Source organism: Pseudoliparis swirei, chromosome 22 (genome assembly GCF_029220125.1).
Source record: "Pseudoliparis swirei isolate HS2019 ecotype Mariana Trench chromosome 22, NWPU_hadal_v1, whole genome shotgun sequence".
Classification (NCBI taxonomy): domain Eukaryota; kingdom Metazoa; phylum Chordata; class Actinopteri; order Perciformes; family Liparidae; genus Pseudoliparis; species Pseudoliparis swirei.
The window spans coordinates 7,532,791-7,600,125 of record NC_079409.1 but is presented as its reverse complement, the minus strand read 5'-3'; the positions used below and the strand labels follow the sequence as shown (position 1 = coordinate 7,600,125).

Here is a 67,335-nt window from a genome sequence, read left to right as displayed (position 1 = left end):
AATGCTTGGGAAAGTTGTTTACTGGGAAGTTATTAGATTTTTCTTTGTTTTTCGACTTTGCCAAGGTGTCGGCTTCATGCACCAATATGTATTAAAACTGGCACAACAGCCTGTGGGTCAGAGTTCAAGGCTTCAAGCTGTGTTTATTGTTCTAACTACACACACACACACACACACACACACACACATTGCTTCCAGTGAATACTTTGTGGGCTTGTTTTATTTTCTCCAGTAATGTGCCCTGAGGTGAACTCAGCAGTCGAGTTTCAGATTGCCCGCCTGGCCTCGCTTACACCCAGGCTAAACTTTCCCCTGACTGGCTGTCCAACCAAAGTCGTGGATTCTGATTCTGATGCTGAACAATACGCACCGTGAGTCAACCTGAGCTAAGAATGCACAAAATACAGATTGATGTTGATTAAGAGCCCTCCTGATTGGGTTTGTGGACGAAGACGTGTTTTAACCCACGAGGAGAGCATTGTGAAGCTGAAAAGGCAACTATACACATACTGTGTTACCGACAAGGTATTTTAAGGAAATCAACATTCAATGAAACCTATTAGGAAGAAACTGTTTCATTTGGAATCCATGTCGAATGTTCAAGCTAAAGTCATTATTCTTGGACGGGAAGGCCCATTTCACGCACATCTTTTTAACTCTCCCATCAATTCACTGGCTTCTTCCTCATGTTACAGATAATCCTCAGATTGGATCCAGAAGAAGTGCGGTCGAAAAGCAAGAGGAGTAGACTATGTGTGCTCTGAGAGGTGAATCGTCTGGAGGGGGAATCATGCAGTCTTGGCCTCCTCGCTTTATCGTCGGGCGCCACAGCTGCAGTGCTGGAATTTCAGTCTCTCTGAGGAGCCCCATTTTTCATGAAACTTGGTGGAAGGATGCAGCAATGGGCCATGGAAGAACCGACTCAGAGGTCGGATACATAAATTGTTTTCCACTTTCGTATTACACAAAGTATTTGGCCTGAGCTGATGTCTGCGCCATCCGAGCCGCCCTTCTAGTTTCCATCTACGAACATCCGAAGAGGGTGGACGGCACTCGCAGCTTTTGCATGTGGGCAAAGGACTTTGGCTGTTTTCCTGATTGCAGGTCGCTCATTACGTCGATAAGCATCGCGCTCTGCTGCGGCCGCACAAACTCTGGGGAGTTTGAACGGGAAGTGATTTATGAAGTCTGCCTGTTTGTTGTCTTTCAACATGCAGCCTCAATGTAAACATTCTGACACTGCACACACTGATTACAAAAATTGAGGGCAGATGGTTTCACCTCGAGGGAGTCCGCGTTAAGTTGCATTCCCCTGTCAGCTGAAAATGCAAACACGCAGTGCATTCTATATGAGATATATATATATTTTTGTGTGCACACGTTTTTCCGAAATGTGGGGTTCACTAACTGCCCTCCCTGAACTCGTAGGTGTCCAGTGCGCTTGAAGGGACAATATATCAAAAACAATAGCTGTAAAAAGCAATGGGTTTTCAGGGTGGATTTATTTTGGCTGTTCGTGCACTGCTCCGTGTGCAGATATTTGAATCCAAAGTGCTTCACTCTGACTAAATTGTAGCTTCAATAAACCACCATGGTTTAAATGTGAGTCTTGTAAAAGGCTGTCCGTGTTATGCATAGATCATCTTATTTCCTGAGCTGCTCTGTGCAGACAGGCATGCTATCATGTTAAGATTAAATGGTTCATGAACTCTGGAGCTCTGCATTATGAACGCCAGTTATAATAATAATAATAATATATAATCGTGGCTGCATCTGAAGGAAGCAAGAGATTACGATAAGAGGGTGCTTTGAAATGGGTTGCATAAAAGATGAGATGAGTCTGGCATGTACGTGTCAGTTTGCTCCGGCTCCCCAGGGGGAGGAGTTAGTCCTTAAGTGCGTTACACCCCGAGGTGTGCATGCATCCACTGAAGATCAAGACCAGATGCTGACAGATAACACATCTTTGAGAGTTCCTTCACTCTGAATGAAGCCATTAGCTTGCACAAAAAATCCAGACCTTTTTTTCTTCTTTCTTATTCGAAGAAAGGAGGGTCACGCTCATCAGCGGGCTGGAGATGTTCTGTGAGACAAAGCATGGAAGGACACCTGCTTCCCTTAATAATAATTTTAAAAAACGTGGGTCTTGAAAACAGAACTTGTGACAAACTTATTCTGGCACATTTACAAGCTGTTCGTTCACTTTTCGACACAATTTAGCTCCACCGACTCAAAAGCGCCGGTGTCAAAGTGTTTGTTTTCCAGTAAAAACCAAACAAAAGCAGCTCAGCTTGTTATCACAAGTGTCCATGTGTGTTGACTGTAACCCGGGGCTTGTTCCGGCAGAGAGGTAAATGACTCAGCAGGCACAGCGGCGACTGCAGTGTAGATGGATGCCTCTGACCCAAAAACTGTTGATTCAGTCAACCATGAGTCAACACAGTTCCCAGCAGAGATGGCAGGATGGAGGACAGAGCAGAGGAAGTGCAATGGTGTTGAACGATTTTATGGGGCTACGAAGCTCCTGGGGTGGGGGCAAACAGGGAAGCAGATGCCTGAGTGATTCAGGAGCAAGAAAAGGGACCAACTGATGTCATTATTATAGTGTTGACGGATGTTTGTGTCGGTGCATGAATAAACCCACTGATAATCTCTAAAAGTACTAAATATGCAGCCTACAGGCTTACAAATTAATGTATAGTTTAGTTAAACAAAACAAACCATTCAGTTAATCTCAAATGTTACATGGTCTGATCACCATAGTTTGATTTTTCCTTGTACCTTCGCATTGAAAATGCGGAAGGTTATGTGTTGATCGCCCGTGTATTTATTTATTTATTTATTTGTATGCGTGTTATTCGCATAACACAAAAGTATTAAACCGAATCGCATGTAATTTGGTGGGATGATTGGTTATTATCCGGGGACCATTTGATTAGATTTTGGGATCAATCGGGTCAAAGGTCAAGGTCATGAAAAGGTCAACATCTTCTTTTTACCATAGCGTCAATTTTGATCCAATTGGCATGCAACTAATGCCAACATGTTCATAATTCAATGCCCAATCTTGTGATATGCGAAGGTATGCGCTCTACCGAGTGTCCATTCTAGTTTTCAATATAATCATCTTTCACGGAAACTTCCTAAAACACCTCCTGCATGGAGCATAACCCACTTATTGCTGTAAAATGGAGACACTACGTTGCAGGAGACGCTGAAGATATGGATGAGAAGGTGCAGAGGAGGATGGTTTGAGAGGATTCAGTGTGCTGGGTAATTGTTGGGATGCGTGTAACTGTTGTAATCCATATTCCTGTACCCGTGCACTACTTCATCGACCTTTCCCATCTGCTCCTCTCTTTTCTCTCCCATCCTGTTGGGTCCTGTCCTCTCAGTATGCACATGTCAAGTCAACCTGCACTCTGACTTTCAGCCGCGTTGACTTGCAACCTGGCTCGGCTCTGCAGTCCCCATCAGCAGCTGTCCGCGCAACCGTGTTATTATCTCGATTGCACTCCTCCAGCACACCTCCAGGCTCCACCTTAATGAGAGGGAGGCAACACACACACACACAAAAACGGCATCTAATGGCTCTGGCCCACGCCATTGGACACACATCGTACATACACACATAGGCACACACATGCGTACATGGTAATGCGACACACATATAAATGTGCATCCAGAAAAACTCCCCACACACGACGCCCTTTGTCTAAAGGGCATCTTCATTTTGTGATGTATGTGCGCCGTGCAGCCCGGCTCCAGTTAATGCTAGACCCTTCCCTGTGGGAAGAACATGAATGGAAACAGATTGTTTGTTGACATATTATTAATGCCACTTTGTGTGTCATTATGCGCAAGCTTTTAAGAGCGCTGTGCTCCCAAGGCGGTAGAAGTGTCTGTGGTTCACAGCAACCAAAGAAATTGCCGGCCTGCCACACATTTCTGCTTGATGTTTCACTTCGACTTGTTCTCAGCCGTCACGAATACTAGTGAGGGCTTGTATTTTTAGTCCGAGCCTGTGGGATAGTTCAAGCTCAATTCCAAAACGTCTATCTATTACGGTGTGTGTGTTTACAGAGCTTGTAAGGATAGGAGTGGCTGTTTGTATAAAGGACTGGGAGGCCGGGCGTCCTTTGGGAAATGTGTGGTTCCAGGAGTTATATTATGGTGGCTCAGTCCCACAGGGGAAGGGGCCGTGTGGATTTATTTGGCACCTGATTGGCAGCTTGAATCTCAAGAGGGTGACTATTGGCTATCGGGACTAACTGCCAGGTGTAGAGATATTTTCATAATTAGACATTTTAAAATCTCACTGCCAAGTCGTTGATAGCTTTGCTTCAAAATGAACAGCTTGACCTCCATTCTGCACATCGCCAGCGAGCTTAAAGAACATCCATTGTCCCTTCTCTTTCTGCAGGAAAACATAATTGATTATTCAACGTCCGTTTGTGGCATTCGCTCCTCGTCATCATAAGGTGTTCATGTGCTGAACAAGTGACTATTTTCTTTTTCAGATAACTTGTTAACTGCAGGCACTGCTCGTCCAAAGGGGCCCAGGAAATAAAGAATCTTTTGATGAATATGGTGGTTGATGTAGGACAAGGGTCACTGTGTGAAAGCGTGAACGTCAGCAACTGGCTCCCAGTGGCCGATGTGAGAACTGCGTCTCTGAACATTTTACTTGGAATGCTTTGACATAATTATGAGAGAAAACTAAACTCCCAAGGTGCAGGCTGATTGGTTGCTGTCTATTAACCATCTTTCCATCCTTTAGAGAGAGTGAAATAAGCCTGGTAAATCAAAATGAAAACAAGCTTCATACTCTCTGCTATCATTATGTCACACTCTGGGAGAACATGATAATCTTATTATTGGGAATTGAAGATAAAGTTGTATTTTTCTAATAGTCAAAGGAGATATTTGAAGCGTACACTTAGCATCTCAGTGGGTAGATGCAGTCAATAAAATGGACTTAAAGTACGCTTAGAGAAGTGTATATTGTGTACAGTATGGGGCTATTATTATCAGATTAAAGTCGCAAAATGTTCACCGATTCATAAAAAAAGAATCAAAAGATGCATTAATGAAAACCTCAGTGCTGCAACATGCAGATGCAACATCTGCACTGGTTGTTTAATTATGTTCAACAGATGTGTCACATATTCATAATAAATTGGCAAAACATGTGGAGTCCAACATTCAGAAATGGTCTTTGAAGCATGTACGTATTGTTTGCTCATGTCAACAAATCCTTTCCATATTCAGGAAGACACGAGAGGCGTCCAAACATTTCCGATTCTTTTTTATATTCTTTCAGAAGTGTTATTCGTCTTTGTGTCCGCTGTGGACCACGAGCAGTTAACTTTGAAACAACGTGCAACAGCAGGGTAGTGTTGGAAGTCGGCCCGATTTGTTTGTGTGCACTTCAGAAAAGCCCTCGGGCAATTACAGCGAGTCTGGAGCTCAGCATGTGGAGCTCAGCATTCTGCTCCCTGGACGTCAGTGGGGACCGGAGGACGAGGGCTTGTGGGAAGTGACGCTGTAATGTTTTGCGTGGAGCTGTATCTAAAATCTAGAAGATTCTGGAGTCTCTTGATGTCTTGATTTGTCACAGTGGAGAGTCGGGGTCATCGTTCACCTCCTGAGCTGAGAATTCAATCAACAATGTCAACGTGGTTCATGTACTTAGTGTGCACATGTGTCCGTCTGTGTGATCTGATGTTGCGTAAAGTTAATTCAATTAAGACCAGAAACATCAAAGGCCACAGGAGAAATCTGAGCTTTTTCTTTGTTGTTTTTTATCTTGGCCGGTTGTTGCACCAAAAAAGATTTGTCACCGTGTGTCTATTTGTCTAAAGACTCCATCCGTCAACGTGTTTGGAAAGTGTCGGTCTTGTCATGCTGGTTCCAATGGGGAGGTGATGCATGACCGGAGGCCGGGTCAACGGTGGAGGCAGGGTTACAGAGGCAGGGGCCGAAGAAGCAGAACACTCTGAAAATGGCGGCCAAACAACGACACTGTCATATTGACAGTCAACAGCTGCTCTCTCTCTCTCTCTCTCTCTCTCTCTCTCTCTCTCTCTCTTTCTTGTGTGTGCAGGAGAGACTAGCAAACTGGCTCCAGCTTGCTCTGGGACTGTTGCCTTTATCCAACCATAATCACTACTCTTGGTATTTGTTTTATGTCGGCCTCAAATCGGATAAAGCGTTAGTGGCCACGGTCGTGCCCCATAATATTCTCTGCCGTGCTGTAAAAAAAAAAGCTGTAAACTTTGAAATGCAGGCTGCAAATTTCCTGCAAACCTTTGATTTCATTGACGTCCAATAGAGCGACTGAAAAATGTCACATGTCATATGAAATGTCAATAAAGAAACCCTGGATCCTATTAAGTTAAAGACAGTGTGTGTGGGTGTGGGTGTGTGTGTGTGTGGGGGGGGGGGGTTGTTCTAATCTGAAAGGGAAAACAAATTACATTTCGATTTTTTTATTTTACTACATTTTGTCCATTTGCACTGAACTTTCATTGTGACGTATTTTAGTTTATCGTCTGAACCGTTTTACCTTTAATGTCGTGCAAAATTAATCCGATTTTACGATACATATCTTTTGATACCATTTTCTCAAAGTATCAGACAGTTATCTCCACTAACGAAGAAGCACTGACATACACCATCAGTCCTATCTATAGCCTGAAGGTTTTTAAATCTATAACCTGATTTCTCCAATAAGTTATTCTTGCTTCAAAATACATTTTTTTGTATCACTGTTGATTGTATTTTTTGATTTATGGATCCATACAAAGACAGATCCAAAATGATCGCTGTAAAAACCTTTGAATCAAATTTGTGAAACAAATTAAATGCATATCAGCACACATTTAATACGAGAATGCCTCAATTGCAAAAATAAACATATTCAGAAAACTTGTAATTCAAACAAATACTGTCTAAATGTAAGTAATAAACTGGGGAGCTTTCATGGTAATGTATTTTCGTTATTATTTGTACCTGATTCTTCTGGAGTGTTTTTGAAACAACAGTCTATTGTTTTACTGTGTGTAAAAAGTGATGTATTCTTGATGGTTTCTATTTACGACCGACAAAGTTGAGGTAATGTAATTTGAAACGCTTCACTGCTTTCGCTGCCTCTAAAAATAGAAACTATAGTGCTCCATTGACGAAGCATCGACATAAACACAGTGCGACATTGTTCATGCTTATTTCGGGGCATATACTTAGCATCATTTACTGTTCCTTGTAGAAGAAAGCCCATCATTATACCTCGTGTGTCAACAGACCGGGATTTTTGGTGTTGCTAGGTGTGGTGCTGCTGGCAGAAGTGGCAAGAAGTGGAAATAAGGATTCATTATCTCCGACTGCAGCTGACCGTGTTTCTCTCCGATGGATGTGACTCTCTCTGGGCTCTCGGCAGGCCGGCAGTGAATTAATGTGACTGGCTGTTAATAAACCTGTTGTTCAGGACACAATCCGAGTTTATAGAGGAATCCACTGCAGGGCTTTACCACGAGATCCTCTATATCCAGCACTTCAAGGCTGCTGGAGGAAGCTGGTCAGTCACATAGTTTCAAAGTACTGCATTCAAACAAAGAGCCATTCTTAAATATGCTAAACATGACGGGTTCATAAAAGAGCCGTTTCAGTCGTGGCCTCCTGCTCAGTCCTTGTGATGTGCACAGCTTCAGCAATAGAAACATTATTATTTATTGTGAGTGCTGTATTGGTTTGTGTAGATATAAATGTGTACGGATGGGTGTAGGTAAACTGTGTAGAGACTGTGTAGAAGTATAAATGAAAGGAAACTGAGAGCCATACAAGGGGAGGGGTGGGATGGGGAAAAGTGTGTGTAATGTTTTTGTTTTGTTTTGTCTTGTTTTTTTTGTTTTTTTGTTGTTGTTTTGTTTTTCTCCTTGTTACCTTCGCATTGAAAATGCCGGAAGGTTATGTTTTGATCGCCGTGTATTTATTTATTTATTTGTTTTTTATTTTATTTATTTATTTATTTATTTATTTGTATGCGTGTTATTCGCAAAACTCAAAAAGTATTGAACCGAATCGTATGAAATTTGGTGGGATGATTGTTTATTATCCGGGGACCAGTTGATTAGATTTTGGGATCGATCGGGTCAAAGGTCAAGGTCAAAGGTCATGAACAGGTCAAAATCTTTCGCAGAACTCAAAAAGTATTGAACCGAATCGCATGAAATTTGGTGGGATGATTGTTTTTTATCCGGGGACCAGTTGATTAGATTTTGGGATCGATCGGGTCAAAGGTCAAAGGTCATGAACAGGTCAAAATCTTTCGCAGAACTCAAAAAGTATTGAACCGAATCGCATGAAATTTGGTGGGATGATTGTTTATTATCCGGGGACTAGTTGATTAGATTTTGGGATCGATCGGGTCAAAGGTCAAGGTCAAAGGTCATAAACAGGTTACATCTTCTTGAATCACATGGAATTTGGTGGGATGATTGGTTATTATCCGGGGACCATTTGATTAGATTTTGGGATCAATCGGGTCAAAGGTCAAGGTCAAGGTCATGGAGAGGTCAACATCTTTTTTTTACCATAGCGCAGTCAATTTTTATCCAATTGGCATGCAAATAATGCCAACATGTTCATAATTCAATGCCCAATCTTGTGATATGCGAAGGTATGCGCTCTACCAAGTGCCCGTTCTAGTTTTCATCTTATGTAAAAAAAAAAAAACATCATCCTTGTGTGGTGATTTCTACAAGGTTATACATTTGTATATTTTCTTTTTGTAAATAATATTTTCAGCATAACAAACTGTAAATGCTATTTCACTACAAATATTCTGTAAAAATAATTTTTTGTGAATAAAAAAAAATCTTTAAAAAAAAGAAACATTATTTAAGCCAGTCGTCTTTTAAAGAACATAGGCCCTGTGTAATCACTTTAAGTTACAGTCATGTTTTACACTTAGAACATTCTCTCTCATGACAATGAAACCTGTCTCCTATTTTGCAAGGAATGCTGACCATAAAGCATAACACCTGACTCTTTTGATTGAGTTGAATAACACTTGACACCAGGATCATCATCATGATAAACTGTGCAGGAGGAATGTGAGATTGTGCTTGGATCCTCGTGGCTTTTTGGCAACTCCCTGTCACGCACTGAGGCCAAAGAGGAGGTAGGGAGGAAGGGAAGCTACGTGACCGAGGAGGCAGGGAGAGCCACGGTGAGTTGCCAAAGTGTTGAGATGTTTTTTTAATCTCACCCCTTAGCTTGTTCTTCATTTGTGCAATCCCTCCACTCGATTAATCTCTGTCAACCCCACTGTGAACAATGACAGAGAGTCGGGTGGGGGCGAGTGTGAACACTAGGGCCTTATCTTGGCCCTCACGGTTGTGTGACCGCTGCCTGGCTCTGTGGATGGGCCGCCTGTGTGAAACTCTTGGCCATTTCCTGTCTCAGGCTTCCCGCCTAATACCAAACAGACCGCTCCCTCAATCTCCTCTCTGTTCAGCATACTGCACGGGTGACGTGTTCCCAAAATCGTACATATTGGACATTATGATATACTGGGGAGTCAGATTATTAGTGGATGATTGTGAGGAACAAATGAACGGCAGCTAAAGTAAATCCACACAAAGGTTTCAAGTGAACTTTGACCAACAGCATGTCTAAAAGGAAGGAAGTCATTGTCAGCAGTTACGACAGGTGCAGGAGTCGGTGGTCCAGATACTCTGGGATGAGCTGCCCGGCCTTTGGGTCCTGTTGGCAACCGAGCCAACAAACTTAAACAGTGAGCAAGCTTTTTAGCTCAGAAACCTTGTTTTTTTCAACTTCAGAAACATATAAGATAAGATAAGATATTCCTTTATTAGTCACACAGTGGGGAAATGTCAGGATCACAGCAGCGAGTGCACATTAGAGCATTAATAAAAATAAAATATAAAAATAAAACACAATAACAATACTAAATTCTAAAATACTAAGTATACAGAGGAAATTAAATATATACATGAGGCAGTGACCAAAGTGAATTTCCAGCAGGTTAAAGTGAAAATAAAGTGCTGAGTGTGCCATATAGTGTAGAATCTTAAGAACAGAATGACAACAATGGTTCTGAGAAAAGAACGGATACAAGTTTGTGACTATTTGGTTCACCTCGATAGTTAAATGGACCAAATTCTCAGAACCTATGCAAATAAACCAAAACCGTCTGCATGGCCACGGAGGTTGGTTAAAAAACATCCTTTTTACTAATTTGGGTGAACTGACCCGTAAAGCTTGTTTTTAAGGAGATTGACGGCATATCAAATACCACATGCAAAGATCACCGAGTCGTTCGGTCCGTACAATGTACATTATGTGCTAATATGTCTCCATACATGCATGCTGGTGTGTCTCTATGTGCTTACATATGATTTATTATGTATGCATGCCGAGGGAATGGAACGTCACAGAAGGATGGAGATCAGAGTTATGATCACAAAACAAACCCTGCATGTGCACAGGAGCTCAAGTTCCCATCTGTCCCATAAAGAAGCTACTGCAGGCAGGTATGCCCTCAGAGGTATTCTTTATGGGGGGGCGGCACCAGAGGCCAATGTGTTTTTCCATGCACTTGGAAAAGGTGTGGAGAGTACCTGAAAGTGAAGACCTAGACAGGACCCATCTTCAGATTCGCCAAGGAAGAGATAATAAGCAGTTTGTGTCTGCCAAAGTGTTTGTACTTTGACAAGCTTCGTGCTAACCTACATTAAAAAGTGACAATGATGTCTTCCCCCACCCCTCTCTCCTTTGTCTGCCTATCCTCCTGCTGTTTCCTCATCAACGTTGCCATAGCTAAACCTCATGGCAACATGTGTTTACAGTTTGACAGCTCAGCACGTTTTGATTTAAGAAAGAACAATGGTCATTCTCTCAGGGCGCCCTCCGAAGATATTCATTTCACTGAGCAGATGAGTCACCTATGGGTGGTGTCGTATTTATCTTCCATCTCATTTTATTAGTATTCTTCAGGAGAGAAAAAATCACTGCTTTCCTTCCAAGTGGATTGTGTTGTGTTTGCAGTTCGGCCTCTTTTCTCTTTCCTTGAGCTCAAGTGTTTCTTTTCTTGGTTTTCTGTGCTTTGTAATCTGTCGCAGCCAAACACAGCCTCACATCAAAGGTCGCCGTGCGCCATTCATTCACACGCCATCGCCGCAGTGCAGATCGCCAACAAAGGCCCTGTGTGGCAACCTCTGGAAAATGAGTGGGCGAGGCGACTCTCTTATTAAAAGCACTGCAAATATTAATCTAGGTTAAAGATGATTGTTGGCTTTTGTTGCTGCGAGCTTTGTGGACGAGTGCTATCTTGTTTCAATGTACCCACCATCCCCCTCCGTCCGCACGTACGCACACACGTGCACCTTCGCTGCTCGTTTCATCCTCCCCACCTGCAGACGGACTCTCCCCGATCATCAGCCCCGTGTCCCTCCCTGTTCTCAGCTTATCAGGATAGACCGTGTCTTCGCATTGAACTCCACTCTGGCACGTTCAGGTCCGTCTGACATGATCCAGGAGAAGTCCGCCTTGGGAGTCACATGTGCCCTGTAATTAGACTGCTCTCATTTCTCTTTAAGTCTAATTTTCACCTCCTCTCACATTTCTCTCGCTTGTATTTTCTCTTCCTTCTTCTTCTTTTTCTTCCTTCCTCTGTCTCTCTCTCCGTTCTCATTACCCCTATACCTTATCCACCCTCATTGGACCAAACCAGTGCCGGTGTATAAATCAGCCCCAGGGACAGGTGGACATCTGGCAGACATGAGGTGATCCAGTCAGGAATGTGATGAACTAATGCAGCTCAGAGAAACATTTAAATCTAACTTTTCCCAAAAGCCATGTTCCAGCCTCTACACCTCTACATTGATTCAGATGACAGGGGGGTGAATTGGAAGAGGATACGGGTAAGTCCAAATTTGAGAAAGAGGCAGTGGGAGGATGTTTGATTTGGAGTGATGAAAAAGCCCTGTGGGTCCAGTATTTAATGACATTTTAACTGAAGTGAGTCTATCACAAGATGTTGTGGCCACTCATTGGCAGGCTGCTCAAGTTAGCGAGCGGGTTTATGAGTGACATGTGTGGGATGGAGACCAGGATGTTCTTTCAAGCCCCAGCAGGGTGTAGCACAATAACTCTGCTCTAACGCTGACCTGTCGGAGGAATCTAAAGTGAACGCTTGATTTCACCGCTCTGAGCTTTTCTTCTTTCTTTTTTTTCCCATGAAGAGTTGGGCCGACGTTAATCAAAAGTGTCACTATGCCCTTTCGGGGCACATGGCTTTAATATAATTTCGTCGAAGCCGAGCTTGGTGGCGACCAAGATTTACGGCGAAACCCACAGGGAGAGCGGAAGGCTCTCACAAGTTGAAGAAACGCTGGTCGTGATGCTGTTTGCAAAATGTGACGCGCATGAGTCCTGAAACTAGAAGAAGATCATTGTTCTCAGCGTCGCCTCGGTCGTGAGGTCGAACATTGACGCAATCGGCCAAAAGAGTTTTTTCAGCTCGCAGCTGTTAGCAATTAGTAAGTCACCTCCTTAAGCATGGGAGTCGACATATTATCGAGATGTACATGTTTGCGATGTTTTGTGTCGGGCCACTCCAACTAAACCAAATAGCCTTCACTTTAGAGCTGCACGCTGCCGTAACATTTCTGAGAATTCAGGTTCTCCATCGCATCGTAAGCGGCACGGCGGCAGAGCGCGAGACACACAACGCTACATCTGCATCTTGTGACACTTTCTGCCAGCACATTGTAGTTTATCTTCCACGAAAACACTAAGAGATTTGATGAATATTTAGAGAGTATAATCTCATCAACAAACATCACAAGGAGGATAAATGTGTTTCTTTTCATTGTCATCCCAACAGAATTAGAACAAATGCATTTCTTAATATTTCTTCAAACATGATAAACTGTCTAGTGTTAAGGAAATAGGCTTATTTGCTTTCTTGTCAAGAGTCATATGAGAACAATACCTCTCATACCCCACCGGTAAACATAGGGCTGCAGCTAGTTAGCCTAGCTTAGCATAAGGACTGGAAGCTAACCGGCTGCTGGCACCTCGCATGTAGCTTACAGGAGCGAGTGCTCTACCAACTTTACACCAAACTTTTATCAAGAAAGAGAGGAGTATTTCCAAAAATGGCAAACTGTTCCTCGTAGATCTACAAAGCAACAACTTACTTGTTGTAAAAGTTTACTTTTACAGCAGCGACACATCGGCTATACATGTTGTTGTTGTTGTTGTTTTCCTGTCACACTGAACTGTGTATGAAAAAAACCTGAGCTATTTTTCCTGGAGTTGCTCTCTGTCGGTTTCCTTAACAACAGAGGAAAATAACCCCCCACCCACACACACACACACACACACACACACACTGCTCTCCTCCCTCCCCTCTTTCCCGAGCTTGCCCTTTTTAGGCTGTTCCTTTTTTTTTTTCCATCTGAAAAGGGGGATAGCATGACAGCTTTTCCTGCTTCTCGTGGATTGGAGCCGAGAGAGAGAAAAACTCTCTTACTCACCCCGTCTCCAACTTTGAGAGGAAGTTACCACCTCTTCCCCAGACTCTGTACACACACTCTCTCAGGCGGACACACACACACACACAGAAACACACACACACACACACGCTCACTCTTCAGGACTTGACCACAGCAACAACAGGGAATCAAGTGAAACAGTCAGGACTACTTGTAATGCTGTGTTTCGTGCTACATTTGGAGGGAAAGAAGGCTTTGCCCGAAACTTTTCTGTGTGGACTGAACCGTTTCAGAGGGACGTTTCTTTTCATCACAGACTGGTGAGTTTGACAGTTTTCAGTGTGTGTAGAGTACCATAGAAACCCCAGTGAAACACATCTTTTCTGTCACTGTCCTTGTACAATGGGGGAACTTTCTCGGTAGTTGAGTGTCTGCAGTTCGGCTCTGCATCTCGTGTGAACTAAAACGTGAGTTTGGCAGGCTTGTTTAGAGGTGCTTATGTTTTGGAAAACTTCCTTGTGCCATAAAATGTGGTATCTGGTTTCCATTACAGCAGCTCAAGTGAAATGAATTGCATTCTGGTGGCTGTTTACAGTAATAACCATATCTTATTACGATGTAGCACTCTGTTTTGTAAATATCAATTCAAGACGAGGCAAAATATTCACATCCGTCCAAGCCGCGTCAGTTTATCAGTGTCGTCCTGGTAAATGTGTGTGTGTGTGTGTTCTGCATGTGTTTGATTTACTGCTGCCAAAGAGGAGCTGATGCTGCATTTAATCCGTGAGACAGGACAGCACAGGGGTTGGCTTTCGTGCAGCTGCTATTGGCTAACCTTGGTGATAAATTAGCTGTCACCATGTTACAATCAAATAAAACATCCTGTCGCATTTTGTGTTTCTCGGGAGAAGGAGCGGACGTCCTGTAATCAAAAACAACTGAGGTGAGAGACGTCACATGGTGCATCTGGCTCTGTTTCTTTTTCAGCTGTTCCTATTTTTAATATGAACTCTGACACATTCATAAAGGACAACAGTTGACCAGATGGTTCTGCTCCCATCTCTCTCTCTCTCTCTCTCTCTCTCTCTCTCTCTCTCTCTCTCTCTAACTGGACGTTTGTGGTTAGCACCTCTTATCAGGGAGTAGGCAAGATGAGGGAAGAGGGAGGTGATGGGTGCAGGCTGCAAAGGGCTGGTCTCCTATAATTCACACAATCTGAGTGGGCCGGCAGCACTTTAGCTTTGTCTCCTCCAGTCGATCAGATAACCTTCCAGAGGATGAGTGTGAATGCTTGGTTAAGTAACCCTTTCAAGGCCGACTGGGAAGAGTTGACTCTGTGTGACCTCTCCGCTATTCATGGCAGCCGACTTTCCTTTTCCCAAAATCCCACAGACTCAGTTATCAGCCGTCCTGTCTTATCCATCCCGAGGATGGTTGTTAACTTACTCCATTTAGCCAGAGGTCAGAGGTCAAACTCTAATTTTAACTGCATGTTTAAACTCCAAGGGTACCAATCTGTTCGCAGGGGGAGATACCGTAAATTTCAATCTAAACAAAGCAGAGATTATTCAGGCAAAAAGAACCCTGCATAGCATTTTCACAGTGACAAGAAACAAAAACAACCTCTTCTAAGATAAGGGGTCACATGTGCTGTTATTTGTTCGTGTTATCTACTAAAAGGCCAGCAACCAGTGCATGTAATGAAGCCATATTGTAAAAAGCCTGGAGCATCTTCATAGACAATGGATTTGGCTGATTAAGTCTAACTAAATAGTCCCAGGGGGTGTTCCGCCATTCAGAGTATAAAGCAGCTTCTTTAATGTGCTATTCTAACTAGTAGGCACTTTAGGTAATGAGATAATTTGTAAATTTAAGTGTATGTTCAGCTATTTAGGTCTCCATGTTTATGATGTGTCTCATGGACACGCAGACAATTCAAATTCAAAATGCGGTTCAGCCTGACCCTTTGCAAGACTGTAGCCCACCAGTGGCTCCCTTACACATCCCAGTCGTGCTTTGGCAGAACATATTTCCACTTTTGTACTAAACCCCCACCTGTTTTAACTGACCTATGACTCTGATTGACCTCTACTAGAGACCAAGGATAGTCATATCTTTACAGGAGAGATGAGTAATTAATGGATGTAATATGGAGATACTCGTGGAGAATAGATTTTATGGCACATATTTAGACAATGACATGCAGCCATTTAACCAGATTACCGTATTATCAGCTGATCTCTTTGAAGCAGTCTTCCCATGACAGAGGGGTCAATTCAATTGTTACTGCTGCTCACCGTTCCCACTGCTATCTGTTATTTTTTAACTTAAATAATAATAATTTAAACTAGAAAGACATCCTTGTGTTGTATAATTTAAGGACGTTTATTAAATACTTGTTCAACCTTCAAATCCATTTCTATAATCATGTTTTTTGCTGTCTTAAACACGCATAATCTAGCCATCCACTGGATATAAGAAGCGGACGTGAAGTCAACATGACATCTTGGTTTGTGGACTACTTTTTTGAAACCTGAATTCGACATTTTAGTCATTGCACTTTTTGTTTTTTTGCCCGTGGTCATTGGGCTTTTTACAACCAGCAGTGACACGAGATGGTAAAGCGAGTTCCAACCGGTCGCTGAATAAGACATTTTCAGTCACAAATGTTACACTTTCTTAAACTGAAACACAATGTGAAGTTCTAATACTGTCTAAAACTCCCAAACTGGAAACCACACCCAGCTTTAACATCCACTTTACCCTAAATGGGATGATCTTTACCAAATGAACATCACAGTGTATTGAAGCAAGACTTGAAACTGTCGATTGCAACTAAACTTGAGGTAATAAATGAAGTGAGAAGTAGAGTCATTATTAAGACACCTGACACCAGAGTCACACCTGACTGATGCTGTTATTTTTTAACTAATATAATATTTAAGACTAGAAAGACATCTTGGTTGAAATTGGTTGTATTTCTTGTCAACTTCAAATCCATTTATAAGTGTTTTTCTGTTTCTGTCTTAAAATCCGTAATCATAGACATCCTCTGTATCAAAGGGCGATCAATCTGACATCTATGCTTAGTGCAGATCAAGAAACCTGATTGGCAATGAATATGTGCTGGCTCCACTGAAGCTGCATATTATCACTTCATAGTGACAGGATGGTTATGCGAGTTTGGACGAGTGCATTGTTAAACCATCCCCTCCGTCCGACGTTTCGTACACACTGACCTTGTGGTTCATTCCCCCCTGCAGACGGATCCCCATCAACCACTGCCCTCCCGCTTTCAGCTTTCGATAGACCGTGTTCATTGATCCACTGGACTCAGTCCGTTTAAGTCCAGAGAAGTCGCTTGGTCAGCCCTTAATTAGATGTTATTTCTTTAAGTCAATTTCCCCTTACATTTCATTGCTTGATTCCTTCCTCTTCTTTTCTCCTCCCTGCTCTTTCCGTTTCATACCAATTACCTACCTCATTGAAAGGCCGTGTAAAATCCCCAGGGACAGTGGACATCTGAGACATGAGTGATCCAGTAGAATATGATCAATGCAGTCAGAAAACTTTAAACTAACTTGTTCACAAAGTTGTTCCAGCCTTAACTGTAATTGATCAAGACGGGTGATTGAAAGGATAGGTTAAGTCCATTTGGAAGGCAGTGGAGGAGTTATTTGGAGTAGAAAACCCGTGGGCGTTTTAATGCATTTTAAAGTAGTTAACAAAGTTTGGCCACATTGGCAGCGCCTAGAGCTGTTGTTTTAGTGAAGTGTGGATGGAGACCGGTGTTTCAAGCCCCAGCAGGGTGTAGAAATAACTCTCCAACGTGACTTCGAGATCTAAAAACGCTGTCACTACTTCTTCATCTTTTTCCCATGAAGATTGGGAACTACTGACAAGACCGATCAATGTCTTTCGGGCAATGGCTTTATATAATTTAAAAGCTAGAGCTGTGGCACATGATTTAGGCAAACCAAGGAGCGAAGCTCTAATTAAAAGTGGTCTGTGCTAAGTTGAAATACGTGATCCTACTAAAAAGATCTAGTTTCAGCGTGCCTCGTGAGGTCAAATGACAACGGCCAAAGAGTTTTAAGTAGCAGTGACAAATAAGTCACCTCCTTAATTTGGGACGACATTTTCGAAGCTAATTTGGATGTTTGTGTCGGCCACCTAATGAAAATAGCCTTCATTTAGGCTACCTGGAACATTTCAGATTGTGTTCCCACGATCTGCAGGCCAGATTGATACGTGGCTGCACTCTGCACTTGTGCACTTCTGCGACTTGATTTATCAGAAAACATTTAGATCTTGTGTATTTAGAAGTAATCCATAAAAACTCAAGGAGATAATGGTGTTTATTTCTTTTATCCCAACAAATTGAACAACATTTGGGAATTTCTTAACATGAAAATCTAGTAAGGAATAGGCTATTCTTCTTGTCAAGAGTCAAAACAATCTCAATAACCCACCGGTAAACAACGACACACAAGTAGTCTCTGCATAGGCTGGAAGAACGCGCTGGCATTGCATTAGCTTACGGAGCGAGTGCACCAACTTACACCAAACTTTATAGAAAAGGGATATTTAAAATGATCGACTCTGCCTACACAGGACAACATCTGGTTGTAAATTTACTTTACTGCCAACATCGCACAGTTAGTCTTTTCTCGTTTTCCTGCACACGACATATCCTAGGACAAGCAGTGCATTGTGGTTCTCTTTTATGACCTAAAGATACACAGGGATTTATTCGCGCAGGGTTGCAGTTACCTGAGCCAAGCTGTTTAATTGAAAACCCGATACTCTTGAAGAAAATGTTAAAGTCAAATTTTAATTGTCCGACAATGCCTGACTGGTTTGAGTCTGCGTGATTCCTGGAGGAGTTTTCTCTTGAACTTTGTTCATTGAGTCCATGTCAAATACAGTGCAAGCCCAAAGACATACACATCAACACATGTACAAACTTTCCCCAGACTCTGTACACACACTCTCTCAGGCGGACACACACACACACACACACAGAAACACACACACACACACACGCTCACTCTTCAGGACTTGACCACAGCAACAACAGGGAATCAAGTGAAACAGTCAGGACTACTTGTAATGCTGTGTTTCGTGCTACATTTGGAGGGAAAGAAGACTTTGCCCGAAACTTTTCTGTGTGGACTGAACCGTTTCAGAGGGACGTTTCTTTTCATCACAGACTGGTGAGTTTGACAGTTTTCAGTGTGTGTAGAGTACCATAGAAACCCCAGTGAAACACATCTTTTCTGTCACTGTCCTTGTACAATGGGGGAACTTTCTCGGTAGTTGAGTGTCTGCAGTTTCCGGGCTCTGCATCTCGTGTGAACTAAAACGTGAGTTTGGCAGGCTTGTTTAGAGGTGCTTATGTTTTGGAAAACTTCCTTGTGCCATAAAATGTGGTATCTGGTTTCCATTACAGCAGCTCAAGTGAAATGAATTGCATTCTGGTGGCTGTTTACAGTAATAACCATATCTTATTACGATGTAGCACTCTGTTTTGTAAATATCAATTCAAGACGAGGCAAAATATTCACATCCGTCCAAGCCGCGTCAGTTTATCAGTGTCGTCCTGGTAAATGTGTGTGTGTGTGTGTTCTGCATGTGTTTGATTTACTGCTGCCAAAGAGGAGCTGATGCTGCATTTAATCCGTGAGACAGGACAGCACAGGGGTTGGCTTTCCTGTGCAGCTGCTATTGGCTAACCTTGTGGTGATAAATTAGCTGTCACCATGTTACAATCAAATAAAACATCCTGTCGCATTTTGTGTTTCTCGGGAGAAGGAGCGGACGTCCTCTAATCAAAAACAACTGAGGTGAGAGACGTCACATGGTGCATCTGGCTCTGTTTCTTTTTCAGCTGTTCCTATTTTTTTAATATGAACTCTGACACATTCATAAAGGACAACAGTTGACCAGATGGTTCTGCTCCCATCTCTCTCTCTCTCTCTCTCTCTCTCTCTCTCTCTCTCTCTCTCTAACTGGACGTTTGTGGTTAGCACCTCTTATCAGGGAGTAGGCAAGATGAGGGAAGAGGGAGGTGATGGGTGCAGGCTGCAAAGGGCTGGTCTCCTATAATTCACACAATCTGAGTGGGCCGGCAGCACTTTAGCTTTGTCTCCTCCAGTCGATCAGATAACCTTCCAGAGGATGAGTGTGAATGCTTGGTTAAGTAACCCTTTCAAGGCCGACTGGGAAGAGTTGACTCCTGTGTGACCTCTCCACGCTATTCATGGCAGCCGACTTTCCTTTTCCCAAAATCCCACAGACTCAGTTATCAGCCGTCCTGTCTTATCCATCCCGAGGATGGTTGTTAACTTACTCCATTTAGCCAGAGGTCAGAGGTCAAACTCTAATTTTAACTGCATGTTTAAACTCCAAGGGTACCAATCTGTTCGCAGGGGGAGATACCGTAAATTTCAATCTAAACAAAGCAGAGATTATTCAGGCAAAAAGAACCCTGCATAGCATTTTCACAGTGACAAGAAACAAAAACAACCTCTTCTAAGATAAGGGGTCACATGTGCTGTTATTTGTTCGTGTTATCTACTAAAAGGCCAGCAACCAGTGCATGTAATGAAGCCATATTGTAAAAAGCCTGGAGCATCTTCATAGACAATGGATTTGGCTGATTAAGTCTAACTAAATAGTCCCAGGGGGTGTTCCGCCATTCAGAGTATAAAGCAGCTTCTTTAATGTGCTATTCTAACTAGTAGGCACTTAGGTAATGAGATAATTTGCAATTTAAGTGTATGTTCAGCTATTTAGGTCTCCATGTTTATGATGTGTCTCTATGGACACGCAGACAATTCAAATTCAAAATGCGGTTCAGCCTGACCCTTTGCAAGACTGTAGCCCACCAGTGGCTCCCTTACACATCCCAGTCGTGCTTTGGCAGAACATATTTCCACTTTTAGCCAAACCCCACCTGTTTTAACTGACCTATGACTCTGATTGACCTCTACTAGAGACCAAGGATAGTCATATCTTTACAGGAGAGATGAGTAATTAATGGATGTAATATGGAGATACTGTGAGAATAGATTTTATGGCACATATTTAGACAATGACATGCAGCCATTTAACCAGATTACCGTATTATCAGCTGATCTCTTTGAAGCAGTCTTTCCCATGACAGAGGGGTCAATTCAATTGTTACTGCTGCTCACCGTTCCCACTGCTATCTGTTATTTTTTAACTTAAATAATAATAATTTAAACTAGAAAGACATCCTTGTGTTGTATAATTTAAGGGGATTTATTAAATACTTGTTCAACCTTCAAATCCATTTCTATAATCATGTTTTTGCTGTCTTAAAACACGATAATCTAGCCATCCACTGGATATAAGAAGCGGACGTAGTCAACATGACATCTTGGTTTGTGGACGACTTTTTTGAAACCTGGAATTCGACATTTTAGTCATTGCCTTTTTGTTTTTTGCCCGTGGCCGTTGGGCTTTTTACAACCAGCAGTGACACGAGATGGTAAAGCGAGTTCCAACCGAATGCTGAATAAGACATTTTTCAGTCACAAAATGTTACACTTTCTTAAACTGAAACACAATGTGAAGTTCTAATACGTCTAAAACTCCCAAACTGGAAACCACACCCAGCTTTAACATCCACTTTACCCTAAATGGGATGATCTTTTACCAAATGAACATCACAGTGTATTGAAGAAGACTTGAAACTGTCGATTGCAACCATAAACTCTGAGGTAATAAATGAAGTGAGAAGTAGAGTCATTATTAAGACACCTGACACCAGAGTCACACCCTGCTGGCTATTATTAGATAGATAGTAAATTTAAGGAACTTCATGCAGCAGTTGGGAAAGATGAATTCCTTTCATGAACAAAAGGTTTACACAGTGCACTTTACCGCGTGAGATAATCCTGTTCATAGAATCCTTGTTCAAAAATAAATGCTGACATTATGTATAGTTCAATATGAAGATGTACTTGGCAAGAACGTATGTGCTGCTCACCACTGCAGCTCTAATCTCACTGGCATTGAGTAACCAGGAGGATATTTTCGAGTAAGACAGAAAAGGGAGTTTGATGAATCATTTGTCTCACAGACTGTGTTGAGCAAAGCTCCCATCAACCCCTGATGTCTGACAGCGCTCACGGCTTATTGCCTTCTAGTCGGAGCTTCACTCGTCCAGACACTCGCCTGTTTAAACTCGGGCAGATGTTTGACACGCTAATTCCAGTGGATTTTATTTTCGGATACAAACACATGCAAATACAAGCATATAGCTACACACACACACATATGAAGGGACCACGGAAACTGAGACGCATGCAGAAATGCCTTTGAGCGTGCTGAGAATAGTGGCCTTTTGTTTTGTTGAAACTATACGTGAATATTTGGTCAAGCAGGATGCAATATACTATAACTGTAACATAGTTGGTACATGTGTAAAATGATATTAGCAAAAGGGTGTTTACCCAAGATTTAGTTTGTCACAGTCTCGATGCAGTCTTAAATCGACAATCAGAGACACACCATGAGTCAATGTCCTAGAAGATAAGAACCAATGACAAAACAGCTCTGAGATCTTTATTTTTCGAGACTGTATTCTCTCCGTCAGCCCCACAAGCTAATAACTGTCACACAACATTTCATTCCTTACCCCCCCCCCCCAAAAGTGTCAATTATCTCTCCACAACATCTTCCCATGTGATAAGGAACTTACTGACAAGACCCGAAAGAATGTGTTTCTGTCGGGTCTGTTTTAAAAGGCTTATGTGCTCATCTCTGTTTATAGAAAAATAAAATGCTACTGTAATTCTAAAGAATGGCAATACTGTTGACTACTACTGGTCGCTATTATAGGTCATTAGCAGTCATACAGGCCTTTTTAAAGAGCAGAAAATGTGCACCATCCTTCACTTTTACGACACACACTTTTCTGAACCCCCTAAATCTTGTGGAGCCGCGCCGTGTTCATTAGCTCTATGGAGTAAACGCTACCGACCCAATCATGCTGAGGGCAAACACATGTTTTGTGTCACGCAGTAATCTGCAGGGTCCATGTAATTGATACAGTGTGTGGCGTTGGCATGCTGCTGGACGGTGGCCCAGATCGATGGAACGGGTGAAATCATGGCTCTATTTTTAGAGCTCTGAGTTTAGGACGATCTAAAGCCCACTGCTTTGGAGAACCATGGAGGAATGCTCATATGAATCAATTTGAACATATGGGAATTTACACAGACAATCAGTGACGAACATCACAAACACACACTCGCAAATAAACCATGTCGGCAAACACACACACACAAAGTTTCTGGATGCCGTAAGCGCCGCTCGATTGGTACCGCGATAACGACTGTATGAAGATGGAACACAGGACATCTTTGATTTACATATTAAACTATTCAGACTCTGCCTCACATCAGGAACACATCTGGGTGCTATTATCCACTTGCCCTAACCCACAGCGTAGTCCCATTTCTCCCGTTACCTGCCATCGGCCACACAATCTGCTCCTCACAGGACAAGCAGTGCATTGTGGTTCTCTTTTTATGACCTAAAGATACACAGGGATTTATTGGGGCGAGGGTTGCAGTTACTCTGAGCCAAGCTGTTTAATTGAAAACCCGATACTCTTGAAGAAAAATGTGTAAAGTCAAATAATAATTGTCCGACAATGCCTGACTGGTTTGAGTCTGCGTTTATTCCTGGAGGAGTTTTTGTACTTGAAGCTGTTGTTCATTGAGTCCATGTCAAATACAGTGCAAGCCCAAAGACATACACATCAACACATGACGAAACAAAGCTTTCTTTCAGGAACTGTTTCAAACACTAAACCTTATTCAAGAAGTTTGGATAAGATCGACTCGTCTCATGGAACCAAACTGTCAAAGTGTGAATGCTACACAAACAACACAGGTTTATATCTCAATGTATTTCCAGTTAAGACCCAGTCGAGAGCAAAGCTAATAAAAGTTGGGCAAGTTCTAACTTTGCATTCACTGGAGCTGTTTGTCTTTGAGTTCAGAGTAGTCCAATACATGCCGAAACGATTTTTTCGCGCAACCGAATCCCATGAAAAGTCAACGTCCAGACGCGCGTGGCTGCGATAGACGCAATATTTTTGGGGGCGTTTGGGGCGACGCGATGTGGGCGACGCGTTTACAGCGGCAAGATTTTCGCCCAGAGTTGAAATATTTCAACTTTGAGGCGGTAATCTCGCAACTCGGGCCAATCAGCTCTCGAGTTCCGCTCTCGTAGCGCTGGAAGCGGAAGTCTTTCAGACGTAACAGTAACTTCATCGGTGAAGGAAATGATAACGGTCTTTACGGAGACGAGACACGGAGATAAACCCCGCCCCTCGCGCAGCGTCTCAATGCTTATGGCCTGAACACGGCGAACGGTCGAGCGAGTAAACTCACGCGTTTTGGGCGACGCGAAAAATAGCTTTGCTTCTGATGTGAACGCACCTTTCGGATGGGTGCAGGGGTCAAATATCATACATGTATCTGGAGGTGTGTGCAGATGAAAATAAAGCAACAAATACAAACAAATAAAGCCAAACTGCATCTGCTGTATGACACAGTGTGACAGGGTGGAAAGCACCGCAACAAGCGAGGGAGGCGGACCTTCGTTTGAGATACTTTTGCTGCTGCTGTTTAAAAGTCGAGGATAAACTGTCCTTGACTTCCTCCGGCTTTGGAGTGCGCATCACTCCATTTGTTTAACCTTTGGTTGAAGAGAGGGGAGAGATATGGACAACACTTCTTCTGCTTTTGAGTGTAGCCCCTCCAACTTGGCATCGTTTGACAGAATAAAACAAGCTGGAAAGGTATTTGCAAATACTCTCTGACCAGGGTCCATCAGAGGTCAACCTCACCCGGGGCTCCACGTCTCTGTATTGATGGTAACCACATGCCGGTCCTGTTTCCAAATGCAACAGTTTCCCCCTCTCAGTCAGATCCCCCGGCGGGCCTTTGACAAGGAGGAAGCACCACTAATGGTTTGCACAGCTTGAAACCCAAGATCTTTATGTCAAGAGGAACTGGGAAGAAATGCGCTCTTACTTTCTACAGAAATTTAAGTTGCAACCTTTCTTGGAGGGGATGAGACCTCGCTGTGGGCGGCTTCCACAAGAAATGACCTTTCATCCATGAATGCTTCCATAGACGGCGCGGACGGCCATCTTGTTTTGGACAATGTTTCCGTTCACCGAGTGGAAAGTGATCGCCTGCACCTCAGCTCCTCAGGCGAGGGCTCAAAGTTCCATTTAGTTTCAGTACTCGGAGTCCGTTATCTGGCATGATCACAGGCGTGTGATGAATGCCTCGTGGAGAGACATCCAGCAGATGCTTTTCTTCTCCAGCTTCAGACTTTCATCAGCTGAGCTCTTCTTAAGGAGGAGAATAACTGTGGCAAGACCGAGCTTTGATTCAGTATATTTATTCAAGGGGAACATGCGGAGAAGCTTAAAAAAAAGAAATGAGGAGAAAATTACCCGGATTGGCTTATTTGATGCCGTGCATCGTAAAGTCCAGACAGTGGCAGCGGAATCAAAGCATGCGACGCTTTAATGAACCTAATCAAGAGCAAAGACACCATAACTACTCATGGCTGCTTCTGTCATCTCACTCAGAGTCTGTGTGGGGACTTAGGTTTCAAATGAAATGTAATCACATTCCAATCGTCATCCTGTGAGCCACAGAAAGACCGCCCGATGTGCTAAGAATTGTTGCGGCTCCAATGAAATTGAAAGTATTGAAAATATTTCTGTCCGCGTGAGGAAATAACACCGACGCGCGCCCTTGTGTAATCTGACCTTTTCATCTTGTTTATAAATCAAATGTGGCTTGACTCCCTGCATAAATCCCAGTGAAGGGTTACGACTTTGAGTTCTTCATTGTGCAACGGGAATTTTGTGGCTGGGTTAGGAAACAAGCTGGTGGAGTGTCGAGGGAAAAAGGGACTTCAACTCTGTTGAGGAATCAGCGAAGTTGACTTCCGCGTGCAGAAGACCGCTTATTCATTCTGCCTCGACGTACTTATCTGACACAATGGCGATGATCCTGATGGAGGGCTTTGACCTGGATGTTGTTCAGACAAACCCCGTGGGAAGGAAGCGCCATTGTGGTTATCTCAAAGTGGATGACGACGGAAATATCGCAACAGATTTTAGTTCGGAGCTTTTCTTCAACTCCTCAAACCAAAAGAAACAATGCTCAGTCAGAAATAGCGTTCGACCTCTTCTCAGGACCCCCACAGCACACCGTGATGTGTTTATGCCGCCCGCAGCCTGAACACATTTTCTCCTCTGACCTCACATAAACATAAATAACACACCGCTGACGTGAGCTGAGCAAACCAATCATTTGTTACCGGGATTACATTTTGTTTTGATTTAATATGAGGTGAAGAGATGGAGACATGTGTTTTCCACACAATGTAAGGCACGTGGGGATGGGTTAAGAGATTATTTAATAGTCGGCAGCGTGCAAAGGACTCTGGGAAGGGGATGACCTCAGGATATGAGGCCGGGGACAGAAAACAGGACTAAACATTCACGTCACAGAAGCTCAGACGTGGCACAAAGACACATGCCGCCACTCGTAAGGATAGGACTTCCTTTTTTTCATGTTTTGTTTCATGCATGTGATTATTATTTGGAACATCATAATGAAAGGCAGAGGAAAGCTTGTTTTAAATCCCATAAACGACAAGTTCCAACAGAATCTATTTTTGTAAACCGATATTGTTTGCAGCTTTGCGACACACAATAACACCATATGGTGTCTTGATTCATGCAATATTCTCACTTTTATGGCATAGCATTGGTGTGAATGTGTGTTGTTTGAAGTGCTTGGTTAAATATATCGAAGGGTTTGTTGTATTTTAGTGTCAGCATTCGATCACATCAGGATAATTTGAGTCGTGTTGCTTTCATTCGGAATATTTTAGGCATCTTATAACGCAAGTGTGCATAACGTGATGGGACATGATGAGACACAATTATACATGATACTTCAAATGCATATTGTAATTGAGGTCTTTTTCTCAAATCTGTAGGGTGGGGCAACATTTGCAAAAGGAAAGCAAATTGAGTCTCTCGGAGAAAAACGTCTGAAAGTTGAGTCATGGGATAATACATACCTGGGGAGGAGAAGGTCTGTTAATAATTTCCATCTTGATGTAAAACCAAAACGCAACACAACAACAGGGCAGGATAATTAGTGTTTAGATTGGCTTTAAACACTTCTCCAGTTGTCATTAACCACCAGATGCCTGAGTGTGAATGAGGCTCAGACTTGCTGCATTCCAGTGTGAGAAGAGGCCCGTTACTGGAGGTGTCCAGGCTTTAGCTTTGACCTTGGCTTGAGGAGCTGCTGCAGTCATTCGAGCCGTTCACTTTATTTCCCTCGAGACAAAAACAAAATATCTGATTACCTTTGCATTGAAAATGCGGAAGGTTATGTTTTGATCGCCGCGTATTTATTTGTATGCGCGTTATTCGCCTAACTCAAAAAGTATTAAACCGAATCGCATGGAATTTGGTGGGATGATTGGTTATTATCCGGGGACCATTTGATTAGATTTTGGGATCGATCAGGTCAAAGGTCAAAGGTCAAGGTCATGAAAAAGGTCAACATCTTCTTGAATCGCATGGAATTTGGTGGGATGATTGGTTATTATCCGGGGACCATTTGATTAGATTTTGGGATCGATCGAGTCAAAGGTCAAGGTCAAGGTCATGAAAAGGTCAACATCTTCTTGAATCGCATGAAATTTGGTGGGATGTTTGGTTATTATCCGGGGACCATTTGATTAGATTTTGGGATCAATCGGGTCAAAGGTCAAGGTCATGGAAAGGTCAAAATCTTCTTTTTACCATAGCACGGTAAATTTGTATCCAATTGGCATGCAACTAATGCCAAAATGTTCATAATTCAATGCCCAATCTTGTGATATGCGAAGGTATGCGCTCTACCGAGTGCCCATTCTAGTTGAAAGTGTTTTGCTCTCCAGCTCTGCTTTGGATAATCATGACTAGATCCCATTAGTAGGGAAGGATTAGGCTCTGCGGGAGCGAGGAGATGAACTCGTTCTTAATTGCAAAGAAAGGAAGGAAGCTCGACAGGAAGACAGCGCGTGGGTCCGTCTCTACGATGCTCTGCGAAAACAAAAGGCCCGTCGGATCGCTCGCCGTAGGGACGGAAGGGGGTGGTCTGGGAAGCATGTTACCATAGTGACCGCTCTGTCACTTAGCCCCCCGAGCTCGGTCTCGGTCAGGCGCTCTGCAGTGTACATAGAATCTGCCAAGAGTCAGCGAGATCAAAATCTACACTGGAAAGCGCAGAGGCTCCGTTAAACCAACTGCAACTGGCAGAGGAGCTTTTCTCTGAACAGGGCTACAAGTTAGAAAAACTTCACAGCGCAGCATTTTTTTCCGCAGCCCTCGATCGCCCAGCTGGCATGTAATGCACAAACCCCCCCCACACACACATATTATAGGCCTTTTATTGAGTATAGGAAAGAGATTCTGGGGCCCGTGTTGGAGGATTCTAGCACATAGAGCCGCTCGGGATGTGAGGGAACTTTGTGAGGGAAGTTTACCGAAAGGGAAACTTTTGGATGTTTGAAGCAAAAGATAGCATTGTTTCAAAGTCTCACTGCTATTTCAATTCTCCTCACTTTTCCAGAGAGAACATATAAGCTGCAATTACACTGCAGCTGTAACTGTATTTTTCCACACTTCAAAAAAGGACACAACTTGATCGACTTCCGTGGTGCACTTTACGGCCTGTGGCCGACTGCAGCTACGCTATTAACTACACACTCAGTGATAAACACATAGTGTATATATATTATTATTAGTTGTGTCCTCAAAATCTTCCAAAATGGAGAATTTGTGGTAGATTTGTTGTATTGGATTGCTTGAAACTGGGTTTTTGTAGGCTACTTTAAAAAAGTGGCGTGTGTGTACACAGTTGAACCAGTGAAATTTAAAAGCCTGCCTCTCGTCTCTCGCTGGACCGTGTGTCCTGCAATCGGCCCGTCGTTGTTTGCATTGCAGACGCCTCAGCGAGTTTGGATCTAATGTGGCTTGACGTCTGTCTGTGTGTGTGTTTGCTCTCGTCTCAGGTCGGCCAAATGAACGGTTCAGCCTGAGGACCAAAGATCACAGGCCCTGGTCCACCAGCGGGGGGGAGAGAGAGAGAGAGAGAGAAGCGTGATCGCCATGATCTATTACACTATGAGCTGGATCTGAGGACGTGCTTCATCGTTTCATTTCGTGGTAAGTTTTATACTTCATCTGCGCTCCGCTTGTTTACCTCTGCTTTCACTGGAGAATGTTTGCCGTCGTTTTAAAGTTCACGAGAGAGCCGCATTACATACGGTTCACTCTGTGTGGTTGTACGCTTGAATGTAATTACAAGTAAGCAATATGCGGTGTAAATCATTGAGGTATTCATATCATGACACAAATCAGGCACTGGGGTTATCAATGGGTGCAATTTGGAATTAAATGCAAACACAAACATGTGGATTGTGCAATTTGAGAACACCCATATGTTCTGTCGGTATTGTGACATGAGGTTCGACTTAGAGAAAAGTGTGCACGTGTAAATGTGGGACGGCTTTGGAGTTCATCATCATTACCTTCGCATTGAAAATGCGGAAGGTTATGTTTTGATCGCCGTGTATTTATTACCTTCGCATTGAAAATGCGGAAGGTTATGTTTTGATCGCCGTGTATTTATTTGTATGCGTGTTATTCGCATAACAAAAAAAGTTTTTAACCGAATCGCATGAAATTTGGTGGGATGATTGGTTATTATCCGGGGACCATTTGATTAGATTTTGGGATCGATCGGGTCAAAGGTCAAGGTCAAGGTCATGAAAAGGTCAATATCTTCTTGAATCGCATGCAATTTGGTGGGATGATTGGTGATTATCCGGGGACCATTTGATACCATAGCACGGTCAATTTTTATCCAATTGGCAACTAATGCCAACATGTTCATAATTCAATGCCCAATCTTGTGATATGCGAAGGTATGCGCTCTACCGAGTGCCCATTCTAGTTTTACATGAAGAGGGTCTTTTTTTCCCCTTCTTCCCAGTCAGCCACAACACAAAGAACATGTGAAAGAGCAATGGCGTTAACATGTCGCTGAAAAGATGAAAAGCGCTTCCTATTTTGAACTGGTCTCCCCTATAGATGTTGCCATCTGCACTCGTACGTGTTTTCATGGTGCAACACCGTGATGTCGTTAAGTCAAAAGAGATGGAAAATGGTCACAAAATGGCAAAGTGGAGGGGAAAATAAGCCAGAGTCAGCAGATAAGGGCTGCAGTGTGGAGGAATAGGGGAGCTGAGGACGGTTGACCCAGCAGCACCACCGGACCGGGTTCGGTATTCAATGCGGGCAACAAAACCCATTTCAGTTGAGAAACCGGCTTGTTTCTCCTGGAGACAAAAGCTACCGAGTGAGGCAGTAGCGCGAAGGTAACACGTGATGCATAATAGCTGTACACAAAGAAGTGACTGTAAAGGAGAATGGATTCAAACTGTTCTTGTTTCACATCTGGGGCACGGCTGCGCAGGTTTGACTAAGAGGAGGACTTCCTTCGAGGAGTCACACGGGATCAGCTGAAAACACAATAGAGCTCCTCAGACTGACAGGATGCCGGGAGGACCGACAGCTTAAATGTCAGGGACACAAAGGTCCAAACAATACACCAGAGTCAACAACACAGTGCTCTTTTCCACTGGGATTCACACACTGATCTGGGAGTCCCATCAGGCAGGGAGGAGTCCTTTGTGGGCACTTGGAAAGTTGACTCCTGACCTCTTTTATAGAGGCCCGTCATGGTTCAGAGAGAACGGCAGAGGCAGAGTGCCATGTGCCAAATGCGTTATGATGATCCCAGATTAAGCCAGAACTTCAGGAGGACACAAAGGAGCTTTTGTTTGAGCCTCATCCCACCCAAAACGCCATGGCTAAGTATTGTGGTCAGTGGGTTTGACATCCAGGCACTGCACGGAATGTGACTCTGGAGGAAGGGTGCTCGGGGAACACTTCAAAGACTTTTCAGCACCTGAAAAAGCACGAATACGCCGTCTACGTGCAGTCGAATTACAAACCCACATCTAATTTAATACCGAGTCATAATAGGGTGTCATATGTTTGTTGTTTTTCAGGTGGGAGGAAATCAGAGTCACGGTCGCCATGGATGTGAAGAAAAGAGAAATGGACCTCCTGAGCAACAGCTTAGCTGCATATGCACACATCAAAGGTAAGTCCCAGCACAATAGACCAGTCACAGTGGTCTCGGTCCAAAAAGATGGAGTCGCAACATTTAGCTTCATCCAACCTTCAGAATCAGAATCAGCTTTATTGGCCATGTGTGTGTACACACACACGGAATTTGACTCCGTTTACACGTAGCTCTCATCGTACATATCTACATACAATACACAATAATATAGAAATAAACAAGAGGAATATAAAAAAAGACATCAAAGACAACAGCGTGGCACACATTCAACGAGGTATGTGCAGTATAAATATGCTGTGCCTGTTGTTCTCTCCTCAGCCAACCCAGAGAGCTTCGGCCTTTACTTTGTGCTCGGCGTGTGTTTCGGCCTGGTGCTGACGCTCTGCCTCCTGGTCATCCGCATCTCCTGCAAGCCGCGCGCCAACGTGGCCCCCGCCACGCCCGAGAAAAAGCACTTGAAGGACATCAGCGAGGAGGACGGGGAGAGCGAGGACGACGACGACGAAGACGGGGACGACGCCGAGGCGCCCATCCCTTTGCCCAGCACAGAAATCCCCGTCGGCAATCACAGCGGCCAATCGAACGGGACGCTGAGCGTGAACGTATTTACTTCGGCCGAGGAGCTGGAACGGGCGCAGCGACTGGAGGAGAGGGAACGAATCATACGCGAGATCTGGAGGAACGGCCAGCCGGATATCCTGGGGTCTGGAACGGGAACTATCGGAAGAGTGCATTACTACTAAGATACACACGGCTTCAAGGGGAACTCTGAGAGCTCTGAGGAGGACAGACCTATATAGACCTTTGGGGGGGGGCGATGTCCCTGAAGCCTGTAAGACTTGTGTTACAATGCGACATCATGGAAGCAGGACGACAGTGATGAGACGCTTTCATATGCCAATACTCTGTGATATTGCACTTCCCATGGAGCAATGTTATTTTCAACTGACAACATGCGATATAAACCTAGAGGTGTCTTAAAGACTGACTGATCCTGATGGAAAAGATGCAGTATGAATGTGGGAGCTGACAGACACTTGAAGTATACAGTCTGTTAAAATGTATGGCGCTTAATGACATAAATGCACACAGCTAGGCTTATGTATGTTAGAAGTGGAAAATGAAAGCATAGAATGGGACAATGTATGTCGCAATGAAGAATTTTTTTAAGATGCAGTGAGGACAATTCCCCTCTAGACTAAGGTGAGTTTGTGGTCGAAAGAAATCAATCAGATGATGCAATATGATGTAAAGACAATTACAATTGGAGTCTTTAATTTATGGGTACATTAAATCCATGTCTGTATTTTCAGGGATAATTCCACCAAAGCAAAAACAGAATTAAAGTATTACGCTTAAATCGCCTGCTGTTGCTTCTCTTCATGTCGCTTTGGGCCATGGATTCATACAGAGAGAGAGAGAGAGAGAGAATTAATGGGACATGTCATTCTTTATAATTTGTGAGTTCTGCTTAATGTCTCTGGCACTTTAATTAATTAGATTATTAATTCAGTTTTTTTGGGAACTCTGAAAAGGAAGATCCTCTGATAACACAACGGGATGAGTCCGTCACACGTGGGCCATTTCACCTGCTCACTAATGTGCTGCTTCCGCTGCTCCTCTTGTCTTATTTCTTTGACAAACGAGCCTTTTTAAAAGTCCAACCATGTCCCTTAAGAACAGTTTAATGGATTTAACATCCCTAAAGGCGTCGCGCGGGGCCCCCCCGGTCTTCTTCATTGGTCATATCTGCTGTCCACGTAGCTCACACCTGAATTTTCCGTCACCTGCTGTCGACAGGCGCTTCATCAAGCTTAGTGCGGCTCATATTTCTACTGTCTGTCACAAACGAATACCTCTTGAGGACATCCCATCAGCCATCAGCTGGCTGCTATGCTGTTAAATCCGTGGCTACTTGTGTCTCCGTTTAAGCTGCTGACACGTGGTGGTTGTTAATTTCTGCACTAATACTTAAGAAATGCTGGCTGCTAATTTTTGTTCACATGTGTAGTGTTGGCATGAAAAAAATTTGATATACACTACCGTTCAAAAGTTTGGGGTCATCCAGACAAATTCGTGTCTTCCATGAAAACTCACTTTTATTTATCAAATGAATTGAAAATTGAATAGAAAATATAGTCAAGACATTGACAAGGTTAGAAATAATGATTAATATTTGAAGTATTAATTTTGTTCTTCAAACTTCAAGCTCAAAGGAAGGCCAGTTGTATAGCTTATATCACCAGCATAACTGTTTTCAGCTGTGCTAACATAATTGCACACGGGTTTTCTAATCAGATATTAGTCTTCTAAGGCGATTAGCAAACACAATGTACCATTAGAACACTGGAGTGATAGTTGATGGAAATGGGCCTCTATACACCTATGGAGATATTTCATTAGAAACCAGACGTTTCCACCTAGAATAGTCATTTACCACATTAACAATGTATAGTGTGTATTTTTTATTAATGTTATCTTTATTGAAAAAACAGTGCTTTTCTTTGAAAAATAAAGACATTTCTAAGTGACCCCAAACTTTTGAACGGTAGTGTATTTTATATATATATACGAGAGATTAAAGAACACAAAGACATGGAGAAGTTATGGAAACAGGCCACTGATTAGAGATTTATGTTAAAAAGACCGCTTATCTTTAAAGGATTTAAATGCTGGTTAGCACGAACCACCTACAATGCGCCAGCTGGCATCTCTCTGCCTTACAACTTCATGATAAAATAAATTGGGGCAAAACAAAGGAAATGGAGGTTTGGAGGAGAGAGACAAACCAGATTGCAGAGAAGCGTTTGAACTTGGCCCTGTCCAGGAAATGCTTGTACTTGGAGATCTTCTCGTCCAGCTCACGAATCACCCGCCGTGAACTCTTGTTGACGTTTGCTTGGCCAGTCTGAGAGGTAGTGGGCTCGGCGTCCTCGGTCTTTCTATCTCCCTCGCCACCCTCCTCTTCTTCACTGCCTTCCTCGCCATCAGAGCCAGAGAGGTCAGACAGCTCCAGTTCAGGCATCTCCACGGGAACCAAGTCTTCCTCGTTGAACTCAGGTGCCACGTTGATCTTGCCAAAGTTCTGTCGCACATGAGACAGAACCTTGGTGACCTGCTCCGTCTTTCCTCCTGCACATTCAATGGTTTGGTGGTTTGTACAAAGTAGTGAAAGTCTGCATTCTTGGCATGTCAGTAAAGCCACAGAAAAGGAAAAACACACAAAGTCCACATCAGTGTTCGGCACGTGTCCACAGAGTCTTTCTGCTGGCCAACCTGGAGGCGGTGGAACTGGTGTGGTGTGGCTCGGAGGAAGGTTCGAGATGGAGGCCGGCCAATTGCTTCCACCGGAGTTATCCTCAAAGTTCAAATTATACTGGAGGAGCAATAGGCTGCACTCGGGTTCGCCTTTTGGATTGAGCCCACAGCAAAGTCCTCTCTGTTGAGGTCTTGGAAAAGCCTCTCATGTGGTCAAACGCCTAAATCAGAGGCATTGATGGTGTGGACTCTTTGAAGTAGCAAATTCGATTTGTCTAAACCTCTTGTGAACGACGTCTGTTCTCAAACTCGTAGGACTCGAGTTAAAACCCAGGACTCAATATTTTTGAATGGTCTCTTTTTTTTTTTTACAGGATGTAATCACGATACGCAAGAAGCAACGTGTCTTCAGCTTATGGTAATTATACGGTTATGAAACAATGCATCAATTAAATTAAGTGAGCGTCAGCATGAGGGGAACTCCAGTTGGGGAAAACCATAAATGTGAACCACAACAGTGTAGAAAAAGATCCCTGCAAAGACGAACATATAGTACAGATGTTTTTTGTGGTTCTTTGGTTAATTCCAGAAACCAGCCTTTACAGATAATAACGCATAAAGCTCCATTTATGCTATTTGTCCACTGCTTTAATTAAGCTCATTTTATTATAATGCCCACATTTAAAGTTTATTTGAGTCTAAAATGGCACTGCATTTGTGATTTATGAATCCCCTTTTAAAAGGATTCTTTAATATGCTGCTGATTTATTTCCATTTCCCCATGAGGTCATGCATATGATGCATCGAGCTCTTTTCTTTGACAGAGGCGAACTGTTCTCTGTCGGCTCAGCTCCTCTTTCTCCATTTCTAATTTTAACTCAGAGGTTTTTTTTCTGTATTTGACCTCCTGAATTTCAAATTGCTCCAGTTATCAACACTCAGTTTTCAGTTTTCCCAACAGTTCCGACTTACTTGTCTTACATTCTTCATGTATCCCGATGCAGGGAGTCAAATGGTGCATCATAATATATAACCTGTTGTCTGAGCAGCAGCCGTCATCGCTGACATTATTGAATATTTGTAGAGGTCCCACATTAAATAGTCAAATCTTGTTTTTGCAATTCAGCAATATCAATTTATTCTTTGTTTAGTTTAATTCATTTCACCCCTTGTCCAAGAGGGAATGTGAACTTATTCATGGCCGTTATTCAACAGTTTTAAAAATAGTATGTTCCCATGGACGTTTCAAAAGCACCCGGTCCCCGATGGGCTCCAGATGTGGTCCAGATGTGGTCTACAATGGGCTTAGACAGGAACAGACCATCACCACCACCACCACTGCCCTTATTTGGTAGCAAAACCAAATTTACACTCCTGACCAGTTGTCAAGTTAAATGTCTCTCCCTCTGGTGAAAATTATTTCTCTATAACTCTCTTCCCGCCTTCTCTACATTCTTTGCGATGAATCACTAAGTCGAGGCTTTTCAGAGTGAGTCAGTTTTTCTCAGAGTGACACAGGATGCCTTTTCCACTTAACTGCAGAAAATGCATCTGGCCACAAACTGTTTTAACATGAAGAGTTTCTACAGCATTTTTGTTGAAAGTATTTTGTATCATAAAGGGAGTATGCATTAACATCAGTCATTTTCTTACATCTCAACAACATGTTTATTATTATAAAGGATATACGTTCTATGTTTTCTCATGTAAAGTCACTATTGTATGATCGTTTCCACCAATCCTGCATTCACTGAAAAGGTTAACCTTGCTCTGTATGTAGAATAGTCACACAGTGCCCCCCAGTGGATTGATGCAGCATTACACTCTGCTGTAGAAAATCACCTCCACGTCAAACCATGCGTTAGATAGACAGTTGTGCCCCTCTGGAGGACGTACAATTATATTTTAAGTCTTTACAGAATTTTAATATTTCCTCTTATGTACAGATGCACATTTGACATATGTTGCCAGGGTATGTGTTAATGTAAGTACAGTAAAAACATCCATCCATACATGTTCAGCCGCTTAGTCCGGGGTTGACCCCGGCCTCCCTCTCACCTGCAACATTCGCCAGCGATATTTTACATTAAAACCAAAAGTCAAGTTAATAGAGGTGAAAATAGAAACAGAACAATGTAAAAGATACATTTGCAACAAAGTGACCGCCAAATAACCAACATTTGTCATTTCCAGCATTCAAATATGTAAAAAACTTACAAAAAACAGTACATCATTTAAAAGTCTATTTAAATTAATAGGTTTCTCCAGTCCAGTGCAGGATTAGTTTGATCCTAAATCCAACTACACTTTGTAATTTAGCCCTTGCTCGTGTTTCTGCAGTGGGAGAGCTAGCTTATCTTTTCCGTCCCCATTTCATGCCAGACACCTTTTTATCCCGTTTTAAATTTGCAGTGTGCAAGCCCACATGGCACCGGGTCAGACCGGCCGCTCAGTCCCAGTGTGTGTTGGGATTATTTCTTCCTCAAACTGTGTACTTCCTCCTGCAAGGAAAACAATTCATTATAGTCACGACCTTAAGAACCACAGCTTCTGTCTTCTTATCTCTGGGCAGAATGCCGAGGGCATGAAGTGTGATGCATGCAAAATTCCGGGCACGCCTCACTGACCTGCAGTGCCACTCGTTTGCTTCCCTCCGTCCTCAGCTGTTCTCTCACTTCCTGCATGTCTTGGCTGATCAAAAGAGATGGAAACAAATGATGAGTTTGCAGTCATGGGTTGGTCTAAACAGGTCAAGATGTACACGACCAGTCAAGTCATATGAATAAATAAAGTAACTAGAACGGGCACTCGGTAGAGCGCATACCTTCGCATATCACAAGATTGGGCATTGAATTATGAACATTTTGGCATTAGTTGCATGCCAATTGGATAGAAATTGACCGTGCTATGGTAAAAAGAAGATTTTGACCTTTTCATGACCTTGACCTTTGACCCGATCGATCCCAAAATCTAATCAAATGGTCCCCGGATAATAACCAATCATGCCACCAAATGTCATGCGATTCAAGAAGATTTTGAACTTTTTCATGACCTTGACCTTGACCTTTGACCCGATCGATCCCAAAATCGAATCAAATGGTCCCCGGATAATAACCAATCATCCCACCAAATTTCATGCGATTCGGTTTAATACTTTTTTACTTATGCGAATAACACGCATACAAATAAATAAATAAATATATAAATAAATAAATAAATACACGGCGATCAAAACATTGCCTTCCGCATTTTCAATGCGAAGGTAATTATACATGTACAGTGGGGATGTATCACAGTAAAACAGAAATATTCTCATCCATCTAATAGTAGTACAAAATCGTTTTAAATATGCCTTTTAAAGCAGCTATAATTAAATATTTTTATAATAATAATAATGTACCATGTGTGTCTTTCTGTCTGGGGAGAGAGTTAATGTTGAACGTGCATTCATCAGATGGTCATAATCCCGTTTCCACATAAATACCAATATTGTTCTATAACTAATGGATATGTAAATAAGTGTCAGATCAACTTAAAATATAGTGATGAACTTGAACTTGTTCCCCTCTCTCCAAACAAAAAAATCAGTGATTGCAGTTTTGAATACAACACTGTACGTCATAGGGCTCAGTGTGTTGTGTCGTGGTCTTGGGCTTCGCTGAGTCTGTTGGCTGTTCTCATTCTGAAGTTCCCTGCCCCATGATGTGCCCAGTGTTAAGTTTCACCCGCCTCTCGTCACCAGACATCCTGCTCACCTGTTCCTGCTCCCTCATCAGTCGCCCTCTATTTATCCCTTTTCAGTCGCCTTTGTTCTTTGTCCGTTCATCTTTCATTCCTTCCTTGTTATCGCACAGAGTTAGTTTAGTTTTCCTCTCACCGGACTACCGTACTGCTTTTTGGGACTCTCGGATTGTACAATCTGTCTTCATTGAATCATTAACTATCTGTGTGTGTAGGTGTGTGTCTGTGTGTGTGTGTGTGTGTGTGTGTGTGTGTGTGTGTGTGTGTGTGTGTGTAATCGTCACTGCACTGTGCTCGTACGACATTAAACACTGATAACGCCATCCGAGTAGCTTTTGAATGGTTCTCTTTTCAGGTTCCAGACGAGTGGAGATATATATACGGAGGATGGCATGATGCCACTCAACTGTCTAACCCAGGGGTCGGGAACCTATGGCTCGCGAGCCATATATGGCTCTTCCGGTGACGGCATATGGCTCCCAGACAATTTTGAATAAAAAATTAAAAAATCCGCCTGCCCCCCTGTAATTTTCTCTATCGCGCCAGATTACAGCAGAAGTCATTTAAGGTCATTTTCTTAAAGACGTCTTTGTTCTTTTATTAAACTAAACGTCTGTTATTGATCCTCTCTACACAGCAGCATGTCATTCTGTCTCTATACGTGTCGCGTTAACACTTCTCGGCTCGCCGTCTCGCGCGCCACAGAGTCCGCGCATCGGGAATAATTTATTATACGTTAAAAATACTATATGGCTCTTAATGAAATATATTTCTAAATATTTGGCTTTTATGGCTCTCCCAGTCAAAAAGGTTCCTGACCCCTGGTCTAACCAATAGATATGATGGAGTAGGAGGTTAACACACATAACTGCAGAGTGAAGCTTTTCGGGGGGTTTTAAGCAGATTTATATTTGTTCACAACATGCTGTTAAGCAGAAATGTAGATCTTGTAGAGCTTTTTTTTCATAAAACCCTGTAAATATCCTTTTAGAGCTCCTCTGTCTGTAATCGCCTGGCGATGGTTCTGAATGGCTTCAAAAGTTCAGTTGCGATGAGAACGTGTTTCTACCACTGCACACAGCGTAGCTCGTGTTTAGCAACAAGTCCTCTGTGATGTTGATGCAAAGGTTTTTTTTCTGGTTGATTAGAGCACAGTTTATATTTTTCTCACATATTTTGATTAGTTACTTCCTGTGTCCACAAATATCACTTAAATTAATTAGCAGGCTCTGTGGAAACCGTTAAGGAGGATGAATGTTACGAAGAATTCCCTCTTTTTGAGTGCAGATGACTGAAGCGTTTTTCAATGTTATTATTTTTAAACGTCTCTCAGCGAAACTGAATCAGTTGCTCAGGTTTTAAACATACCCGCGTTATTAAAAAGAGGTGGCACTCACTCTTGTCTCGTCTCCAGCAGCTCCAGAGCCATCCTCAGCTGTTTGATCTCGGCCTGCAGGCTTTCCACAGTTGCGTCTTCTTTACGCGTCACGGCTTTGTCATCCGCGGCTTTTGGTGGTGCCGGTCGAACCGGAGACCGATGATCCGACTTTGCGTGCGATGGCAGGAGATTTTGGGGACGTGTTAATTGAGGAGTCTCAGACCACTGAGCTTAATTTGCTTTATGATTGAATATCCATGCATCCAAATGAAATGTCAAATGATATACAACGAAAATCATATATATTGTGTGAGGTTTCATCATAAGAAACAAACACTTGTGCTGTGTTGTATCTAGAAGGAAGTCGATGTCACAAACCTTTGGCAAACCCGGGGATTTCTCCGTCTTATTTGAGGATGATTCTGGTTCTGTCTGGTCAGCGGCCCCTTGAGCCTGCAAAGGAGCATAAGCTATGACAATCATTGCTCATAATCATTCCTCGCACCCCACCTTAAGAACTCTCACTCCCCTTCATGTGTCTTCTGAGCAGCCAATGAGCCGGAAAATGATCCTTTAGTTTAGGGAATGAATTCCTTCATTTAATTATTTGTAATGAACTTCTAAGTTCAGGCCCAAACGTGTTGCTGTCAGTGGGAAGTGGTCATGTGTGATGTTTCGGTCACGAGGGACTTTGTGTTGCTCAAACACATTTGCAGGGAATCATTGCAAGAGACTTCAAAAGGTCTGGGCAACATGGGGAAGTCTAGGAAGTTCCTCTAACGCCATAGTTTGTGAAATAAATCATATTATTTATCGTACTGGAAATGGAAATATATCATGCTACCAAACAACAAAATGGTCCTAACAATTACCATTAATGTGTTCAGTTCCATTTTAAGAAAGTGTGGACTTAGCCCTCAGAATGCACAAAAGGAAAGTAGGGAGTTTCCCATTTGTCGCAGAGATAATCTCAAGTTGCAAAGGTCGTGTACTGAAGCGAGGGTAAGCACCACCGACGTGGTTTGGCAGGTTGTCTGTGGTTCCTGCCTCAGTTACGTGTTCATTATGTAACTCTGCACTTGGCTGTTTCATGACGTGGACATACTTGTGCTGGCGTAACCAGGCCTGATGGGGGTCTCCTCTGCGGGGGTTTGGCTCTGTTTGCTGTCGGGTGGCAGAGTTTATCACTCTGTACATTCAATCCGTCAAACTGGTCGGTCTCTCCCTCTTCCAGTTGTTTCGGCGAAGCCGGAGCCGCATCGCCGTTGGTTCTGCTGAAAACAATTTTGAATTCATGTCAACTTTTTGGATTGCAGGAAAATGAAAAGCGGGGAAAGATGGAAAAAGATGACCGCCTCTTATGGAATGACACCTGTAGCTGCACACATCTGCTGTAGAGTTAACCTTTTCAAAAGAAGGAAACAAAACATAAATGTTTTCTAGTTTTCTAAATTGATGTGTGCAGGTGCAGAGAATAGCAGCTGGAGTCTCTTGTCTTATTCTGCCCTGGCACATGTTTCACTTTCACAGCTCTGTTTTCCACGTGACAGATCCCCCGAGTCACAACTCATCTTTAATCACCTTTTATGCATTGGTAACATCTGATATAAGGTTTATCAAAAATCTGACTTACGGGAAGATTTGTCCAAATAAAAAATGATTCTTAATGAAGCTTGAAAGGTGTGGCCTTTAAACTATTTTCAGAAAAAAAGCTATTCCTCCATTAGCAGTCTCCTAAAAACAGGACTGTTTATGTTTTCCCATTTATTTTGTGCGTGTGCCCGTTCGTGCTTTGCTCAGGAAACAGGAAGTGGGCCGCTCTCGTCTGTTTAGGCCGGCTCTCACTCATCCCAGAGTTTCCACTGAGCTTCTAAAGGTTGGGCATCCTGGCATTCTTCTTTAAGGACACCATGGCAACTGGTGGCGGCAACCAAAACCTTTAATGTCAAGAGGCTCTGCTCCCGGTGCCAGACCAACGGGGAGAGAGTGTTACTCACATTTCCTAAAGGCCCTTTACTTTGGACAGGCTGCAAATGAATCACTAATCGTGACTCTGATTTGGAATCCATATTACTGAGTAACTCTTTAGTGGTTTCGCATGGGGGATTAGTCGTGAGACACGACATCAGCATTGTGCATGTGGCCTTGGCGTCACTCACTTGGGTAACACCGTGTTGGGTTTGCCTTTGACTGGAGGCGGACTGGGCTTGTTGAAGGATAGCAGCTTGACTTTGGTTGGAGGATTACTTCTCAGGTCCTTAATCTCTGGTTTGTCATCTGTAAAGCAAATGCTTCACATTACTCCTGGGTAATTAAATTGGTAAAGAATGTGTCAGTATTCTATTCTAATTAGAATAAAAGCCAGTGGCATTTATACCTTTTGTCTTTGCTGGACCGACTTTCTCCATCGCGGAGGCCTCCGTCTTCGCTGAGAAAGCAGAAGTGAATGAACCAATATTACAAAGTTTCCTTTAATTGGTATGTCAATAACACAGCTGCACTTTAGATGTAATATCAAAAGTATTTAAAGTACTTTGTATATATATACACTACCGTTCAAAAGTTTGGGATCACTTAGAAATGACTTTATTTTTCAAAGAAAAGCACTGTTTTTTCAATAAAGATAACATTAATCAAAAATACACACTATACATTGTTAATGTGGTAAATGACTATTCTAGGTGGAAACGTCTGGTTTCTAATGAAATATCTCCAGAGGTGTATAGAGGCCCATTTCCATCAACTATCACTCCAGTGTTCTAATGGTACATTGTGTTTGCTAATCGCCTTAGAAGACTAATGTCTGATTAGAAAACCCGTGCAATTATGTTAGCACAGCTGAAAACAGTTATGATGGTGATATAAGCTATACAACTGGCCTTCCTTTGAGCTTGAAGTTTGTAGAACAAAATTAATACTTCAAATATTAATCATTATTTCTAACCTAGTCAATGTCTTGACTATATTTTATATTCATTTGATAAAGAAAAGTGTGATTTTTCATGGAAGACACGAAATTGTCTGGGTGATCCCAAACTTTTGAACGGTAGTGTATATATATATATATATATAATGTGTGTCACTTTGAGTTCCGCAGCCAGCAATGTTTCTCAGCAACTACTTTGAGGACTCTCAAACGGCCGTGTATTTGCAGGTGTCGTTGTGGGTAACCATATGAATACAAAGCAGGTTGTTACTAAAACAAAGAGCATGCACGCTCAGCAAATCTGCTGCTGTTAAATCAAAGTTAACTTTCACATGCAGGTGAGGCTCCTATATGCTCCTACACACTTTGACGTCTCAATGTTCAGATCTATTTGTTTTCAGTGGTGATGAACGTAGGAGAGCTGTAGCCACTGGTAAGTTTTAGTCACCACATAATTCACATTTGTTTACCCCAGACAGCATTATGGTTTTAATGTGGTGGAGAACAAAATGCCACTGATCTAGTTTATGATCAGTTGCATGGGAAGGCAAAGTCGGCGCACACAAGGTCACAGCTGTATCTAATTGCCCTGCAGCAGGAGCACCTCAGCAGGGTGTCAACAAGTTCATCAGAAACTGTCACTCTGACTCAGCTCATAGACAAACATACAGTCTGAGAGATTCCTGTTTCACATGCAAGTTAAGTGCTCATTTCAAGCAGAAGATGTTGAAAAGCCTGGTTACCACTCTGCTCCATACATACATAGACGAAGTGAAACTGCTCTAATGCAAAGCCCTAAAAAACTACAAACAACTAAAATAGACAAACTTTTAATAGATAAAATAACAAAAATAGTAGTATTCTTTGATGGAGCGAATGAGAACACAGGAAGAAGCCTACCTTGAGTGTTCAAAGCATTGTGCAACATTCCCTCTCAAGAAAACCATCCACACAGCAATAGCAGCTCTTGAAGCTGCGTCTTGTGCTGGTTGTGAAAATCTCTGTGACAGAGCTCTTCCCCCCCACCCCCCACCTTCTTGTTTCCTCCAAGACTCCCGAACGGTGTCACATGACCACTCTAACCATCCCCCCATCTCGCTATAGTCTGAGACTTCCTGTTAAATTCTTGTGAGTGATACTGTGTGGCAACTGTTGTAATGAGCGTAATGTGGTGGCAGAATGAGACTGTGCTGATATTCAGTGAGTTCAGGTGACATTGATTGATTTAGGATTACGTTCCCCTGCCTGTTTACCCGTAGATGTTTTTGTCGAGCATGCATATTAAATCTCCGATCGAGGAGAGCGTTGGGGATCTAAACTTCTCAAATAGACGTTTTTGCAAAATGTGCAACTTGCGCCGCAGACTGCACTCCTCAGCTGAACGTTCACAGGAAGCCACATCCGGCTGATTTGACTTCTACCTTTTGGTTTCAAAGGCTTTTTTTGTTGTTATTGCCAATGTAAAATCAAATATTGGTTGCAATAACTGAGAATACATTAACAATGCAAATCCTAATTTAGAAACTTTAGTCAACTTTTACAATGTTAATCTACCACCCAGAAATATAAATATTACCAACTCAATCTTAGATTAGAAACAATGACAACAATGTCTAGCGAAACTAATTCTAACAGTCTGCCAACCTCAGCGGCCGTTCCAAGGTGACTAGATGAATACTTCTTGTCATAATAGACTACGTCACAATGCAGTATTATTTACTCTGAATCACAAGATCCCTCCAGATCACCTGCACAGACACTGAGAATAATATTTTCTTACTTCTAATGACCACGGTGTACAAACTAAATGTATTTGGACAAACTCTTCTGATATTACAGTGGATTCCATGGAGGTTATTATTTTCAGAATATTGTGTGCCAAGTACTCAGACCTTTTCCTGAAGGAAAGATGGCAATACTACTTTGTAGAAATACAATTCTGATCTCCATAAACAGCGAGAGGACTTTTCTTAGTGAAAAGCAATCAGATCATTTCGTAATCAATGAAATTATTGTGAATTCAATATTTTTTCACAAATGATTGGCCTCTTAAGGAAGTAGGTGTTTACAAAGTGGAATTTTACAACGAGCAAGTCATCAATGACGGGAAGAGCAGTCTTGATTCACCCTTATTTATTGATGTGGAAGCGTTTAATTGTTCTGCTACTAGAGGTGAGGCACATTGTCATTTATTAACAGACTGCTCGTTGGCTTCATATAATATTTCAGCATAATGTATGTATTAGTTTGAATCTGCAAAGTAACCATTAACTAACACTGTTCATTCAATTTTGTAGAATGAATGTGCTTACAAATTGTGATGAAGTATAAAATAGCATGAAATGGAAATGCTCCAGTGAAAGGGCAGAGTTCAAGTTGAAGCACGTTGAAATAATGCCACTGATCAGGAGAAAATCACCCAAACATCACAGCTGCCAGTGTCTCCGCCCGCTTAAACACAGTCCATCGCAGTCGGTGCATTGCCAGGCCAAACGCCGCTGCAGCCAGACGCCATGAGTCAGAGGAGGACCACTGAACCGTGAAGCCCGGCTCCTGTCCCGTGTCAGACAGCGTTTGTCGCTGTGTTGGATCAGCACACATGTCCGCCTCTTACCTGGGAGTTGCGTGTTGTTGTTGTTGCGTGCAGGCGGTTGGCTTGTGATCCCAGACTAGAGGAGGAGAAACGGAAAACTCAACAGGTTGGCAAGTACATCCCCTTGTGAGTTAAAGGCATCTCTATTTTACACACTGTTTCCACCTCGGGGATTTTTCAGTGAGTAATTCCAAAACGGAGGATCTGAGAGACGATCCTGACTCACTGCAGACTTGTTAAAGTCGTAGAAACACAGCACAACTGTAGAATAATTGCCATGATGTAGTTTGCATTTTGAGCACTTTTCAAAAGAATGAAAAATAATTGCTTTAACCCTCCTGTTACCTTTAGGGTCAATTTGACCCCATTCAATGTTTAACCCTCCTGTTACCTTTAGGGTCAATTTGACCCCATTCAATGTTTAATGTCGGTGTTCTTTGGGGTCAATTTGACCCCAGGCTGTTTTTCACTGTCAAACATATAAGAAATATCAACTTTTTTATATATTTAAAGGGCTATTTAGGTAGTCAACAAACAAACATTAAGTATCTCACATTTAAACTTGGGAAACAATATTAATTCTAATAATTTTCTGGAGGTTTTAATTGCTGGGGTCAAATTGACCCCGAGGGTAAAATATGTTAGTAAATGTGAAGGTAACAGGAGGGTTAAAGCATATTCATAGTTTTATGAAAGCGCAAGGCAGTTGTCAAGTCTAGAATGTGGTCCAGAAAGAATGTTCTTAAGATTGTGTTTAAGTCCACTCACTTGCTGAGCGTGCATTGGTGGTATCAACATGACAAAGTTATCAGGAAAGAAGCCACAGCGTCCGTTTAGCTCTCCTTCCCACCAGCCGTCATCTTCTGTTTCCTTCAGATGGAGATTAAAGGGTCTCATCAGAAGCTCAAACATGGCGCCGACCTTTGGGACGCCAAATTGCTGCACACTAGGTTACCAACCGGTCAAACAAGACACGGCTGCCTTGTTATCATTTTATCATGGAAGCTATCTCAGAAATCACTTGTCTTCTCTGAAATGACGAGAGCAACTGTCACGTGTGCGTGTGAAACTAGAACACACGTGTGTCACCGTGGAATGCCCATGACAGTGAACGCAACTGGTTTGTCTGGGTAAACAATACCATACTCCTGCAGCTGCTTTGGAAAGAGCCGAAGGAATCTGCTGCATGACATCATGGGAGAACAGGGTTGAAACAATGCCAGAAAACAACAATAAAAGGTTCTCGTACCTTTCTCAGGATAACAACGACGTCTCCTGCTTTCAGATCCAACTCGTCATCCGTATTGGCCTTGTAGTCAAACATGACTTGGCAACACTCCACCACTGAGGAGACGTAGACGATGTAGTGGTTACCAACCTTTAACTTTATCTAAACTTTATATGCGTGACAAGAGTCAGAGGTTTTAACGGTGATGACTAATCTTATTAGCCCTTCACCTTCAACTCAAAGAAGAACTGGAAAGAGGTTGTGACTAACTGAACTAGATAAAAGTCATAAAACTGGATCCATGAAGGATATTTTATGCTATGAAGTGATTTACATCAGCCACTTGACTCCGACAACCCCTTCACCATTCAGGTAAAAGAGCAGGAATTACCACGTATAATATGACTAACCGTGTTTGGTTTTGCTCCTCACACTTGTCCTTTGAGATATCTTTATGAGGACAAAAAGTACGTTAAGTCAAAGGTAAACAAATCATGCATGTCAGGAACTTTACTTCTGCTTCACACACCTCCTTGTTGAACACTGCGTCAGTGAGCTTGGGTCTGGCCTTGCCCTCATTGTGCTTGCCGTCTGTAAAAAGAGCCAATGATGAATGAAACTGTTGTTGTTTTTTAGATTACATGCACAAACAAAAGTTTGGGCTTCACCAACCTTTAGGAGACACAAAAATTTCCTTGACAAAATTGGAAGGAAATGCCCCAAATCTGCCATTTTTCACCCCCATCCACCATCCATCTTCTATCTGTTGAGTGGATTTTATAAAGGTGAGAAGGAATACGACAAGGAGCGATGTGAGAAGACAATATTGGCGTTGAATGGGTGTGACAAACCCTTTGCAATATCTGCAATGTATGCTGTGTTAAGGGTTTTAGCAATTGGTCTGTTTCAGATCTATGACTACTTAATAACCATGTAAATTCTCAGAACTAGTCAGATCAGCTCACAGGCATTTCCATTACGATGTTATTTGTCTGGCGGCTAAATATAAAGAGAATGTAACACCCAAGCAATCAATAACTTTGAAAAAAACACTTTTTATTTGCCCAGGGCAGATTGGCTGAGCAAACCTTTCACCAACACCCAGATTAACATGCAATAATACTTTGCTTTGGCTCCTTTACAGAGCATCATTGTTTGAGTGTTTGAGCATTCGGTAAGAGGGGACTCTACCTCTCTGATGATCTCTAGCGTCTCCCCGACAACCAGCTGCAGCTCGTCTTCATTTAAGGGGTCGTAGGCAAACGCTACCTCGCACTTCCTGGTCGGTTTCGTCTTCTTCGCTGGAGAAAGACAAAGAAACAGGAGCCACATCCACATGTAAAGTTGATAATCTCGCGATAAATCTGTAGCTCATTAATGGTGTGTTTAGCTCGATCGGAGGACATGATGGCACATGTCCAATTCTTCAAAGACTGTTTATTTCTATCTGCACACTTTTCAAACCGCATAATTAGGACAGTATGCTTGCTTGCTGCTTGTCTTGCCGATTGTATGCATCACACTAACAAGGATTTTAAACGCTCAATGTAACAATCAAAAGAACAACCTGATTTTGAACAGCACTATCGCATATTTTCCTGGTTTATTTTGACTCTAGTCAAAGTGCAAGCTGAGACGAGGGGTTCATATTGCAGCGTGTGCAGATTTCTTCTCAGGATAACGTGAATATACTTGAATCATTTCTGATTTACTGACATAATAGGCCTACCACTGAAGAACGCAGAACTCCAGGTGGTGTACACATACAAGTTTAAACGCGTTTAATTAATCGCTAATGTATTGGACTTAGCGTTGTACATTTTCGAATGCTCCGCGGTTCCCTCTTGCCTTCCCCAATCAGATAGACTGGCACCTCCTGCAATGAAAAACCAAAACAAGACATGTTTTATGTGGATAAACATAAACACACACGTACAGTAGCGGGACAATGCTGTGGGCTGTGTGGAGTTAACCAACCGTGGCAAAGTTAGCAGGGAAGATCCCTCTCTTTCCTCTCAGCTCCCCCTGCAGCCATCCCTCTTCGCTGGCCTTGGTGACATTTTTGACCACGTCCCCCATCCTCACTGACATCTCGTCTCCCATGGTGCCCTCGAAGTCCATCAGCACGAGCACCTCTGCAGCAGGCCGCCGCAAATAGGGCAGAGAATTAGATTCTTTGCTCGCTTCAAAAGTGATGTGTCGTGACATTTTAAAACCAAGACCAAGCGATAACCAGTGGAGACGAGACAAGGGCTTGGGGGGGAATGTAGATTGCTACAGATAAACAGCGCTGATCATTCCTGACAAGTGAAAACATGTTTTTAATGGTCGAACATATCATCAAATTAGAAAGAAAGTCAGCCAGCGTGAGAGGGATTTCCAACAAAAAAGAACATACAAAACATAAGATGACCCTTATCCTATAACACTCAGTCTATGCAAAGTTATGCAATGACATCCATACGATGTACCAGTGATTTTAGTTTCATTTGCGTGCCAAATTCAAAACAAATCATTTGTATTTTGTGCAGATTCAAAAACACTCAGTCTTTTCATTAGTTTGCAAATAGTTTCTGTTTTTATCATTTTAATCACCGGGAATCCAGCTAACAGACGGCTGAGAGGATTCAAACATCAAATTCAATCCAAGTATTCAAGATAATAGCGACAACAACGACTCACCCATGGCCTCTTTGTGTCTTTCTCCCTCAGATTTGAAGATGTAATTCCTTCCCAGAGCAGCAAACAACCCCTCGAGTAGAAGGAGAACTGAAAGCGTGGTTGTGTTGTCTACTGCTCAGAGATATGGCGGCCAGCTCCCTTCTTCCTACTTGTCAAACATTAACAGAGGGCAACTTTTCCTGAGGCTAGTCATGACAAGTCAACAGCAAGGAGGAGGATGGGTCATACAGTACAGAGAGAGAGAGAGAGAGGGAGGTGAGGGGGGAGCAAGAGAGAGAGGAAAGAGGGAGGGAATGGGTAGGAGAACAGGTAGGACAGGTTTACAGTCAAAGAACAAGCTCACAAAGCGAGGCCAATGGAGAATGACATCTGTCATCACAGAACTATGGGGCGCTAAAAGTCAGCATTCACAAGCGTACTTGGGTCTGCTTTCAAACGCCTTTCAGACTTTATGGTGTGAAATGTAAAAAAAACTCAATGTATGTTTGTTGGGACGGACTTGTTTGAGAGGGTCTGTAATGTTGTTGTTGTTGTACACCGCTTGAGGCAAAGTAGAGAGAGAGAATTGCATGAACCAAAATGATATCTGGCAAGGAAAGGAACAACGTAAAAAAGATAGAAAATGTTGTAACAATGTTAGTCACTATGTCATTACTCGAGTACTTCCTCATCTTTCCTTTTGAAACTTAGCAAGCAAGTCCTCTTGGGAGAGTTTTCAACATTGTGTCGGAGACAAAAAAAATTTAAAGTGGGCTGTACAAACTACCTCCTTACTAAATGCACAATAATCCACAGTACAACTACAACTAAAATAATCATGTTTTACAATACAATAAAAATGCCAGGACAGAGATACAACTGGTTGCTCTTTGTACTCAACCGTAGATAATGATAATAAAACGAAAGAAAGAAATCAGGACTAACAAGAAGGCAAACCTGATCCTCCAAAATGTATAAGACCAACTAGAACTTAAACATTTTAAAAGCCTTTTTTATAGTGGCTAAATCATTAGAAGAGCCAGTGTGTTCTGACCACTGAATACTTCACCAGAGCATAAATACATGGATGTAAAATAAACGGCATATAATAAACACTTTTTTTTAGTATTCCCTTTGGCGTTGGTCTTACATTTTGGAGTAACTGGATTGCCTTCCTGTTTACTATATATTTAAAAAATCCATTACTGAATGACTTCTAGAGCCTTGGAGGACAGAGTTAGAAAGTGTTTAGGTGTTTTCATTGGTGAGTTGTCTGGTCGGGTTTAAATACTGATAGAGCTCAACCGAAACATTCTGGGTCATGTGGTTGCATTTGCTGCTCTTGTCTGAATAATTTGTCCTCGAACACCAGATGGCAGTGTCATCAGGAGACTCCAGCATGGAGTTGGTTTCCTGTGCAGCTGGTGCATTATTTACATGAGCCGTCCCTGGGGGACTCACTGTTTATGGTCATGGGTGCAGACGGGTGCAGATAGTCGGCAGACTCGGCAATGAGCTGCTTATTGCTAAATGGGTTTATATATATTTGCTGGAGTGTCTCTGGGAGAAAATATAGATAAAACAGAAGTAATTGTTTTTGGTCTCAAGGATGAACGATTGAAAGTCAGCGCTCAGCTTAAATCACGGATGATAAAAAAACAAAAACAAAGTCAGAAATCTAGGTGTAGTTATGGATTCAGATCTTAAACTAAACGGGCTTATCAAGACAATTACAAAATCACCTGAAGAAAATATCAAGGATTAGAGGAGTCCAGGATTTGGAGAAACTTGTCCATGCCTTTATCTTCAGTAGACTTGACTACTGTAACGGTGCGTTCACAGGTCTCTGTAAAAAGTCAGTCAAAAAGCTGCAGCTCGAGTCCCCACTAAGACCAGGAAGGTGGATCACATCACTCCAGTTCGGAGGTCTTTGCTCTGGCTTCCTGTCCAACAAAGAATGTACTTTAAAATCCTGCAGCTGGTTTATGAAGCACTGAATGGTTTAGGGCCTCAATACATTTGTGATCTGCTGCTACCTTATAAACCACCCGACCCCTCAGGTCGTCTGGGACGGGTTTACTTCTCCTGTTCCAAGAGTCAGAACTAAACATGGAGAAGCGACGTTCAGTTGTTCTGCTCCACATATCTGGAACAAGGTCCCTGAACGCTGCAGGTCTGCTGAGACCCTCAACTCCTTTAAATACGGATTGAAGACTTTTCTGTTTGCTGTTGCCTTTAATTGAACAAAATTCAAGGATATCAATCAATTTCTGCATCTCACTACTGCATTTTATTTGCGTTCTTTTTAACTTCATTGCAACTTGTATTCTATTCCTTCCTTTTTGACTGTTTTAAATGTTTTAATGAACGTTCTTAATTGTTTTAAAATCTTGTTGTCTGTTGCATTATGTTTTGATGCTTTTACTGTGAAGCACTTTGAATTGCCTTATTGTTGAAATGTGCTATACAAATAAACGTGCCTATACTTTTACAAATATGTTAAGTTCCTCTCTAAAAACAGGTGGGAGTCAAGCTGAAGAGCATCAACACCATGCATCCATTGAGAAAGCGCTGTTCTTAATGATAAACCCTGAATTGCACTTATAGCTTCAAGAAATTACAACAACAAAAACACACCTCAAAGCGGACATTAAAGAAATCAGTGTCTCTTTAATTTACATTCTCCAAAAAAAGGGAAAAAACAATAACAACACCTATTTAGAAAAGCAATATTCCCCAAGCATGTAACCGTTAAACATTTAAAACTTTTAAACACGTGAATCTCAATCTGTAGGCCTGAAGACCAGCGGACCCGCAGCAAGGCACACGAACATGTAATTGTATTGTATGGGATGTCAGCCAAACAGACATGAGCTTAATCCAAGACTTAATCCTAGACTTAATCCTAAAAATATGCATTTAGCAACATTCATAATATTATTAGACATAGTGTCACCGTTGCTCTATAAACTGCCTTGTATTGTATAAACAAATGCAAATGTTGAGCCGCTTCTATCACAATGTTAACCGTTTACAATTTACAGAACTGATTAAATCAATATTTGCAATCAGCGAGTGAAAAACATCTAAATCTATTACTTTGCAGACAAAATCCTGTCTACCTAGGTACAAAAACTATGAATGTCTTTTGGAGAAAATATATATATAATCACAATCAATATTATACATTGATTTGTGGTGTCCAAGATCAAAGAAAGAGCAACTGTGATGTATCGAAATATCTTAACTGCACAATGTTTGATGAGCAACATTATAAATGTACAGTTCTCCTCATAGTACCGCTCTCGCATGGTGTCAGGTAGTATTGTAGATCTGTTGGCTGTAGTACGATGAAAGACAGTAGAGCATAACCTTTGACCCCGTACAGTTTGGTCCCATGTCAGATCAGGGTCTTGTGTCGAGTGCTGCATTGAACATGAACTACAGTGTACGTATCGCTGTCATTCTAATCCAGACATGGCTCAAAACAACAAGCTTTTCTAAAACTATTCATCTTTTAACTCACAAAACATTTCTTCATTTGCAAAAGTAGAAGGTACAAGCTCATTTGATCTATGCTCTGGTTTTCACTTGCTACTTAAAAATGTCAAATGGAGTTTTCTTTTTGTTTTGTTTTCATCATTCCTGCAACATAAGAGTAAAATTACACCAAACCATATAAAGCAATACATCATTTGGAAATAAATCCAACTTCTTATTCAAGAAACAGCAATTCACCCATATACAGTGCTTCTACTATGAGTTCTATCCAGAAATGGAAAATCGTTCAGAGCGAGTATCCTACGCTGACGTGAAGGCATAACGGAGTCCTAGTCTGCATTTATGAATCCATCGTGGTGGATGAAATCACTAATTCAGATGCCATAACGACACAGAAAGAACATTAAGATGTTTAGCTCCCTGCTTTATTGCTCAAGTATGCTGTCCTCTCGTTCTGGATGGTCCTGCTCTGTCTCCTCGTGCGCGTCACCTCGCTCCCCGTTGATCTGGAACTTGTCATTGGCCCATTTGGGGCTGTTGGTGTTGGGGCCCCCGGTGGCTTTGCGGACGATGAATCGCGCCCGCCCCCGCGAGAAGCTTCCCCGCCTTCGGCCTCGGCTGTCCATCATCTTGCACTCTGCCTCCCGCTCTCTGTCGTCATGCTGGGAGAAAGAAAAGAAGAATAAATAATAGGATGGAGGTGTGTCAAGACAACAATTGCAAAGAACAAATCGTGTGCTGGATAAGACTCAGCAAACAGAGATCAACCCTACCAAGTAGTATTTCCTGCTCTTGGGAGTAAACTCTGGGTCCCAGTCTTCATTTTGTGGCTGTGCCGCCATGTTCGCCATCACGTTACTCCGTGAACCGATTCCCTGATCGTTGCCGCGGTTCCAGCTCCTTCCACGAATACGAACTTGCTGGAGTTGGACAAAAGATGACAAGGAATAGAAACGGAGCCAAGATCATTGCTTCAAATGCACAGTGTGACTTCCTCCAAACTATCCTCCATCGATCCATCATCATATGTCGAACTTACAAATCCTCCACTTGGCCTTCCTCTTGCAACTGGTCCTGATGAATCGGTTTGACTCAGTTGGGCCCTGTCAGAGTCTTTATCTGTGGGATCAGACTTGCCATGGGGCAAATCTTCTTTTTGGGACTTGAAGGACGAGGAAGATGAGGACGAACTTGAGCGAGAGCGCTTCTTCTGACTTTTCCTACGGGAGAAATGGCACATGCAAAATCCTTGATGGTAAACTCTTGATCACGCAGGGTGGATGAACCCCAGTATGAAACACGTTTGGAGATAATGGGAAACAATACAGGGCAGTTGCACATACTTTGATCTCTCGCTCGATTTGGATAACTTTTCCTCAGATCTGTCTGTACTAGAATGTGGGGAATTTCCCCACTCTTCTCCCCGATCCTTATTATAATCTCGGTCAAGGATGGGATATTTTTTACGGCGCTCGATATCCAAACGAAGGTCCATCGGGTCGCCCGTCATTTTTTCCCCGCCATCCTGAGCAGATGAAAAACAGAACACATCGTGGACAGATTTTGGATTAACATGTAGTTGCTATCAATCTGCACTCAGTAAATCAGTAAATGTTCCAGTGCACTTAAATAGGTAAAACCAGAAGTTTTGCACGTTTTAGAATTACCTTAAATTCTCAACCATTCTCCAAAGCATATGTTTTTAGATTGTTTTTATTCCGCCTTTAAAGCAGCCAACGAATATGGGAGGAAAATCAACTTGAAAATAATGAACTATTTGCTGAAGATAGGCAATCCATCACTGGCGATATTTAGTCGGCTGTTTTTTATATGTTAAGTTGACTTATTGCACGGTTAAACGTCAAACAGGTGTCATCTGAAAACCTCCTTAATGGAGCTTACTGTTCTAAAATGAACTGAAACCACGAGCCGCCTGTGAGGTGGGAAATCCATCTAGAAACTTTGAGGAATATGCTTTGGGAAATAGTTGCGGGTACCTACTATAAAGCATACACACGTCATAGATGTTGAGCAGCTGTATGACGAGCATGGTTCTTTAACAATAGTGAAGAAAAAGAAAATAGGACTGTTCATGCTAATTTAGGTTTTCTCACTTGAATATATCTCAGGTGTATTTGCACCTCATGTTTGAGCATGTGCCCAAGAGTGTTTTCTCAGAACGTTAAGCAGGTAATCAAAAGCACATAAAGTGCTTGCGGTTTTGTTAATTCCGTTCCTTATTTTTTTAAAGAATACTTACGAAGACAATTTCTTAGAGTCCTTTTGAGCAGCTTTGGCACAGTGGCTTCCGTTTCAGAACTTATACGATTCATTAGCCTCGGTCAGGCTTGTGCCCACAGTCTAAGCAATTCACCACGTGTGAAGGCGATATATAACAAACAACAAAGTCAAAGTGCCTTATTTTCATTTTCATTTCTTAGACTCTGCATGTCTCTTCGAGGAAAGCCGCCGGCTTCCAGAGAGAGTGCAGTCTAAAGGCATCTGGCTTGCTCACTCGTTTGCTGTTGTTTTGTTTTTTTCCAATGTACTTCAGTCTGTAAAATGTTCAGTCACCTTGTAAGTGCCATCCTCTGAGCTTTTCATCGCCTCAAAAAGTTGAGAGTGTTTCTTAAAAGCACTTGGTGAAATATCAATTCTCCTGTAAGAAGGAAACGCAGTTAAGACAAGATCATTGAACGCACAGAGCAAAGGAATCACGGTGCAAGCGCCACAAACGACAAACGGTGAGCTACATCCAACTGCACAGACGACACCGAATAGACAAAAGATAAATAATGGGGGGATAAATAAAAAAAACTGTCCCCCTACGAGCACGAGAACATATAAGCCAAGATAGTGTGTTGATTTTCAGGTGCGAAAGGTGAAAGAAATACCTGAAAGCTGTTAAAAGAGGAGGTGAAGCCACAGCACACTGAAGGTGAGAGGGTCACTCAAGAGGCGACTCTACCTGTGTATCTCTGGGCTTTTTCTTGGCTTCATCATTTCCTTCTCTGCAGCTCGTCTCTGGTACATGGTGAATCGCTCGTTTAGAGTCATTTCAGAGGATGGAAAGTGCTGAGCTGTGCAGGGACACGGTACACAAACAAACAGCTGTTGGAGTAGTACATGTTTCCATCTGTGATGCATTGAATGTCATAGTCCCATGTGACACAGTAAAACATTCGTAGGCGCATAAGGCCTTGTTTTACAGTCCCCTTAAAAAAAATATGCTTCGGTTTGCAGAGAAACTATGGCTACATGGTACGAAACATGTGTCCCTTTTGAAAAAGAGGTGAGGACTCACCTTTGGTGTGGTGAACGATGGTGACAATGTGCTGAGCAAACAGCTCGGAGGGACTCCGCTGTGACGGAGCCACTTGGACGTGTTGAAAGATGGAGCGAAACTCCTGATCCTTTTTCGAGGACTGCACAAGATCCTGAGACAACTGTCGCTCCTCAGCTAGAATGTCAGAAGACCTGAAACGGGAAACAAAAGAATGAGGTCGGTTGCTTATTGGTTAGAGAAATCATCTGAAAACACAACACATGTCATGTGTACAAACTGTGTACAAAGTTTATTTTCAATACATTTGTGTAAATATGATTTGAGAGATGTTTGTAAGTTCACGGTACAAAAGGCTAAAAAAGGGATTAAAAGAAGATGTATTTCTGTTGTAGGAGTCCAATTATGGAATAATTGTGAAATGGATGTAAGAATGGTGAACTCCTTTTTGGTCTTTAAGGGAATTATTTATAAAAAAATTCTTGAGAGTTATAAATGTAATTAAAAACGTATTAATATGGAAGATGTATGTGGTAGTATATATACATTTATTTTGTTTTTTATTTTGTTTATTGTTGTTTTTGTTGTTGTTTTATTTTCTTGTTTATTTTATATTAATTTTCTCATTTATTTTGATTTCAATTTAGGATAGGAATTAATAAGCATTTTTTTGCTTCTACCTATACCTTTTCAGTCTTTCTCTTTTGTATATTTTATAGGATAATATTGTATTGTATTTGATTTGATTGACTGAATAAAGAAATACAAAAAAACAAACAAAACAATGACATACAACCGCATAAAAACAAGGAAAACCAAACATTCCGATTTTTTTCTTTCTTTTATAGATATATAATTCTCTTTAGAAATCAGTTGATCATAAGTTTAGTATTAGCTACTGTTGCAATGTATTTATCAGGATGTAAAGATATGACGTCTGGCTCACTGAGGAAACACCCAGTGTCTGTCTTGTTGCGCTCACCTCATCATGCTATCTCCAAGGAAATCCATTTTGATATATAATTTAGTTTCTTGTTTTCTTGAGGACATGAACTGCGAGTCCTCTCCCCTGAGCTCTTTGTCGGAGCTCCTCCTCCTCGGTGGTGGTGTCGCAGATGAGATGCAGGGAGATTTTGCCATCTTCCTGGCTTTACCACCCACGGCTGGGGACAGTCCCTCGCATTTCCCCGCCAACTCCCTCTTGGCGAGGGCAGCAGCGATGGCCGCTGCTACATCCTGCTTTCTAGCGGGATGTATGTCCTCTTCCATGTCGTCAAGGTCACTGTTAGCCATGTGTGAGAAGGCCACATTCTGCCATTTCCCAAAGCATTCGTCAAACATTTCCCGGGCTGAGTGAGTGACCTTGATCTTTGTCTTAGAGGACTCGCCCCCATTGTACCAGTCTTTGTGAAGGGACTTCATCTGAGGCTTGATTATGGCCTCGTCCTCAGACAGAAAAGGAGACGCTTTCAAAAAGCTTTTCATAGTCACTTCGCCATCAATGTCCTCTCTGTACTTTCTTTGCACTGAGTCGGGGATATTGGCGGATGCTTTGCCCTTCGCCTTCCCTTGCTCCGTATCCACATCATGTGCTTCCGCGTACTTGCCATTTTCCAAAGCTTTGGCTTTTTTTTTTTGCTCCTCCAAAAACCTAAACAATGACAAGACATAAAGAGCTGCATCTAACTGGCCATGCAACTTGTGAGACAGCTGCAGGAATTAAAATAAATAAATCTGACTAGATATCAAATTAGAGCACTTTCAAATATAAAATACTTACCCGACACAATTTTTTTAGACAATCGTTATTTGTAAAGGCTCTAATGTGACATTTACATCCTTTACCTTGTCAAACAATGTCGTAAACAATGCAAATATGTGAAATACCACTACATAACATTTCAGTTTTATTCTGTTACGATAACCACATGTGACTACTTGGATCATTTAAGCAATAATTCATCACATTGTATCTGTAAATTCACAACGCTTGCATAGTCTGATAAAACAATTTGAGAAAAGAAGTGTGAAATCATTCTTACTGTCTGAAGGCCACAGAGATTGCCGTCTGATCTCCATCCAGGTATTCCTCGTTGGAGAAGAAGTCAAATCTGGAAAGCATTGGATTTAGACCTTCGTGTGGGTTTTTTTGGGTTGAGGATGAACACACCGCCTTCCAGGAGGGGGCGCCATTGCCGACGTCATTTGTGATTTTAGGGGAGGGGCTTGACTGGTTTGAAGTTTGGCTGTTCTGACCAACAATACCAGCAGAGCTTGCCAGAGGACTGGTTCTCTTTGGACTGCTTCTGCAGTCGCTCAGGCTCTGCCAGCTACCCTCCGTTTTCCCGCGGCATGTGCCTTCTTTGGCATCTTCTGCCGACGCCCCGATGACCTCCACTGGCTCCTCATCTGCCCCTCCTCCCTTTTGGACCTCCTTTGAGGCAGAAAGCTCCTCTTTCACATCTTTGGAGTTCTGGTTAGTCTGCAACAAGGATGGCTTCCATTTGGGAGAGGAGGAGTGTGAGGAAGAGGAAGAATGCTGCGAGTGTCTGGATAAGGGCGAGAAGGATCGGTCAGAGTGGTGGGAGTGACCGTGGGGGGGGCTTCCGGAGCGCTGCTGGAGGTTGTGAGAGCGTCCTCGTGACTGGCTTTGCTGCTGCGGCTGTTGCTGCTGCGGCTGTTGCTGTTGCGGCTGTTGTTGTGGTGGTGGTGGTGGTGGTGGTGGTGGTGGTGGTTGTTGTTGTTGTTGTTGTTGTTGTTGTTGTTGCTGTTGATGTGGTTGCTGTTGTTTTGTGGGTACTGCTTGTAATTCTTCCAGTTGGGGCGGAAGTTGTTGTTGTTGTAGTTGTTATTGTTATAGCCACCACGCTGGAAACGCCCGTGTGGGAAGAAGCCCCGCCCTCGGCCCCTGAAGTTGTACGGCCTCCAGAAGCCGCGGTGGTATCCCCGGAACTCACGACCATTCTGGTATCCCCTCGAATATTTCTTCTCCCGGTTGTGAGATGGAGAATGAGATCTTGACCACGACCGAGACTGAGACCTAGAGCTGCGAAGAGGAAGATCAAGCACATGGTTATCTCTTAAGACACAAATTAAGATGAATAGATATGCTGAAACAAAAACATAGTTTTGAGGTTTCTGGGGAATGCAACGCAATCTAATACAAGACTTTCTGAATGTGCAACTCACAGGCTCTACACTGAACTTAAAACATCTCACTAAATGTAACATTTACTGAGCAGAGAGACGGATACAGCCCTGCTCCTGATCATAAAGCACTTAGAGTATCGCTGGGTTTATAAATGTTTTATAGATGTTGGCTATTCTTACAAAGGGAAAAGGACACTGTGTGCTGGCTAAATGAACATGCAAACACATCAATGACAACAATAAGACAAATGCTATAAGTTGACAAAGAAACAACAAAAAATGAGCCAGGATGCAAGGTCATACTAGGCCACATGAGGGCGGTGCTGCACTTCTGATAAGAAGCCTTGTGTCGGTTTATAGCCTGACCCTCAGACACAGTCTACAGCTCCATGATACACCATGTTCTCTTTAACATGCTCTTTTCAACACAACGTACTCAACTTCTCACAAACTTCTTTGAGATTATGAAGGTCCAAAAATCTACTGCAATACATCAAACTAGTTCTGTTATTTTTCCGTTAGTATCTTCTCTACAGCAACGGTCCATCTTAAGCAACCTTTAGACAATACATAAATACATGGAAAGAATCTGCTCTGCTGGTTTTACAATTAGAATCGTAATATAATATAAATTCCGGCTGAAACGTGAACCGTTTGTTTGAAATACAGACAGCGTCTAGACAATTCAGGACAATAATCTAAGTGGACAGGGCAGAGCAGTGCCACACTACATGCAAAGACATGCGAGAGCCATAGAGAAAGGCTTAAAAAAGACTCACCTAGTGTGTCTTTGCATTGGAATACAGCGTGAGCGAAGAAAGCAGCGCACTGAGCCGCGCTGCACACTCACATTGCGAGCTACAGATACTTTGTCTCGTCTGGCCAACTATGGTGGAGCAGAAAGTCACATGGACCATTTGAGGGGGGAAAAAAAGCTTCTACTCCAATCCTCTGACTCCAGCTATACTGTTCACCCAGTTTAGTGAGACGTTTTTTTACTATGCTCACTGTTCCACCAAAAAACTATCAACATCTTAATGTGGACTTTAATATGTAAAATACACTATGATATCGCCTTTAAAACATGAAATGAGTCGCGTAGTGAGAAAGTGTTTTCCTGCAGCCTGCATCTGTGGCCCATTTAACTGCTGAGGAGATAATGAGAAGATATACTGACAGAGTCAAGAGAAACAAGATTGATTTTAGTCATCAGACCTGCAAACGAGTTGGAGCTGTGTTTTGTATTAACTTAAAGATCACAGCAAATATTGTGTGCCAATGTTTTGCTGCGTTTGTATTTCGAACTGTTTGTATAAAAGAGTAGGCTAATGTGTGTATTCAGGCTTCCACCAGAAAGGTGGGCACCACACGAGTAAACTATTAAATTCTTTCTGTGTCTCTTCTTCATGCTAATTTTAATGCGTGCTACAACACTGCCAGGAAATGAGGCGCCCGACATTTTAATACCGCACCACAGCCATTCTGGCAGAAACGGCAAAGGCATCAGAGTGATGCCTCACTTTTTCTTCACAATGCACCTCATATCCAGCATAAAGCCCCACAACCAGCACATTACTCTTCAGGCAAGCCGACCGACAACGAATGCTGCTCTCTGGAATCAATGTTTCCATATGCCGATGACGTCGACTAATATGAGAGTGTTTTCCCACGAAATGCAAACTGTAATAATATTCACTCTTGCTGAAGTATATCACCAACCGGCAGCTGAACTCTTTCTAAAGCATCGATTTCCTCTTCGTACACAAAGCCCAAGTCCATTAATATGCTTCATGTTGCAACAGCTCGGCAGAATTCATGAGAACCAAAGCAATAAAGTCCAGCACAACACGGGGAGGCCTCGCAGATGGAAGTCGATGAATATGACACATAACTATAACATTACGCAAAGCTGCCCGTTGACATCCCTGCTGTCACAACTCATCCACCTGCACACACATTTATGACATGTCTAATATCACCAGCACGATGCATGGTCAGCGCTTTACATTTAATAGAAAAGGGGCTTAGCAGGAAATAGAGGATCAATACCGATGTCTGTGAATAACAAGGCAGCACTTCCTCTCTTCATCACATTCATACTTTAAGCATTCCTCATTCATATGTACTCAATACTATCTCTTCAGTTGTCAAGCTTCTGGTCTGGCCACAAAGAGGCATCTCCAGTACGGATGTGAAATGCAGTTGATCTTGACCACAAAAAAAGCACCACAGCCAACAGATTGCTCATGAACTCTTTTCGGGACTCTACCGTTGGTGGCGCTTCCTGGACCGGGATCTGGTGCGACTTCTGGAGCTCGAGGTGGAGCGGGATCTTGACCGGGACCTGGAGCGGCTGCGGGACCTGGAGCGGCTCCGGGACCTCGAGGCGGATTTAGTGGCTCTGGACATTACTGCAGCCAGCCCACCGCAAATCTGTCGCACAAAAAAAAAAAAAGAGTTGAAGAGCTGCGTTAGGATTTTGTAAACAGCAAACAATATATGTCACGGAACAAAAACAAATATGTTATTCAATCACCTTTTTCAAGAACCTGGCTGCATTGAATGGATATTAGTTCTTCACAATTATCACAAAGAAAATGAGAACAAATATTCAAAGCGAAACAAGAGTAAAAAAAGGCAAGAAATTCAAGATCCGACAGAGATGAGTCATCTGAGATGCACTACAAAAGCAGTCTTAATGGAAAAGCTGAATGAGGAAACGGAACAGCTGTGAAAGAAGAAGGCAGTAGTGTAGGGCATCCAAACAGAACCAGTTTTATTTGGTCGCTGATCATTTGCATAGAGGGCAGTCGTACATCAGTCACCTGACCGCCTCACTGTCGAGCCCACTATAGAACAGGAATATAAAGTTAGAGGCATCATTTGGATACGGTATACTGCTGAATATATACCGTAAATCGGGTGACGTTACGAATAAGACTGTGAGAAAAATGTCCGTTCTGTAGTCGCCGTGCTCACAAGAAAAGACTAAAAGTTCTTTTCAAATAAGGTGACAACGGCAAAGGTCAACAAGTTCAATTCTATTTTTCTCCAAAGTCAGTCACAGTCCATCATACAAGACACGTCTCTCCAATCAACTCCAAACCTCTCCACTTATGCACACTTTTAATACCTTAAATACACGATAGTTTCCATTTATTTTAAACTAGTGAACTCCCCCAACGACCGCTAAGAATGTGACAACAAGCGAAAGTTAAAGATCGGGACAGGTGTGAGTAATAACCCACCATGTTACGATCGATGCCTCCTGAAATAGAATGCAAAGCTGCGAAATGTATTTTCACTTCACAAATGTCGTCTTTAAAAGACTTTTATAAAAAATGCAAAGAAAGAGGACTTGTCTTATCCAGTTATTTTTAAAGCACCGTTAACTGCTGATCATACTAGTTTAAATTTAAATGTTTAACGGTCATTTAACTAAATGGGAAAAACACTTTATTTTCCCTTTTGCCAGTTCACTATAAATTATTTACATATGGTTAATGATCTGCTGTTGATATGCTACCGCAGGGATACTCACCTTGGACCGCATGTGCTGTGCACTTTTCCCTTCTCTACTCTTCTCTATAGCACAGTTCTATTCAACGTCCACATGGCATTATCTATGGCATATGATCCTCTGACTACAGGACATGCCAGGGATCAAATACATGTTCTTTCATTATGAGAGTCGTCTTCAGGGACTTTGGGCATAGGAAATTGCCAAGTGCACATGACAGGGATTTAAAAACCAGTGCACGCTATCACACGAGGGTCCCGGTGTGCATCCATAGCTACTATTTTGGAGAGAGAACTGAAATATATCCATATTCCCCGCCTCCTCCTTATGCTCTATGAACTTCCCACTCTCCTCATTCCTGGCAGATTGTTGTTTTTGGCTTTCAGAGAATAATTTCCTGAGGCTCCAGCCTCAACAGAACGTCGGTTTAGCTTACACTGCACATTTTAAGAATGGCATTCAGATGTGCCCCTTTCCAGCACATGGTAGCTAAACGGTAAAATAGATGAATTGTACCATTCTTTTTCATTTAAAAGCGTTATACACCGGGAGGAGTTGACCTTAAAGGTTAAAAGGAGCGTGTAAGCTCAAGTAGGATTTATTGGCAGAAGTGGGACATCATTTTCATAACTAGATTTTCCCAAGTGTCGAATCACTTGCAACATAGAATCGTTTTTGTCACCTTAGAATGCTCCATTTATATCGACATCTTTTTAAAGACTGCGTCATGTTGCAGCACCAGGTGTCTACAGTAGCCCAGAAGGGACAAATCAAACACTGGCTCTAAAGACTGCCGTAAACGTTTTTATAATTGGACAAGGAGGGGTTATTCAGTGGGTTGCAAATTGCAACAGCACCACTAGATGCCACTACATCTTATGCACTGCTCCGTAATTAAAAGATGATTCTACACGTGTTCTAAATGCTGTTGTGAAATGTTTAAAAATGACAAATAGTTCCCTTGTTGAATGGGTGTCAATACAACACAATGGTAACTTCCCCAGTCAAAGGAGTTTTGCATTATGACTTTATGTACAGTAGATGGCTGTGAGAGAGTGCAACTAAAGTTGCTTTCATGCCTGCTGTGTTCACTTTAAAACTAGTTGGTAGAATCGAGCGGTGGGATCTCTTTCGATAGCTTTTCCCTAAACGCTTGATTGATAACTAGCTGCAGCTGTGCCGGCAGCAGAGTGTGTGGGCGGCGGCATAATCACTGAGATTTCAGCCTCTCTTTAGTAAGCTTAGTCTTTAATCACTCACAACTAGAGCATACACAAATGCAGATAATGACACACATGGAAACACATGTGTCTCGCTATACTTGTGGGGACTTTTAGTGGTCCTTAAGGTCTACTTTGTCACCTTCACCACATCCCGATCAACCTGCTAGCCTCAATCATCTGCTTGTCACCCCTGCCCATGATTACAGCTGATGATGCGGGTACAAGCGGCAGCAGCAGGAAAAACAACATTGTTCCTGGTTTAAAGTCTAACGGCAGTCTTCCCGGGGGTTTTCAGAGTTTTATCGCTGCGTGTTTTTGTTATTCATTATCTAATGCTTGTACCATTTAGAGAGGTCATTTTAAATGAACTTCTCTCACAAAAATGTCATCTTGAAGTTATTTTACCCGAAATTGAATGGACAATCTTAGTCACCGTATTTTACCAGGAACAAACTAGAAAAGTAGGTCTTCAACATTGCAGGATTGAAAGCACGCAACAAAAGTTTGGGAATTGAGATGTTTTAAAAAGTAAGACTGAATTAAACCGATAATGCTTCGCAAAGATAGAAGTTTAAGAACACACGTACAAACACGATTAAGAGGCCCTCTTATGAGTATGGAGCGACAGCTGTATAATCCTCATCAGCTGTTTATTTCATGTAGAGCCAAAGTAGCTCTGATCAACAATGGTCCTGCAACTCGAGCCGGAGCTCAAAGCCTATGACGAGAAACACTCCACTCATCAACTGCCCTATCATTAAGACTTGGATGCCGCAGTGGCAGCTGGAATCACACTTGCTATCTATATGTGCCCCGGAGACACACCGCTTGCTATTTCAGAAAAGCCGCAGCAACTGTCACTGGCACAATCTTTTGGTTATTGAAATGCGGCAGTCCCTTAGTGTTCCCTCAAGACACTTTGCATTCTGAGGCAGTTAATGGATGGCAGAGCCGCTGGCCGAGCTGTTCAGCACACAAGATAAACCTTTCAGCTTCCTTCTTGGTTAATTAAATACACATTTTAAAAAACTTCTTCTGAATAGCCTGATTCATTATGTCTGAATGCCTGTGAGCTGAGTTGTGTTTGTCTTTAGGGAGCTCCAGTATCTGCTCATGAGACAAATGGATGACCTTGTGCAGAGTTCCTGCAACATTATTCATCGCTAAGCGCCGACAATGACAGACGAGAACACCGTTCAGCTTGGCATCGAAAGTTTAATGATGACACGATCCAAGTTACAGCTAACTTTCTGCTAACTAAAGTGGTTCAATATCACCCGCTGTTTTTTTAGTTTTTTTAGAAGGATAATGCTGCTTTTTCGGCAATTAATTCTATTTGGAAACGTTCATAATCAACAGTGTGTACATTTCTAGGCTACGCTACTTTGATGTCATACCGTCATGCTCCTCAGCTGTCTGTCATCACCGTGTTTATGGAACTCTGCTGCATACAAGAGGGAACTCATCAGCTAAAGGTCCTCTCTATTTTGGACAGTTGGGAACAGCCTTGCCAATGATGGGAGGACATATAGGCCTGTTTTTCCAAAATGCGTACAGTTGTTTGTGTTTTCCTGTGCCTTTAAGCATTCAGAAACGGTTGATGTTCATCTAGTTAATCATGGGTGTAATATTGTATAACCAGCATGCTTTCATTTTCTGCAGTAGGGAGTCCAGTGTTGCAGATTTTAAAATGTTTTTGCTTCTCGACACCCCCCTGTGTCAATGCAACACATCCCAGCTGGATACAAATACAGCAAAAGGATCAAATGATCAGTACGCCTCTATCCTCACAAAGAAGGTGGCTTCCACAGAAGTGAAAAACAAAACAAAGTGATCTTCAATGCTCCTTCTGTAAATGCATTATGGGAACACCTTTTCACGGTATGTGTACTTTTGTGCTGCTGGTGTTTGTTTTAGAGGGTCAACCTCAACCAGGATACAGCAGCCCAACAGGAAATTGCATGATAATGATTTTAGACTCTTTTTTTTTTTGCATCACTGGATGCCGAAAATAGTTTCAGGTTGGACAACAAACCCCATTCAGATAAGCATTTGGATGAAACTCTAAAGTTCACCTCAAGTCTAAGAGACAATTATTTCTCTTTTGTGTTTCCTCTGTGCGACATTTTTGCCTTTTCAAGGTTTTAACAGTAGGCGGAGGGACAACTGGGTGAAACCTGCAATCACAACAGTCTGACCACTAAAACAACTGGTAAAGTTATACAACTCGTAATTTTGAGTTCCTCCTTCAGTCCTCCGGTGGTCCAACGGGTGCACATTAAAAAATCCCTGAACCTTTTAAACAAAGTTAAAAATATAAACGTTGACTGAGACTGTGACTGCAGAGCTTCCAGCAAATGAGTCAACCCCTACAGGCTACTCCACAGCTAGTCTCACTGCACTTGGTCAAATGGCAGCATCACCTTATGTAAAAGCCAGTGGGGTCATGTCCGGGACAGGATGCATCTTCCAGGAGTCTCCTCATGTGCATCCTAATGCGTTATGACGCATCAATCCAGCGTGACGGACAATAATGAAACGAGAAGGAATACGCACTCAACGTCACATTAGGAGATCATTCAGAACGATGTCTCCCTCTCAGGGTCAAACAATGTACGTTTAATACCTTTCTTGTCACTATGTGTGCGCATAATTGTCATTACGAGGCAGAATTAGTCATACAGTGATGATGTTTGTGTGTGGCATGGATGATCCCTGTGCGGCGCAACGATCGTTTTTTTTACAGCCATTGAAAATACAAGATTTTTCTTTTCGATTTATTCCCACTTTTCGACCATGATATAAAACAATATAATACATCTATAAACACAATAAACCACTCACCGGTCACGCGTTGTCGTTCCGTGTTGTCGCGTCACATTCAGGCAGCGCGGCGTAATATTGCATGAACAAATTAAAGGCAATTTCTCCCCCTGTCGTCTGTGTGTCTGCGCTGCTGTGCCTAATATGTCAAGCGTGTGCGTGCGTGTGTGCGCGTGTATGGATGCGTGTATGTGTGCGCGTGTGTGTGTGCGTGTGTCGGCCGGAGTCTGCGGTGTAAAGAGAAAGGGGGTGTGACCCCCTCCGCGCCGCTCCGAGGTTCGTGTTTCCTTCCGTCTCCCCGTCGCAAGTGAGTTCAGTGAGCCGCGTCTTGGAAACACAATCAGCGAGTCGGCGCCCGCGCCCTTTAATCACATCCTTCTGTCAAAGACGACTTTTAATCCCCGATGAAAACTCACCGTCGCAGCTCCCTTACACAGCTCCTGTGTCTGCTGCACAGCCTACTGGTGTTTACCATCGTGCTCATGGGAAATGATGAGATTCCCATTTGTTTCTTATTAATAGAATGGCATTTTCCTTGTCCGGCCAGCCTATTAGTGGAAAGCACAGTCATTGTAGTGAAGGCCCGTTTTTTTGTTTGCACATGTTTCATCTGCCATTTCATACACCTGTGCAATTGAATGCAATCCAGTAAAAACAGATCTGGCTGGTTTGGAGTCATTGTGATTTCAAGGTTCAAGGTTCAAGGTTTTGTATTTGCCATTTGTGCCTAGACCAACAGACACATTGGAATTGTGTTGCAGGGCTCTCCGAGTCAAGAGAGGTACAAACACACTATAATAATAATAATAATAATAATAAGAAAAATATAAAAAACACTGTAGGCTACTGTACTGTGTGGTAGAATATACAGTATTAAGTACAGTTTTTAAAAAAACAGGTTATCAACATAAAAAAGGAGAGGGCAGAGGTTAAGAAATAGATAAATAGGCTAGTGCTGAGTGCTGGTCAAGAGTTAGTCTATTGTTGACCAAAACTTGGTTATAGATTGTAAAGGTATTTTTTTCTCTTCTTTGATTTAATTTACTTAATTAAATATCAATAGTTATAATGCAAATGTAGTCATATACTGTTATATCTTTCGAACAATTGGCCAATAATATTTTTTAAACGGGTAGGCCTACTACTATCTTTTTTTCCCCCTAGATAAATGTTAGATCATGCAGTCTTACCTGCAGTTATTCAACACCTGAGAACGAAACCTATATTATAAGCAGAAGT

The 67,335-nt window shown here is 42.4% G+C and overlaps 3 protein-coding genes across 4 annotated transcripts; 1 reads left to right on the top strand and 2 right to left on the bottom strand.

The window, feature by feature from the left end:
- Window positions 1-18,505: 18,505 nt before the first annotated feature.
- Window positions 18,506-32,171, top strand: eva1ba (eva-1 homolog Ba (C. elegans)). Its single transcript, XM_056444905.1, has 4 exons — window positions 18,506-18,739; window positions 28,671-28,824; window positions 30,735-30,829; window positions 31,130-32,171. Exons 3-4 carry the CDS (start codon window positions 30,763-30,765, stop codon window positions 31,552-31,554), a joined length of 492 nt encoding a protein of 163 aa, XP_056300880.1. The 5' UTR covers window positions 18,506-18,739; window positions 28,671-28,824; window positions 30,735-30,762; the 3' UTR covers window positions 31,555-32,171.
- A 3,542-nt stretch (window positions 32,172-35,713) lies between these two features.
- Window positions 35,714-48,779, bottom strand: sh3d21 (SH3 domain containing 21). 2 transcript variants are annotated; one of them, XM_056444548.1, is made up of 17 exons: window positions 48,618-48,779; window positions 47,913-48,070; window positions 47,754-47,811; window positions 47,127-47,236; window positions 46,608-46,698; window positions 46,465-46,526; window positions 46,346-46,385; window positions 45,957-46,051; window positions 45,476-45,577; window positions 44,729-44,783; window positions 41,566-41,616; window positions 41,348-41,465; window positions 40,294-40,459; window positions 39,567-39,641; window positions 39,208-39,356; window positions 36,697-36,760; window positions 35,714-36,570 (listed from the first exon to the last, which is right to left on the bottom strand). In XM_056444548.1, exons 1-17 carry the CDS (start codon window positions 48,619-48,621, stop codon window positions 36,541-36,543), a joined length of 1,428 nt encoding a protein of 475 aa, XP_056300523.1. In that variant the 5' UTR covers window positions 48,622-48,779; the 3' UTR covers window positions 35,714-36,540. The 2 variants fall into 2 exon arrangements, with proteins under 2 accessions (XP_056300523.1, XP_056300522.1); XM_056444547.1 differs by having other exon boundaries at window positions 40,294-40,462; window positions 48,618-48,777.
- Window positions 48,780-51,246: 2,467 nt separating this feature from the next.
- Window positions 51,247-66,383, bottom strand: thrap3a (thyroid hormone receptor associated protein 3a). The gene is made up of 12 exons (XM_056444392.1): window positions 66,118-66,383; window positions 60,800-60,963; window positions 58,175-58,426; window positions 57,423-58,064; window positions 56,363-57,031; window positions 55,402-55,574; window positions 55,066-55,177; window positions 54,672-54,756; window positions 53,441-53,622; window positions 53,137-53,317; window positions 52,871-53,017; window positions 51,247-52,759 (listed from the first exon to the last, which is right to left on the bottom strand). Exons 2-12 carry the CDS (start codon window positions 60,937-60,939, stop codon window positions 52,523-52,525), a joined length of 2,820 nt encoding a protein of 939 aa, XP_056300367.1. The 5' UTR covers window positions 60,940-60,963; window positions 66,118-66,383; the 3' UTR covers window positions 51,247-52,522.
- Between the last annotated feature and the right edge of the window lie 952 nt (window positions 66,384-67,335).

Coding starts and splice junctions, on each gene's coding strand:
- eva1ba (XM_056444905.1), top strand. CDS start 30,763: ATGGATGTGAAGAAAAGAGAAATGGACCTCCTGAGCAACAGCTTAGCT. Junction 30,830..31,129: donor TGCATATGCACACATCAAAG/GTAAGTCCCAGC, acceptor TTCTCTCCTCAG/CCAACCCAGAGAGCTTCGGC.
- sh3d21 (XM_056444547.1), bottom strand. Junction 47,237..47,753: donor ACCGCGGAGCATTCGAAAAT/GTACAACGCTAA, acceptor GTCTTTCTCCAG/CGAAGAAGACGAAACCGACC. Junction 41,617..44,728: donor CAACAACACGCAACTCCCAG/GTAAGAGGCGGA, acceptor CTGCTTTCTCAG/CGAAGACGGAGGCCTCCGCG.
- thrap3a (XM_056444392.1), bottom strand. CDS start 60,939: ATGTCCAGAGCCACTAAATCCGCCTCGAGGTCCCGGAGCCGCTCCAGG. Junction 54,757..55,065: donor AAAAGCCCAGAGATACACAG/GTAGAGTCGCCT, acceptor TCCTTCTTACAG/GAGAATTGATATTTCACCAA. Junction 53,018..53,136: donor GAAGGCCAAGTGGAGGATTT/GTAAGTTCGACA, acceptor GTCCAACTCCAG/CAAGTTCGTATTCGTGGAAG.